The following is a 71711-nucleotide window of genomic DNA, read 5'->3' on the forward strand; positions in this document are numbered from 1 at the left end:
ATTTGCAAGTCCTAGGCTCTGTAGTTTAACCCACAGCGCCACCCGCGATACAGTTACACATCTACAAATGAATATGTGTAACTGATTATTAAAAATAATGAAGCAGCACTTATGCTCAAAATTATAAATGAGCATAGAATCGCAACCTTGAGATGTTGAAAGCTGCCGTCCTAAACACACTTGTCAGGAAAAAACATGCACACACACGTATGCATCAGCCATTTGCCACTGCAATTAGTGTACAAAAGTACAAATATAAACACAGTTTAGCAGATGAAATTACGAAACTAAATCAAATGGCCAGAGAGTAAAATCCATTGGAAAAATTGGGACATTCTTCTGAACAGAAGTGTTGCACTGTAAGTACAAGAAATGTTTGGTTTTTAAAAATAATAATAATAGAATAAATAGTGATAAAAGTACACAACATACCTTTGCAGGATGGCGAGAATTACATGCTCTGTAAAATCAGTAATGTAAACAGAAGCAAAGCTGGAGGCAGAGGATTCCTTAGTCTCTACCTTCTTCAAAGATCCTCTGAGTACTAACTGTCTAGTGAGCTATCCTGTTCCCCTTTTCTTATAGTACAGAATGCAAGCCTCGTGGAAAAATATGTGATCTAACCTCCAGTGACAACATACCCCAAAGAGGATATGATTATTATTTTTTAAAGCAAAGGAGTATTAGGCAACAAGCCAAACAAAACTCATATTCTCCAAGTGACGGTTGCTACTTGAGTAATTTCGTAAGTCAATGGAAATGGGAACCAGACAATAACGAAAGTGAACTTAGTTCATTGCTCTGCTCTACAAGAAGCTGGACCTGAAAGCCCAATGTGCAGTACAGTGGTACCTTGGTTCTCAAACTTAATCCGTTCTGGAAGTCCATTCCAAAACCAAAGCATTCCAAAACCAAGGTGTGCTTTCCCATAGAAAGCAATACAAAACGAATTAATCCGTTCCAGACTTTTAAAAACAACCCCTAAAACAGCAATTTGACATGAATTTTACTATCTAATGAGACCATTGATCCATAAAATGAAAGCAATAATCAATATACTGTACTATAAAATAAATAAGACAGTATTGTAGATGATTAAATAAAAAAATCTTACCTGCACTGCTGATAGTCATCGTTTGGATGGGGGGGCTTTTATCCATTTCTACAGTCACACAATCAATCAATCAATCAGCCAATTAATCAGTAGCTGAACTGGGTTCCACACAGTCACAAAAACAAATTAACCGAAAAAGCCTCAAAAACAAAAATGCAAAATAAATAGCAAAAACAAAAGCGCCAAACTTGACTTCCAAAATGTTTGAAAACATTCTGATTGGTGCAGGTGCCCTGGAAACAACAGCCGACAGCCGCATCGGACGTTCGGCTTCTGAAAATCGTTCAAAAACCGGAATACTTACAGTACTTCCGGGTTTTCGGCAGTTGAGTACCAAGGCGTTTGAGAACCAAGGTACCACTGTAGTTCTTAACTGTGGGTATTCAATATGGACACATAAAGGTCCAAAGTATATCTACTGTGTTAAATGTGCCATTGTAGCATTTTAGTGAAGTTATCGCCTCTCTCCCCTCCCCACCTCCCAAGTTGCTATGTAAATACAGTGGTACCTTGGGTTACAGACGCTTCAGGTTATGCGATTTCGGGTTGCGCACCGTGCCAAACCCGGAAGTACCGGAACAGGTTACTTCCGGGTTTCGGTGCTTGCGCATGCACAAAAATGCTAAATCACACTTTGCGCATGCGCAGAAGCATCAAATTGTGACCCACGCATGCGCAGATGCGGCACTGCAGGTTGCGAATGTTGCGGGTTGCAAACGTGCCTCCCACACGGATCACGTTCACAACCCGAGGTTCCACTGTAGCCAATTGAATGTACCGGTAAATACCCAACGTACAGCCACTTCTGATATAAATGGATGTTTGTTTTTAGAGAACTGCATAAAACTACTAATAACTAAATATAAATTACACAATGAAATTGCGTATTTGAAAAATCTACAGTTAGTAAGGAAAATGTTTGTTAACATTTCTATACATATGGTATATGCACAATCTTCTTCATAATAAGTTATTAATAAATATCCCATCTGCAGAATTCATTACAATAATGGAAGACTTGCTTATTAGATTTTTACTCAGGCACCGGAGCTTGGAGGACAACTTCATATTTCATCTTTTCTTGCTTGCCTTTTTCTTTATTTTTATTGATGTTTAGTTCCAAGCTTTTCCTTAATAAATCCAACTTTTGGAGCATCAGTGCATCTTTGTGTAACTTCAAAACCTAGTTTAAAAATATAACCTGAATCAGATGACTTAGCTGAACTTGTTCTTAAACATAGTTCAGCAAGAAAAAAGGGGGGGGGTTAGTTCTATTTCATATCTGCAGATTTCTTTACATTCCTTCATTTTTGTTCTTTACCACAAATGTCTAAAATCTCATTTCTCTCTGTTACAGGGTCTGCATGGATGTTTTCTATGGGGCTGTGAACTGTGTACAAACTCAGTGACCGAAAACCTTGGTAGTTTACTCAGCCACTTCCAACTTCAATGGATTCAGATGTAGAATCTTTTATTTCTCAATGTCTTCAGTTCCTGTTTTCAGAGGGGTAGCTGTGCCTAGTTTGTTCCTGCAAATACGTCAAAGGGTCTTGCAGCACCTTGAGCACCAACAGATCTATTGTGACAGAAGCTTTAGTGAACTAGGTCTAATTTGTCAGATGCAAGGAATGCTAAGTCAGCAGAGAGAGAGAATAAGCAGTGAGGTCAGAGGAATATGAACCGCAAGAACTGCAGATTATGACAATTAAAGTCAGTCTCAGGGCCTGTCCACACAGGTGCTTTTTTGTGGGTATATTCTGCAACATGTTTTTGGCACACTAATCATGCATTAGTTGTGAACACGTTCTGCTTTGGTTTGTTCTGTGATGCTTCCTCATTATTGAGGAATACTGTATGTTATTTTTACCACATTATTGCCAAGGCCTACACAACAAAAACAGAACTAAAATAAAGCACATGTGTATAAAAAGTTACCAGATTTCAGCAGGTTACAAGATATGCACTGATTGGAAACGAAGCAGTGAAAACTCTTGCAAGCACAAACAGTACTGAAAACAGGATTGCTTATGACTGACCCAATAGCATCATGAGCACAAAGCATCATGAATGTGCAACGAAAAGGATGTCTGGAGGGGCCCATAGACAAGTTTATACTGAATTGTCCACAGTTTATGCACAAAGTTTTGACTAAAATTAAAGCTTATGTGTTTGCGAAATAAAGACAGTGGTCAGTCACAAAGCAGTGTGGATGTTCATGCCTTCTAACTAGCCAATTAATACCTGTAGTAGAATAAAAACTTGCTTTCCTGATGTAGGCCACAGATGACAGAACTTCTCGATGAATTCAGCCTTTACATGCTGGAGTCTCTCTTTGAAGTCACATTCTTCCACTGGTTTCTGAGCACTGCTGTTTCTGATATTAGATTTTTGCCCAGTTTGTCTTTGCCCTGTGCAGAATACAGAAGACTACTGAAACAATAGTTACACTTCACTCTTCTCAGTACAATGTGTTTCTTATATGCAAAGTGGGAATTGCTGCTGGCGTGTGTGGCTTGTATATGCTGTGATTGGAAGGATTATTGTGACAGGGAAAGAGAGTGGGATTTGTCTATCGTCTTTGCAGGTGGGATCTGCAATAAAATGTTGCTGCGTACAATGCTCCTTTTCAGGTTTCTAATCCTTTTCCAGGAAACTCCATTCCCTGCTCCCTTTTCCATTTTCTTCCTCTCAACAGTCAATTCAATGCCCACTGAGTATGCTCAGTCTGGGCGGTTTGGTTGGGATGCGGGGGTGGGGTTCCTCCTTCCAAAAAGAAAAAAGGCCTGCTGCAAATCTTATGACTCCTGTAGTAAGCCTGTGAATAGTTCCCTCTTGCATGTAGGTGCTGCTGTTTTTATTACATAAGAATCAGCAAATGGAGAATGAGTTTACTTGGAATGTTTCTGCAGCAGCGCTACCAATAATTATGGTTGGTGCACACTGGGGTTGGTAGGCTGGAAGGCAGGGAGGCCAACAGTAGGTGGAGCCAGAGCCAAAGCGCCAATGTTGGGTTCTATGAAGGCAGCACTGAGACGAAGGAGGAGGAATGTGGAGTGCAGAACCACCTCCTGGACAGCTTGCAAGTAAGAAGGCAGGTTGAGAGGGACAGGGCAGTGCCCTATCTGCCCTAAAAGGACCAGGCTCCACTGCCTACCATGAAGCAGGGGAAAACAGCAAGCATGACTGGTGTGGAGTGGAGGGGGCAGCAGAATAGATGAAGGTGCAAAATGGTATCTGAACAGTACAGCAAGATTTTTGCTTGTGTAGGTGGAAAGATTTGGGCTCCACATTATGCAGCAAAAACTCATCCTGGCAGTGAATACAGTGGTACCTCGGGTTAAGTACTTAATTCGTTCCGGAGGCCCGCACTTAACCTGAAAGTGTTCTTAACCTGAAGCACCAATTTAGCTAATGGGGCCTCCTGCTGCTGCCGCGCCGCCGGAGCACGATTTCTGTTCTCATCCTGAAGCAAAGTTCTTAACCTGAAGCACTATTTCTGGGTTAGTGGAGTCTGTAACCTGAAGTGTGTGTAACCTGAAGCATATGTAACCCAAGGTACCACTGTACTATTTGTTTAGGATGTGGGCAAGGGCATTGTTAGTACGCTTGAATACTGCCTTCCCTGTATCATCCTGAGGATGTAGAAAAGGAGGAACTTGGATCACGTGTGTTCCTAAATCAAGATGACTGGCTTGAAGCTATTTTAAAACTTGGTTATCAATGTGATTTAGTCACAGTTAGGTAGTAATAGAGTTGCAGTTTCCATTCTGATTATGAGGCTCTCACATTTCCTTCTAACCAAGGCTCATTTTCGCAAGGTAATGCTTCCCTCATTTTCTAGATGTTGTTCACTCCCAGGGAGCTGTTTCCTTTTCAGATCAACTAAATGCTCCATTACAACAGTATTCTCCCATGACTTCTGAACTGAGCCTCACCAAGTGACCCACTATTCCATAGTATATAGTACTGGCTGTCGCCAATACGTTTGTCTCTTGTCTGGGGAATATGTTCTCCAGTACTACCTGGGCTAGTCCTGAAATGCAGCCAATGCACAGTCAACAAGAGTGTCTCCCATTCTATACCTCTATTTTGCATACCTCTGAAAAAGCTGCATCTCCAGGCTAAACAAACTGCAATGGCTGGCTTCCTCCTATGAAGGTCTTTACAATGTGAACACAGGATAAAACAGTCTATAAGTCTGTAACCCTGCACTGGGTCTGGTAGTAAGCTCCCCTGAACACATGGAGACTGTCTTCTGAATGCATCAGTTTGCATAGTAAGAGGTTTTCCCTCACCAGATTGCAGCTGGTCCCACCCCAAGTTACCCACTTTCAGCGTTGACTGTTACTACTTGCAGTTTCTTTTCCTGATATCTTTTTACTGTCTGTTTTTCTGTTTTGGGTTAGCCAAATCCTTTTGATTCCAGATACTAACTGAAAGACTTTAGAGTCCAAGATAGCCAGGTGTCCATCCAGTGGCGTAGCGTGGGGGGTGCAGGGGGGGCCGGCCGCACCGGGCGCAACATCTGGGGTTAGGGCAAATCCACGGGTTAGGGGGCGCAAATCCACGGGTTAGGGGGCACAAATCCACGGGTTAGGGGGCGCAAATTACTTGCCTTGCCCCGGGTGCTGACAACCCACGCTACGCCACTGTGTCCATCCACACTTGATTCTTTACCAACCCCAATTGTAGCTGGGATTCTGGGTCAGTTTTTATCCCTTGCAGAAGCTTCCTCAGGAAGGATCTCACCTTACTTTCCAATGACCCTCTTTTGGGCTTCTCTTGAACTAGCACTGTGATTATTCTAATTCCCGCTAAAGCTCTTGGGCTTTGCTGGAATATGATTTCTCTTTTGCGTGCTGTTGTTTGCTCCACCAGTTGTTTGAGAGCCAGTGTGGTGTAGTGGTTAAGAGCGGTAGACTCATAATCTGGGGAACCGGGTTCGCGTCCCCGCTCCTCCACATGCAGCTGCTGGGTGACCTTGGGCTAGTCACACTTCTCTGAAGTCTCTCAGCCCCACTCACCTCACAGAGTGTTTGTTGTGGGGGAAGAAGGGAAAGGAGAATGTTAGCTGCTTTGAGACTCCTTCGGGTAGTGATAAAGCGGGATATCAAATCCAAACTCTTCTTCTTCTTCACCTGGATTCACTCACCTAAGGAAAGAGATCTTATATAGTGGATAAGACTATCCGTAGTTACTAGCAACAATGGCTATGTTCTACCTTCATCACTGGAGGTGGTATGCCTCTCAGTACCAGTGGCTGGGAATCAAATGGGGGGGGGGGATGTTGTTGCACTTGGGTTCTGCTTTCAGATTTCCTACAGACATCTGATTAACCACTCTTAAAACAGGATGCTGGATGATGGTGGGTCTCCGGCCTGATTCCACAGATATTGCCTTACTTTCTTCTCCTTTCCACTGTTGGCACCAATGCTAAGTACCCTCAACTTCCATGAAAGGTGAGACATCCGGGGGCGGGTATTACATTGGAGAATTCAGATTAGTTGGATGAGAGAGAGAATGAATACTGGGCATTTATTATATAAATATATTATATATTTACAGATATACAAACAAAACCAACTGGAAGCAAGCAGGCTCCTAAAAGCAGACAACTCGTCATCCTTTCTCCAAAGACAGCAACTGCATTCCAAAGGGAATCCCTTTAAGTAAAATAAATCACAGCTCACTCTCTCTTTTCTCTCTTTCTCTCTCTCTCTCTCTTTCTCCAGATGCAAGCTTCTTTACACAATTTTGGTCCCTCAACCCCATTAGCTGAAAAGTATCATTTGCAAAAGGGAGGGAGATTTACGGCTATCAATGAATGCTATCAATGAATGCTAATGTTATCAATGATAACATTGATGCTAATGTTATTTTATTAAATGTCTGAACACATACTGACTGTCATGTGACAGAGGCACTCATTCAAGACAGGTAGAATTTTCTCCCAGTGGAGATAGGTATCATTGAGGATAAATCTTTTTTTGCTATCAATTAAAAACATATCCATTCTCCCTGGACTTTAGGGGTTCATAATACAACTGTGTTAGGAACTGGAGCCTTATAATACAACTGTTGCTGTGTGTTGCCCTGCCTAATTTTATATCATTGTAGTTTTATGTTTTTATTGCTATTTTATTCTGTATGTTAATGTAAACTTCATGCTTGCCAGGGAACTTCAGTTGAAGGGTGATATAAAATACATTAAGTAACTAATTATCACAATCAGAAGCATTTCCTAATTATTATTTTTTATTATTCATTAAATTTATATTATATTGTGAAGCCTAATCACGAAAGAATGGTCTGTGTAGGGGTTCACCTGCATTAAGAAATAAATTGCTCAGAGCCAGAAAAGAAGAGTTGAAGCATTTTAAGCAAATTAAGCCAAAGCTAATATAATTACAATATATAATATTTCTAGATTTCAATGGGATATTCCAACATGTGCTTAGATCTACCTCACTGAAACCATTAAGACTTAAAAATGTTTAATTTTGACTGGAGTGTACCCAATGTGTCTTGCAGAACTGGGAGGCCTATTGGTTAGAGATACTCAAGGTATACAGTGAAGGCTAGTAAAAAAAATTTTCCATGGGAGTGCACAAACCCAGTAACATTTAGAACCCCTCAAACAGTTGGCTCATTTCCCCTTCCAAGCTCCTTGCAACACAGAAACTTTTCTCCTTCCTTTTTGTCTTACTAGATTCTTGACTAGGCCACTTCCTGTATTCCCACAATAGATTATTACATTCTCATCTATAATTGCATAAATGGTCATTGTCATTATTTGGCTCACAGCAGTTTTAGGAAGTTGATGATGATGATGAAGATGATGATGAAGAAGAAGACACATAATCTATGCCTTGTAGAAAATGAATGTTCATAACCATCTGCCTTGCTTTATTCCTTCCTGAGATAGATAATACTTAACAAATAAATTATTTAATTTAACTTTAGGTAAAGGGACCCCTGGCCGTTAGGTCCAGTCGTGGCCGACTCTGGGGTTGCGGCGCTCATCTCGCTTTATTGGCCAAGGGAGCCGGCGTACAGCTTCCGGGTCATGTGGCCAGCATGACTAAGCCACTTCTGGCGAACCAGAGCAGCGCACAGAAACGCCATTTACCGTACCTTCCCGCTGGAGCGGTACCTATTTATCTATTTGCACTTTGACATACTTTCGAACTGCTAGGTTGGCAGGAGCAGGGACCGAGCAATGGGAGCTCACCCCGGCGTGGGGATTTGAACTGCTGACCTTCTGATCGGCAAGCCCTAGGCTCTGTGGTTTAACCCACAGCACCACCCGCGTCCCTAATTTAACTTTATATCCTCATAAAAGGAAAACCATTTGCATGTGGATATTTCATAGTCCAAAAGGGTATCTCTCTCTCTCTCTCTCACACACACACACACACACACACGGGAGATATCTACAGGTTTTGGAGAACTCTAAGAAGTACAAAAAACTTTAATTGGGGTGGAACCCCAAAGAGTCTAATGAGGACTGAGCATGCTCAGGGAACAAGGAATGCTGACTATTGAGAGGGTGGGAACAGGAAATTGAGTGAGGGTGAAATGGAGCATCCTAAGAAGATGACATGACAGGCTAGGAAGAATTCTGAACAGGAGCACCCCACATTTTGCTTCAGGTTCCACTTGTTAATTATAAGACAAGTGGCAGCCCTTGCAAATATGCCAGGCTGGCATGCATGGTTCTACCACCACTTATCTTCTCAACAACCTTGTCAGGTGGGTTGGTGACTGATCCAAGGTGACAGCTGAATAAGGATTTGAAGCTGGTCTGTGTCAACAATCAAAACATTAGATCTCGTTGACTTTAGGAGGTGAATGTCAGCTCCAAGTCAGCTCCAACAGCTCCTACCAAGCCTTGAAGCTGCTCATCACAAATCTTCCCCCTTCCCCACATCTTTAAGGCTGGTCATCTAACCACCAGCCCCAATTCTCAGCCTTGCTGAATCAGGGCAGGGAAAGAGGAGTGGAATTAGGTGCCTTATTAATATAAATAACTTAAATAAAGTCAACAGCAGTTTCATGGACCAATTCTAGTAGGAATGGGCCTGCTTGTTTCAGTTTTCCACCTTCTCCACTCCTGGCAAGGCAGAATAGCAATGGCCAGCCTTTCTGGCAAACGGACCACAAGGCAAGAGTTTGAGGTGATACCAGTTTTGTGCCCCAGTGTCCAGGGCTTACATGTTCCATGTAGAAAGGGCGATAAGTCTTTTCTTCCTTCGGGCAGCAGGGACACAGGGAGCTAGCTGCCTTATTTGTATCAGTGGTAGCCAGACAATTGGCTCATCAAGCTAAGAACTGTCTACACGGACTGGCAGCAGCTTTCTCCCACGTGTCAGGAAGGAGTCTTTTCCCAGCCTTGCCTGGAGGAACCTTCTCAGAGCTGTCAACTTTCAGATATGAAAATAAGGGATCAGCAGCCTCACCTGTCCCGGGGACAGTCTACAGGATATCTTACAATCCAGGATAGCAGCGGGAAACAGCGCTGGACAGCTATGGACCTTCTGCATGCAAAGCGGATGGTCTACCACAGAGCTGTGGCTGTTCCCCAATTCATTACAAGTTCCAACTTCACTGGAGACTTCAAAGCAGAAGTTGGATAGCCATCTGCAATGGATGCTTCAGTTAAGGCTCCTGCATTGCAAAAGGGGGTTGGACTAGATGACCCTGGGTCCCTTCCACCTTGGTGCCCTCTGGCAGTTTTGGGACTACAGTTCACTGATCATCCCCAACTGCTGGCCATACCAGGCTGGTGCTGATGAAAATCCAGCACCCGTGAAGGGCACCAGATTGCCCACCCCTTCTGCAGTGAGGCCATCACCAGAGCAAGGAATGGTTACTGCAGCGGGCCAAGGTATAAAGCACCGTTGTCCCGCGCCCTCCCGTAACCTTTTCCTCCAAACAACAAAAAACTCCTGCCGTTCCTCGCAAGCCGCGCTTGGGGGCGCCAGAGAGCAACCACCAGGAGGCGGAAGGACGTGGGAGCGTATAGGCCTTTCGTTGTGAGGGCTTGCCTTTCTTTGAGTGGCAGCTCCAGCAGACCAATCCGAAAGTACGGTGAGCCTACAGGCGGAGAACGGGGCAGGGGGATAAAATCCAGGCAGCGCAGGAGATGCTGCGTTTCCATGGCAACTGCGAAGATTGTGGCTCGGGCGGGCGGGCGGTAGGGAGAGTTTTATCCAGGACGGAGCAGATAAAATTAAAGTGGGCGGAGGAGGTGGATGAACGAGGATCGGGGCCCTTAGCCGGTGTGAGCATGGGCACTATTCGGGTCTATTACACCAGTGTCACAGGATCCAGGGAGGTGAGAGGAGATGGTTTAGACGAGAGGTAGAGACTGCTCCCCCCCCCCGGGATGCAGCGATAGAGCCACCAAACAGAGGGTTGGATAGGTGGGTCCATCATCTGGCGCAGAATAATAGGAGGGGCTCGTGGCACAGGTGTGGGCTGACTTAGTGGAACCCCATGGCACGTCTACTCGGAAGGCACTCTGCACATGCTCAGATGCACCTTTTGGAAAAACAGGAGCCCATTCCTTACTCTCAGCTACTTTGACTTTTGGCTGTATGCACAAACCTTGTTCTCTTCTAAGTGGTGCTGGTGCTAGGCTATTTCACGCCTTGGGCAAGGCTAACTACTTGGGTGCGCTGCCTTCCCCTGCCCCCCAAATTATAAAATGCTAACTTCAATTTTCAAAAACAGACACCTTGTAGGAAAAAAATATATGAAAACTTGAAACTGCTACATTTTAGATTGCAGGAATAAGCCATACAACCTTCTTCGATTATATTCCTCAAAAATGAAAGGAAGTGTTTTAGCACACAAATCATTTTGAATACCCTTGTGAACTGTGATGTTGAAATTTATGTCTTTTAAAAGTTTGTTTCAGGCACCTCAAAATCTAACTTTGCCTGCCTTTGGAAATTTTGTCACTGATTCCTCCAGGTGAAGTGCCAAAGTTTCGACCTGTTCAATTGATATAGCTGCCAAGCAAACTAGTCTCTTTTGCCAATATTGTTGAGTTTTATAAATTTTGAACTTTGAGAAACTTTCCTCAAAAACAAAAAAGAAAAGCAAAATGGTATCAGAAATGTATAAGATATAACAAAAACTAATCTGTATAAAACTGTGCCCATCTGTCTACATCGTTGGCTGCTGCCTAGTTGACCTTATGAGAGCACCAGACCTGCCTCTAAGGGAGGGTTGTTCTGCACTTTTTCAGAGCATTTGATTCAGAACACCACACTTTGCTATGTCCCTGGAACCCCAGTGCTTTGTGTCAACATGCAAATAGTTGACTACTCCATTAGAAAATCCAAATATTATGCAGTATGTTTTCTTCTAACTATCTGACCTGATTTACCACCACCACCACCCAGCTCCAATCTGACATTGCTGGAGGAATGTACACACACAGAGACTGCCTCACCTGTGACAGAAGGGGGAAAAACAATACAGGGAGGGAAAGTCCCTTCAGCAAATGGGAAGCTCTTCCTTAGATAGCGGCATGCATAATTATGATGATGACAAAGCTACCTTGCACTTCTAGCTAAGACTGTCATGCTAACCCCACTTACCTGTGAGGAAGCACTGCTTAACTTAACATGAAACACTAAAACAGCATCATTAGAAACAAAGTCAAATGATAGAGGATCCAGTTTTAGGGATCGATGGAAAACTGGGCAAAAAGTCTTTACGAAACTGAAGCAAATAATTGACAATGCTTCACAAATGGCACAGGGAAGGGCATTCCAAAGCAACAGTGGGAAACAACCATTAACAAGTCACCATTCTAAGATATCCTGTAGGTTGTGGCATCATCATAAATGTTTCCCTGGATGATCTAAGTTGGCTCTCAGCACATCCCCCAGACCACTTCCCCCTCTCCTCAGGCCACACTCCCTCACCTGCTCTACTCCTCACCCTCCTTGAGCGCTTTTGTTTGTGGCTGAAATGTGTCTCTGAACTGTGAAAATAGATTCTAACTGGTCCTAGAGGTCTATATGGTCTTCATGTAAGAGAGGCTCCATGATTCAGGGCTACCATCTTCAACAGGAATGTTTGTTTCTGCCTAGGTGAAGCAAAGGCAGTCTGATGTCATTCGCATTCTGGATGGAAACCGTATGAAGTACCAGTTAGTGGATGTGTCCATCAGTGAAAGTTTGCTGCAAGAGATGAGGGACAAAGCTGGGAAGCCAGATGCGATTCCACCTCAAATATTTAATGGAGAGGAGTATTGTGGGGTAAGAGATCAGGCTCTACACAAACACAAAGACACACACACGAAGCAGCTAAGATACATGAGACATCGTGCTGGATCAGGCCAAAGCTCCATGTAGTCCTGCACTCTGTTCTCACAGTAGCTAACCCACAATTATATTTTACCCATTTGAACTATTGTTTATTGCATTTTTAGCCCAAACTTCCTCAAATTTCCGAGCACCATTGCCTTCCATAAATGATTCTTAAAACAATCCTGGAGGGCAAGTTGGGTTGAGAGATAGTGACTGCTCCAGCAAGCCTTATAATTGACCGGAGATTTGAATCCAAGTCTCTCAGGTCCGAGCTTTTTCCAACCTGATGTTCTCCAGCTGTTTTGGGACTACAGATCCCGTAAGTTCCAGACAATGGTTAGCAACGATGGGAGTTGTAGTCCAGCAACATCTGGAGAACGCCATCTTGGATAAGGTGGCTGTAACCATTACGCATACCAAACAGCAGATTTGTTGGTTTCTTGAATCTATATAATGGGCTGTTTGCATTTGTTTTTAGGATTTTGAGATGCTGTATGAAGCAACTGAAAATGAAGAAGTTAGGAAGTTCCTGAAGATAGGAAGGGTAGACAATGTTGCAAGAGAAGGGATTTCCATCTGAGATGTGGCTCCACATAGATACCAAAATATTGTCCGATTTTTGACTTAGATGAATTTTTTGAATTCTACGTGTCAAAAAAATTCCAAGCTATAAATACCTTAGTTGCACAAATGACAAATCAGCTTTTTGGATAACGTTTGCTTCAAGTGCCATGCCGTCCTCTCTGTGAAACAACGTTCAGCAGTACCTTCTTCAGAAGCTCACTGGATACACATTGTTTTTAGCTATGAAAAAACATTTGAGTATGGGTACTGGAAAATATTGCACATCTGGATGGAATATTAAATTAAAATGGCATCCAAAGTGTATACAAAAAGAGCTGATCTGTTAACAGTCCTTTGTCTTATGGGTAATAGTCCATTAATGTCTCATGCCCATTAAGAACATAGGAGCCCACTGGATCAGGCTAGTGGCCTTTATAATTCAGCATCCTCTTCTCATCTGATACCTTTGGGAAGCCCACAAGCAGGATCTGAATGCAATCTCCTGTGGCTTCCAGAAACAGTATTCAGAAGCATCCTGCCTCCGACTATGGAGGCAGAGCACAGCTACCATGCTCAGTAGCCATGATAGCCTTAACCTCCATGAAGTGTCTAATTCTCTTTTAAAGCCAACCAAATTGATAGACATTGCTGCTTCTTGTGTGAGTGAATTTCATAGTTTTAACTACAGTGTTACCTCTGGTTACGTACTTAAATTAATTCCGGAGGTCCGTTCTTAACCTGAAACTGTTCTTAACCTGAAGCACCACTTTAGCTAATGGGGCTTCCTGCTGCTGCCGCGCCGCCAGAGCACGATTTCTGTTCTCATCCTGAAGCAAAGTTCTTAACCCAAGGTAATATTTCTGGGTTAGCGGAGTCTGTAACCTGAAGCGTATGTAACCCAAGGTACCACTGTATTCAAATACAGTATGCCCAATGTGGCAGTTCATAGAACTATTTCAAACAAACCGAAAGAACCATTATTTTATGGAAGATTGCATGATACACAACACGATACAGCCCACAGAATTAAGCCAAGAGCTTAAGGATGGTTTGGGGTTCAGATGAAAAGGCGTCTGGGTATGTGTCTTTCCTCCTTTGTCATTTGTGGCATTTCATTTTAGATAAAGTAGGGTGCAGGTGTGGGTTGGCTTGCATGGAGAAGGTCCCTGGTTCCATCTCCAGGTGGGAATGTCCCCTGCATGAAACTTTGAAGAGCCACTGCTGGCCAGTGTAGACAATGCTGAACTTGATGGACCATTTGTGTGACTTGGTATAAGAAAGCTTTGTGCCTTTGAATGGGTCCAATCTCCCCTCCTCAACTATTATGACCCTAGTAATTATCACCACTACCCTGGGGCTGCTGTGTGAATATTTTTTTTTAATGCGTATTGAATGCAAAAATATGTATGCAATGTCACATATAGTTTGGACCAAAATGCTGCTGTTCATCATCACTTCCTAAACCAGAACTCTCTTGTGCAGAGCTACTGCAAGCCATTCTCCTCCCAACATCATCTACCCCTCCATCAGCTAAGAATTTGTGACTCTTTTGGTGGATACTTTAGCAGCTCACAGGGTTTTTCAGTACTTGCCAATATTTCCCTCTTGTTTTTCAGTGGCCCATTTGGGCTTCATTTCTATTTGCTTTTAGAATACATGATTAAATGTAAGAGAACACAGTAGAAGTGGGATCCCCTGTTGTAGGCTGGAGCAAAGGGAAAGGGAAAAGCTGAAGGCCACAGTCTCTCTAACAAGGAAGCATGTTAGATATTACAAATAAACAAGACACCAGTAGAGCTTGTGTGTGTGTGTGTGTGTCAGGTAGAAATCTTTATTATGAAATTCATACTACTGTAACACAAAACAGAGTGAACGGAAAGATGCAGAAGTACATCTGTTACTACAGATTTTTTTGAAATCGATTTTCATTGCTGTGTGTTGATTACCAATATTAAGACTAACTTAGCAGAAAGACAAAATACCCTTCAAAGAAATCAGCAATTGTGAAAAATATATATATTAAGAGAGAACCAGAACATCCTGTGATTTGATTTCCTAATCCAGGACCCAGAATGATCACAGAAGGGGACAGAAGGATTTTTTAAACAACCCCATTAAAAACAGGAAAGGCAGTCATTAATTAAAAAAAAAAACCCTTAAAAACAACCCCAAGATAGTTAAAAATGACAAGCCTGATTATTATTAATAAAAACAAGAAAGTCCTTACTTGAGGAAAGAGTACATTATCTCAGGTTTTAAATATAAAGCACAAGAATTCAATTTTACCAAGTCTCAAAAAGAAGTTTAAAGGCAAATGCTTATAAAGGAGATGTTGGCTTAGTTCTCACGGTGCTGCTGAATGTACATCTGGGGTTGCCTACTTTTTCAAGATGCAGGTGTGCCATGCATGACTGAATGTCGTTCCATACAAACAAACCACACCCTCTATGTAAACAGGGAATTTTCTTTTTGCATGATGTAGTTATGGCCTATAGTCACAGAATGAATTATATAGTAGTACAGTAGTACCTTGGTTTTCAAACATCTCGGAAGTCGAACGTTTCGGTTTTCAAACAAACCTCGGAAGTTGAACATGCTACGCGGCTTCTGTTGAGTCCAAGATAGCTGTCAGTCCTTGGTTTTCGAACATTTCAGACCTCGAACAGTCTTCCAGAATGGATTATGTTTGAAAACCAAGGTACCACTGTAGTAGTAGTACTACCATTTTAGAATGGGACAACAATGAATCACCTAAAGGGGTATACCTCAATGAGAATTAGCCTCTTGCTGGATTATTGTGCCCTAAGATTGCCATCAAGGCAGTCTGAACTACACAATCTTTTTTTCTTTAACAAGCTAGCAATAATGCTTGTTATAGATTTTTCACCATATCTCCTGGAATCATTGCTTGCTACCTGAACCTGCAAAGCAGTCCAGGGATAATAAATGGCACACTAACATTCAGAATTGAACATTTTCTTCCCAGAACACATGATAAAGTTGTCCTGAACTGGGATTCACAGTAGGACCAAGATCAAAACTGGGCACAATGGCTGTGACTGAACAAAACTGAATCCTAGAAGCAACAGCAGCAGCAGCAAGGTTCGGCTCACAGCACGGATGAAAGCTTGTACTTACTTTGACCTTTGATATGAACATAAGACCTCTTCTAGCAGCTAGTTTCCAAATAGTGATTGGTTGGAAGCTTCCAGCAAGTGTAGGCAGCTATCCTGCCCAACTTCGGATCTTAGCCACTGATACTAAAGAGATCAACTGGAGGTTCCATTTTAGCAACTGTAGCTAACAGGCATGGATAGGTCTTCCTTCTGTGAATTTATCTAATTGGCAGTTAAATTCATTTAAGACACAATCGTAGCTGTACCCTAAGACAGAGAATTCCATTATAATATGATGGTACCAACTACTAGCCATTGCCTCTTACTGGAAAAGTGTCAATATTCTATGAATACATTAACTCAACATTCACAGGTGCTGTTTTTGCAGGAATTCTATGGGTTTGCGAATTCTTTTTTAAAAAAACAAAACAAAACACAAACAATTCTAAATTTGCAGGCTGTTTGGAATTGCTTTATTGCAATACTATGGCATGAGTCAATATGACAATTTAAGATGATCCGTTGCCTTAGTGGTTGTAGAAATGACAATAAAAAGGAAATGTCAAAATTGCTTCCTGAAATTGGCTGTGATATTCCCTGCTGTCATACCCCCAAGACTGCCAAGTTATGATGATTCACGTAAGAATATTTGTTCCCACCCTCCTATACTGTGTTTGGAAGAAGCCACATTCCAGGGAAGGAGAGTGAAGGTGTTAAGGGGACTCATGAACTCAAGATCTTGTACCATTGCACACCATTCAACACAGAGAGAAGTGGGGACTTACATTCCAATTTAGAAGCACTATTTTCCCAGTGCTGACTCTGTGCGAGTTATATTTACATGTCCTAAAACAGCCACGTTTTTAAGGAAAGCAATTTTTTATCCCACTTGTAAAAGTGAGCAACTGAAAAACAACATCCACAACATAGTCCAAAGTTTCTAAAATGCATGCAAGAAACTTAAACATATGCATCTGTTCAAGCTCAATATATGGACCACAACTTCAATAGGCCACCACTGTTCTTTCCGATGCAATGTGTTCATGCTTTTGTCCTTCCAACAGGAATTATCCTATCCCACCCTTGACTCAATTTACTACAGAGTGCAGTTAGAGCTGGAGCGTCTCCAGATGCTAATTCACTGGAGGACAAAGAAAGAGACAGGCAAAAAGGAATGGCTTCCTACTGTATGGCAAAACATGAAAACAAACCATTGGTTCACCCTACTTTCTGCAGTCCTACATCACTTTGGGCACACATGGGCAAATACAATGTGTGAATCAGGTCCCCATGGGCGTAGGCCACCTACTTCAGTTATTAAAATTGCTGCCTATATATCCCTAATCTGGTTGAAACATGAATGATTAATCTGGATTGGGGAACCTTCTTTAGCCAAAGGGCCACATGACCTTCTAGACAACCTTCTGGGGGCCGCATGCCAGTGGTGGGTGATGACAGAAGCAAAAGTGGAACAACAATTTGCTTACATATCCCTCTGTATCTTTCATCTAGGAAAGCAAGAAGCATGATCAGAGCTTAAGGGCACATTATATCCTGGCAAAAACACTAAATAGGTATAAAGCGGGCTGATGTGACTTGAGAAGAGTCCCACAGATAAGGTACATTTGCTTCCCAGGCCTGAGGTTCCTCATCCCCTGATTAAGTCCCAGAGAATGAAGAACATGCTATGGATTTCTGTAGCCCTCCTATCTTGTGCACTGGTCGCACTTCCATTTCCTAGGTCACTTCCAGACAAGTGACTTATTGGGCATTCTACCTCATTTGTTTGCACAAAGTTTGTGGGCAAGTTATATGGTGTGCACTGTTGTCAAGCATTCATTCTGTATTTTTTTTTGGGGGGGGGAAGGTTACATTACATCATGTCAAACATCTGTTATGCTACAATTTTCCAATCACATCCTTTCGAAAGAAAATCATTTGGAGTGGGGGAAGTAGATTTATTGTTCAGGAGTGCCAAATCCACATTAAAGGTGTAGCCTAAATTTGCTGACATGCAACTGAATCCCAACTGCAGTTGTCTGGAAGTGGTCCTGGTTTCTTGTTTCATTGGTATGAATAATTAGGAAAAGAATGGACAGCAAGACCCTCTAAGCAACGATCTGAGACTACGGACTGAAGTAAGTTTGCAACCCATAGCTTGCAAGCAAGCAATAACCCATAGTTTTCTGATTCAGATGTCACTGCAAGCTACAATAATCACATCCCAAATGAGACAGAAAGGAGAATCCAGGCAGAAGAGGGGAGAAAGAAACATATTTTCCAATCCAAACAGAGCTCATACTAAGAAACCTGCTCAGAAACAGCATTTGGGCTAAAGCAAATATTGAAAGCTACTCCATAAACTGCTGTGCTTCCAACTCTTTTACATTACAGAGCTTGTAAAATAAGGCAGCAGCTGCTTTTGGACTGCACCCATTTCTTCAAACATTGCACCCAACATTTTCTATTGGGGGGAAAAACAGGTCAGCGAAGGAAGTCACATAACTGCTTTCTCTTTTAAACTTCACTGTCTTCTCAAAATATTCTGGAGTATGGAGACTTTACTTGTCAAGCTCATCACCCAAGTCTAACAAATGATAAGATGGTGACAAGCTACACTATGTCTAAAAAGGAAGCCTGATTCTCACGAGCGCTTGCATACAGTAGACAGTCCTGCAAATTGGTATGAATCCCATTCATAAACACACCAATTAAAGGGAGTGGGGGGAAACCTTTGAAAAGAAAATACTTGGTAACAAGGATCAAGTAGACTATTAAGGTCAAAATCAACAGATTAGAAAGCATCTTTGTTCAATATACAAGGGGACAAGAGATAAATTGTGGCCAGTAGACAAAAGGTGTTTGGCAAGATATCACTGGATCAGAGCTTTGGCACACAGTCTTCAAGGTTACTTTCCAACTTAGAGGCCTCGATGAATCAGTCCCCCAGAATGCTTTCTGAGTGAGGTTATTGCCTGTTGCATGATAACAGCTCAATATTGCACTAAATGAAAATCAACACGATGAGCAAAGATTGCTGAAAGCAGATTCATGGCATTGCAAAGCCATGCTGACAAATCTGTAGAGGTGGCATTTTTTCTCAGTATCTCTCTTCCTACAAAGCAGCGAAGATTTACTCAGAATGACTATTATTCCAAATAGCAATAACTTGATTATGCTTTTCAAGTTCTAATACATACATGAACAAAGTGGAATGGATTTTTTTTTTGCAAAACGTCGCATGAAAGGCTTCAAATTTTACAGACGATGATGACCAGAGCAGGTTTATTTCTTGTGTTTTTTTGGCTTATTTGTAATATGGTTTGTTATGTACATTTCACCATGACTGCACTAAAATCTTGCACAAGTAGGCATTTTCAGGTCCTTGAAAAGCAGATATAATGTAATCAAACCTCGAGTTTGTGAGAATTCCTCACATTGGTCACTCCAATGAAAATTATAAGGCATTTTTAATAAAGGTCTAAGCTGTGTGCTGAAAAATTACAGTAGACAGTTTCAAAATGCATCCTACAAATGAAGAAATACCCTAACCTCAGCAAGCAACTACAACTATTACTACACTACACATTAACTTTTTTTATTTCAAAAATCACATTTAAAGAAACACCAACATTATTTTTCAGTAATGTTTTTGAGGCACTGGCGTTGATTAACAGAATTATTTGCTGCTGTTTCAGCGGTTGGATCTACAAGTATAACTACAGATTTGCATTACTAATAGTAAAGTAAGGTGGGGTGTTTTTTAAGTTTACAAAAAATAAAATAAAAAATTACACTATTGCCAAAAAGCAGATTGCACCACTTGGGTGAACAAGTGGGGGGAAATTCATTATTTCTAAACACTTCCTTTAATGACACGCTTTGTCTTCATGGCAAGTTTGAGTTTTCACTTGGCATTTTCCATTTTATATTCATGTATAGTGGGGATGCCGTGTGCAGCAATCAGCATAGGGGGTGGGGGTGGGGCGGAATTCTTGAAGCATAGATAATTTTGCTACTGTATCAAAAAGCTGTTGAAATTTCCCTTCGCAGAACATTTAAGGCTTTAGGCACAGGGGGAAATATTCACGCTTCTTGCTTCGCCAGGGCTTCTGCCTCCTAGAACAACAACAATAACAACATCATAAATAAACAAAATGCAAGGGTGTTATTACTATTAAAACAAAACAATGGCAACTTGGACACGTGTGTTTGTTTTGATGGCAGACAAGAAAGGAAAAATTGTGGCGCTACTTGGGCAAATAACAAAGCCACATTGTGTAAATGGCAGAATTCCCACTGATCTCAGCTTATCACTCCCAGGCCCAAGGAGACACTGTGTGCTAGCATAGGACATAAAAGGCAGACTAGCTCAAACACCGGCTGGAACTGCATAGTCTTGCCCCTTTCACACTGGTTCTGTTGCTCATTGCTGCTTCTGCCTTCTGCAACAACAGCGGGCAGGGAGTGGCTGGCAGTAGGAGGCCATGGACCCAGTGGGAAAGGGCAAGATGGCAGGGCTTCAACTAGTACTCGGCCATGCAATCCTAACCATATCTGCTCAGAAGCAAGTCCCACTGAATTCAATTGGGCTTACGCCCAGAGATGTGGGGTTAGGATCACAGCCCAAGTCACTCAAATGCCTGCAAGTTCATGTTTCAAGGTGGGCTCAGAGCATATCTGAATAGAGGCTGATCCATTAGGATAGACAGGATACTGCCCCACCAACTGCAGTCCTTCTTACTTACAGGCCAAGCCAGGGGTGGTCCTGCCTGCCATCTTCCTCCTCCTTAGTCCTGGTCTTCCACTTGCACAGCTCAGCAGGAAGGAGGAGGATGGGTACAAAGCTAAAATTAGTGGGCTCTGGCTATCATTGGTTCTAGCTCTACCTACCTTCCTACCGCCCTACTGGTCCCAATAGGAACCAGCACCCCTGGAAGAGTTCCAATGTCTCTTTATCCTACATCTGTCAAAAGTTTTAAGTTCCATTCTAATTTGTGCAACAGCAAACCTAGAATGTTCTCCCTAGAGATGCTCAACAGCTACATTCCTATGTGTTTCCTGGATTGTGAGCTCCATTTTTTGCTGTTGTGGGTGATGAGTTTTTAAACCAGCACATTTCTAGATGTTTCCACTTTAGAAACCTTGATTTTTTATTTTGCACTAAGTTGTTGTTTTGGGTATGTTTTAAACAAATTTATAAGTATGTGTGTGTGCGCGTGTAAAACAACCACCCAGGTTTTCAGCACATACAGTATGTACTTAGCAGGGCAATCCTGACTTTCAGGTGTGTTTGCAAGGACATCACATGAACATTTTTTGTGTATACTCAAATCCTGCAATCAGCAATTCAGTAGCTAGGTTTTGAAAAGTCAAGGTATATCCCCCACAGTTTCTTTTCAGGGAAACTGGTGTGTGTCTCTCTGTGTGCGAGAGATATAACCAAAACACACACATACACAAAAAGCAATGGTTCACAATACAAATGCTAAATATTTTCAAATCCTCCCCCTTTTAAATTCAAGGAGTCAATAAGCATGACAGCTAATAACCTTAAGAACAATAACCTTAAGAACCAACTTATCAGATCAAAAGGTGGGCTGGAGAGAAAATGTAGCACTGTGAACACTTGATAGCGAATCAATTACTCTTCAAACGTGTTTACATAGAAGAATGCTAGCAGGCAAGCTAGTCCTATCTCATCTGATTGAAATCAGAAAAGAATTTTCCCATTTCAAGACCTCTCACAGGAATCCAGTGCTTAACTAACCTAGACAGCTACGCAAAACAAGTCTGTAAACTACCTAAGGCAAAAGTCTATTACAAAGAGACAGCACAGTTCCAAGAATGTTCAGATATTTCACGGCTAACATTCACCTTTACAACAAACGCTTTAGCAAGTTCTGATTTTTAAGGACTCCCTCTCCTGTCCCCTCTTGTGGATTGTTTCCCTACCCACCTCCTCTCTTTCCTACACATTACGGTAAGCACAGGATTTCAGCAGTCTACTTTCCGCCAGAAAAAGCAGCCAACCTGGATCAGGGCTAAGGTGGGTGGGGCGGAGAGGGAGAGAGGGAGAGAGGGAGAGAGGGAGAGAGGGGGGGGGAGAGAGAGAGAGAGAGAGAGAGAGAGAGAGAGAGAGAGAGAGAGGGAGAGGGGGTTTCAACCCTTTCCTCCCTGTAATACTGCCCCATCAAGGGTATACCAGCAATACACAGACCACTGGGGCAATTAGCAGCGTGTATGTGTGTGAGTGTGTGTGTTGGAGGTGGGATGATTTTCAGTGGGATAATGGTGCAGAGGGTTAGGTGCCCCCAATGCTGCAGTCATTATCTGGATAGTGATCCTCCATAGATGCTTTCTGCAAAAGCACATAGCTTGACTTTCTGAAAACAAGTAGAAATCTTCCTTTAGAACTACTATGATGTTTTACTAAAGAAGTGAAAATATTTATGCAAATACCTGTCTGGAAAAAAAAGCAGGCATTAAGATGAAATTATACATACCTTGGAACCAGGTGGGGCAGTCAAGCCTAAAAAGGCGTATACCGCATTATTCTCTCTAGCTTCGAAGAAATCGTCATAGTTCTTTCAGATTAAAAAAAAGCAGAAAGAGAATCAGCATTCCAGCAATAACAATCCAGTTAGAATGGCTCATCCAAGGGTCACCAACATGGCACCCTTGGGCACAGTAGAGCCCATTGAAGTCTTTCCCTGGCACTTGCAAAAACCATTCTCACACAATGCCCCCTTGGTTGTGAAGATGGTTATTGAAAAGTTTAAGAAGTTGGAAAAGCGACACTCCTTCCCACTTCCTTTTTCAACTCTACATCCTTTTCAAGACTCAGATTAATTCTACTGGTTCCAATGTTTACACTTAGGAAAACCAAAATGTTTGCGTAAGTGCTTATCCTCTCCCCCCACCTCAAACTCTCTCAGGGAGGGGCTGATCTGGGGAGTAATCAGAAGGCGCTCACCCCAAAATCTAAAGAGGCTGGTGAACCCTGGGCTAGTCTTTGAGATCTGGTAGGTGGGGGCTCATGCAGGGAGAAGTGTTCTCTAAGATTAGGTTATGAAGGAGACTGTATCTTGTTCTTCATTAGCTGCATTTGTAGGTGGGGTTTATTGAGTTGCTTCCCCACTTCCTTCAAGAAAGAACACTCTACTCCCACTGCCAGTTGCCCTAGGACCACAAAACAAAAACGAGGCATACTCTGGCCTGAGGCATCAGCCAGGGCCCCAAAGGCCGCTGGGACCTGCACTCCATGCCTCCTGGAAAAAGCATCATGTTAAGCAAGAGACCAAAAGGGACGTGGGTGGCGCTGTGGGTTAAACCACAGAGCCTAGGACTTGCCGATCAGAAGGTCGGCAGTTTGAATCCCCGCGACGGGGTGAGCTCCCGTTGCTTGGTCCCTGCTCCTGCCAACCTAGCAGTTCAAAAGCACATCAAAGGGCAAGTGGATAAATAGGTACCGCACCGTTGGGAAGGTAAACACCGTTTCCGTGCGCTGCTCTGGTTCGCCAGAAGCGGCTTAGTCATGCTGGCCACATGACCCGGAAGCTGTACGCTGGCTCCCTCAGCCAATAAAGCGAGATGAGCACCGCAACCCCAGAGTCAGTCACGACTGGACCTAATGGTCAGGGGTCCCTTTACCTTTAAGCAAGAGACCAGCCTGGCTCTTACTGGCCAATAAAGGAGAAGCTGCTAGCTTTCCTTTTCCCACCTCATTCCTTCTTCTTTATTTCTTTCTTATCATGCCTTCAAGAGGTTGTCTTATCTTTTAACATATGTGCAGTGCTTAGAACATGTTGGTGCTTTTAATATTTCCCCTCTAAATTTCTTCCTTGGAACTCAAGGCAATATATATGGATTCCCAAGTCAGTCTCCCAATTTGGACACTGACTAGATCCCAACCCACTCAGCTTCAGCAAGTTATATCAACTAACTTTTTGGACCACACCCTGAGATCTTGTAAGAACAGACCAAAGGCCTAACTAGTTCAGTTTTCTGTTCTCATCACAGCCAGATGCCTCCAGGAAGTTTGTTGGAACCTGCCTGCCTATTAACCTCATTTTCATAGACTTAATTCCATGTTCCCCCAATACAGGAAGCAATGCCACCCATTGCTCAAATGAGGGCCTTTGGGGTGATGGCCCCATAGTGGCTGAATGCTCTCCCCTTAGGCAACTTAGTTATATACGTCTGGCATTCAGAAATTGGTACAAAGCTCACATGTCTTTGGAAAGGCTTTGGAATCATAGGAGCCAACTCCCAGGGGCCAAGGGATCTTCAACCCCTGCCCCAAATAAAATATTTGAGTGGGCTGCCCCCCCCCCCAAGTTGATGGGCATTGCCAATTAAATGGCACCCATGCACTGCGTCATGTGATTGATTATACGGGGTGGGGCTTACCAAGGGACCCCCCCCCCATATTTTATTCAAGTTGGCACCCCTGTTTGGTGTGACAATGAGTTGGATTTATTGATGTATTTTGACATCATAGGATTGCTAGTTTCAATTAGCCTCAGGAGGAAGTTATTTCTGTATACAGCCTATGCAAATGTAACCTAGCCAAGATTTTTTTAAAAACTTGGGGTGTGGTTTTTTGAATGTGATTGAACAGTTTTTTATTGTAACATATACGCTACTCTTTTATTATTGGTGTTAATATGAAATTGTTCTCGCAATTGTTGATTTTATGATGTATTGCTGTTTTCATTGATAAAAGCTACACATTGATAAAAGCTTCATTGATAAAAGCATATTTTTTGTGTGGAAAGACATCATACAAATAAAGTGAAGATGATATCTTACTGTTTTTTAGAATCCCCCCCTTTAATTGCTAAGTTGCATTTTTATAAACTACCTTGAGCGTATATAAAGGCAGGACAGTTTTTAAAGTGTGTGTGTGTGAGATAGTAATTATATTCTATTTCTTACCCACCCTTCATGAGAAGAGCTTGCTTGAAAAGTTGTCATATCTAGTTCAGGCTGGGAATTAGAATGTCTGGCAATCGTCTAGCTCCCAAATACAGCATTAAGCTCCAAAATTTCTAACATTAACAATGTATAGCTTGAACATGGTGCCAAGACAGTAGGTCTCAGTATCCATGGCAACAGCAATACATCCATCTTTAAACTCCTACTCTGCTTCTTCCTCCTCCAGGTTCTAAAGGACTGGATAATTGCCCGCTAGGCCAAGAGGCACAACATCTGATACTTGCAGAGACACAGATGTTCCCCCCCACTGCCCAACTGACACCCTGAAAGATGCAAACAGGGAGCATCTCATTTCTTGCTATCAAGTTGTACTACAGAAATGAGAGGCCATGCATCTTTCTGTAACTTTTCTGTGCTTGTAATGAATCAGTCTTTTAGTGTGGCACACTCCCCTATTCTCTGGGTAGCCAGCTTCACTGTACTGTTTTCAACATCTTCTGAAATCTACCCAATATTTGTTTTTAAAACTGCCAGTTTTTAAAACTGCAAACCAGTTAGAGGGTTGGATTTTTTAAAAAAATTAGGCAGTGTATAAATCTTTTAAAAAACAAAAACAAAAACCCAAACCATCAAATCACTATCTTTTGAAGCAGTACTCTTTAATAATCAGCATCCTATTTAAAAATGAAAAATTTGAATTAAAAACATGGGAGGAGATTGATGCTGCAATCCTGTACAGATTTGCCTGGAGTGAATGGAAATTATTTCTGAGTAGGCATTGCACAGGATGACACTGGTAAATCCCAAAGCTTTCTGTGTCTTGAATGATGGAAATCTAAGTTAACTCAAACAGGAAGCCAAAGGCAAAAGGGGAAGCTACACATTTCCACATTTTAGCGGGACTGGATCCAATTTGCACCAGGGAAAGTTCAAGTGCATACACTTCTTAAGCAAATACAGTATAATGTATTTTGGTAAGGTAGAGTTGCTGTTTTTAAGTGACAGCTGGTGTTCTGACCCCTGGAAGGGAAAGGATAATGAAAAATAGACCACCCAGATACACCATTTCCTTTCAATTATTATTATTAATTAACCATCATCAGCGACACAGAACACATTGCTGGATTCAGTCAGGTTGACTCTATACTGCCAAGTGTGACAGAGGAAACCAGTAATTTTGCAACTGCAGTTGAGAAAATACTAGTGTTTAACGGAGCCAGCGGGAGGTTTTTCAATTCCCCCTGTGATGTAATCAGCCTAGCTCTTTAATGCAAAGCCTCTCCCACCAAAGGTCACAGATCTCGGGCAGGTCACATGGGAGAACCAAAGTGAAGTTAGCCAAGGAGCTGCCATTAAGGGCAAAACATTTTGCATGTCTTCAAGTCATAAAGGCCAGGCACCTAAAGCAGAGTCTCGTCTTATGAGTACCAAGGGAATAACACAGAAAGCTCCAGATCAGCCACAAGAAAACAGGAGGAGGGGGTTAGAATATGAGCATACTGCATGGTTTTTACACACTGGGCAACTTATTACATGGTTTTAACTCCTCAAAAGGTTCTGACTCCTCAAAAGATTCCATCAACAGTGTCTCTGAAAATTTTTACACATCCTTTGGGAAGACAGGCAAACTAATGCCAGTGTACTGGATGAAGCAAAGATCACCAGTGTCAAAGCAATGATTCTTCAACATCAACTTCGTTGGACTGGTCATGTTGTTCAGATGCCTGATTATCGTCTTCCAAAGCAACTACAGTGGTACCTCAGGTTAAGTACTTAATTCGTTCCGGAGGTCCGTTCTGAACCTGAAACTGTTCTTAACCTGAAGCACCACTTTAGCTAATGGGGCCTCCTGCTGCCAGAACACGATTTCTGTTCTCATCCTGAAGCAAAGTTTTTAACCCGAGGTACTATTTCTGGGTTAGTGGAGTCTGTAACCTGAAGCGTATGTAACCTGAAGCGTATGTAGCCCGAGGTACCACTGTACTCTATCCCAACTTAAGAATGGAAAGCGAAATACCGGTGGACAACAAAAGAGGTTTAAAGACTTTCTCAAGGCAAATCTTTAAAAATGTGCTATAAACACCAACAATTGAGAAACACTGGACTGCAAGCACTCCAAATGGGCCTTTACCAAAGGTGTCATGGGTTTTGAAGACGCTCAAACTCAGGACGAAAGGGAGAAACGTGCTAAGAGGAAGGCACGCTTGGCAAATCCTCACCATAATCAACTCCCGCCTGGAAACCTATGTCCCCACTGTGGAAGGACATGTGGATCCAGAATTGGCCTCCACAGTCACTTAGGGACTCACTGTTAAGACCGTGTTCATGGAAACCATGGAAGAATCTTACTTGGCTACGAGTGATCGCCAAAGAAGAAGACATGGTTTTAAATTTAATCAGAAAACCTTTGGGGGTCTAGGGAGATTGACATGCTTTTTAACCTGTTTGTAAGTGTTATATTTGTAACCATTTATATATGAAGCTGTTTTATGCTGAGACAGATCATTGGTCCATGTAGCTCAGCATTGTTTACACTGACTACCTAGAGACTCCAGGGAGTGAACCTGGGGCTTTCTGTGTGCAAAGCAAATGCTCTACGACAGAGCTACAGCCCTTCGCCGAACTTTTAATACAAAGTACAAAAAAGGAGGACAAGAAAAAGAAACTGCTGCCCCCTGTCAAAATATCCCCTGCCACCCCCCCAAACCGAAATTTGGCTCCTGAAAATTAGATGTACACTTTTGGACTAGGATGGAGGATTTCTTCTCAGCCCTAATTTCAGGGCTTGCACAGGAGAATTTCCCCCTGTATCCTTCCAAAAGGCAGGTAAGAGAGGCCTGGTTCTCACCCCAAGGTACCGGCCGTCATTGAAGATTCGTGGAGGCAAAGGATTCCCACTGGTCGGCCGGCAGTTTTCGGGGATGTTCTCCCGCATCCATTTGCGGTTCTCTTCATTGGCCGCGATGTCCTTCTCCTCATACTCTATCTTGTTGACTTCCAAAAAGCCACACACGTCCTGCTGTTGCTTTTTAATCTGGAACAAAATATATATATAGGAATCAGTTGGGAACAGAAATTTAGTAATAGCAAGATCAAATCTCATGGATCAGGGGTAAGCTGGGGGGGGGGGAGAGAGAGGTATGTCTTTACAAGACATTCTGAAGCAACTGATGGGTGATGTTTCATGTGCAACGGAAGGAAGTGCCTCACAGTGCAGGGGCAATGGTAGGAAATGCCCATTTTTGGTTTACCGCCCTGTAATACTCTATAGTGTTTACCATGAGTAAAATCTCCCCAGGCAATCTAAGTGATTTTGCATGTCTATATAGAAGGAAAGGCAGTCTTTCAGGTAACCTGGTCTCAAGTCGTTCAGGCTTTATATATTAGTAACAATATATTGAACATGTCCCTGTAACTGATTGTCAGGCAGTGAAGTTCCCTCAGCACAGGTGCAATAATGTACACGACTGGGTGCTACAGTCAACATCATGGCCACAAGGTTCTCACCAGCTACACCTTATAGACCAGACTCAAGTGAAGCCCCCACAAGAAGGCATTACAGCAGTCCAAATGTGAAGTTATCAGTGCATGAATCCCAGTAGCCAAGCTATCCCTGTCCAGGAAAGGGCACATTTGGCATACCAAGCTAAGCTGGTGACCAGCAACCAAATTGCTGTTATGGGTGGGACTACAAGGAGGTTCTCTAAGGCCAATCATAATGCACAGGCAGGTTTCTACAAATAAACAAAGTGAACTACTCCTGGCCTACAGGAGCATATAACCATGGTTACTACCATTTCTCACCCAAATGTAACCTACATTATTTATTCACTCGTGACTGGATAATATCCTGGGTTGTTGGCATCCATCTGTCTTGAGAGACAATGGAGGACACACTCCTTTACAGAAAGGGCCAAAAGCTCAGTAGTTGAACATCTACTCTGCATGCAAAAGATCCCAGATTCAGTCTCTGGAATCTCCAGGTAGGGACAGGAGAGCTGCTGCCCGTCAGTGTAAACAATACTGGGCTAGATGGACCAGTGGTCTTACTCAGTATAAAGACAGATTCCTATGTTGGTATAATGAAACTGTAGGGTTCAGGCAGCACATCTGTCCATCTCCAGATAACTCCTGTCACTAGAAAATAAGCTTAAAAATAGGCTGGCTTTAAGCTAATGAGACTACTGTTAAGAAAAGCAGCACTACAAACACTGTGTTACTTCCGATTCAGGCCAGATGCTGGACTCTTCAAGCAGCTTTCCCATATTTGGACAAGTAAAAACACCCAAATCCTCCACTGAGCAGATGTGAGGTCAGAAGATAGGCAGACAAGCTCCAAATATGGTAGCTAAGCTCCTTGGCATGCTGGAGTATAGAGGCTGAAAGGGGAAGCAAGAGGGAGAAATACAAGTTGATTCTCACGTCTGAAGCTTCTGGTAGGATGCTCATTCAGCTACGTACACTGCAGTGACATGAAGGATGAAGGCAGAGGCATGGTCTACACATGCAGCAGAACAGGATGGGGAAATGGACTAGACTAATTGAGACTGCAAGTCTGAATGTTGCCTTGGCATTACAGCTCCTTCCTTGCAAATAGAAAACCAGCACAGCAGGCAAAGGGCTTGGCTAGAATGACCTCTCTGATGTCCTAGTTTTCTCTCTGCTAGGAGGTATTTGTTGACAGGGCTACAGCCATTCTACCACCTCATTCTGCTGCATGTGCAGAGCAAGCCCAACAGACAATATTGTCTAAGCCAACCTTCACCAGCCTCCTAACATACCTGCACACAATTCCTTGTCACCTATGGCTATCAAGGTGGTGCTATACTGCAAGGCTGCCTTAACTAATCCTCATAGTTGTTGTTTTTTTAGGTTTTTTTGCAGAAAGGAAATACGAATGTACAGGGCCATGCAAGCAAGGGGATGTAACTTGTACTGTCAAAGAACAGACATAGAGGAGAAAATTGAAACAGACTTTTAAAGAGAAAACAGAAACGAAAACCACACCTTTTGACAAGGGTCTGTGTGGATGGCCAGTCACACCGTGGATACTTTCAAAATTAATTAAACAATCCAGAAATGATTCTGCTCTCTGGAATAAGCTTGCCTCAAGCCAGGAACTGCTCTGTGTTTTACAGAAACACTGTGTAGTCAGTACTCTAGCTCACACTCTTCTCTAATTAATAAAGCAGCAAGCCAGCGGTACAGAGCCGAAAATTTTCTGAATTATTTTCCAGGGCTTTCTGTATCCTAAGCTCATTAGTAACAACAAATAGATGGCAATTACAAATAAAATATTTGGAATGCTTGACAATTTCAAAGGTTGGTTTTTTTAAAGCTTTGCTTACTAAACGCAAGAGTAATAAACATGCTAAAATGAGATCACTCTCTAGAGCACGGGGAAAACCCACACAACAACCTAGTTCAACTTGCTGTCTGCCTTTTTAAAATGTGTATTTGGCAAAATGTCCTTCCAGTGGAGTGGGGGAGGGGAGGGCTTTAAGTCTCCACAGGATCGCTTCTAGAGTGCCAATCAGCTATAGAGCAGGCACAAGATAGAATGATTCTTGAACACTGTCAGACCAACAGCAAGACAGAATGGAAAAAGAAATTTATGTCACACAATGAACTCGAGAATAATGGTGGGTAAAGGTAAAGGGACCGCTGACCATTAGGTCCAGTTGTGGATGACTCTGGGGTTGTGGTGCTCATCTCGCTTTATTGGCCAAGGGAGCCAGTGTACAGCTTCCAGGTCATGTGGCCAGCATGACTAAGCAGCTTCTGGCGAACCAGAGCAGTGCACGGAAATGCCATTTACCTTCCCGCCGGTGCGGTACCTATTTATCTACTTGCACTTTGACGTGCTTTCGAACTGCTAGGTTGGCAGGAGCAGGGACCGAGCAACGGGAGCTCACCCCATCGCGGGGATTCGAACCATCAACCTTCTGTTCGGCAAGTCCTAGGCTCTGTGGTTTAACCCACAGTGCCACCCGCGTGCCACAGCGCCAGGCAGGGCAAAAGGCAAGGAGCCCGGCAGTAGGGGGAGTCTCCATGCTCCTACCTACTGAGGGTGACACTGAGGATAAGGGGGAATAATAAGCTGGAAACCAGTACTGTCTCTTGGACTGGATATAAGACGGCAGGCTGGCACCCCATCTGCCCTAAAAGGATGTGCCCATAGCTCAGGTAAGAGTCACAGAAGTGTGCAGTAACAAAAGGGTCTGAAAAGCCAGGAAGCACAATTAAGCTATTTTGGGTAGGCCTATCAGCAGCCCTGTTTCCTGAGGAACGCTTAGGAGAGCTGCAGACTGAGAAGCCAGAACAAATAAATTCGCCCCAGCTTTGCCCCCATTTCAGATCAGCGGGGCAGGGTTCAGGATCAAGTGCATCCAGGTCTCTGCTGGGCCTACTCTGCCTAGGGCTAGCTCAACCTGTCCCAGCTACAAGTTATCCTTTGTTCTGCTTGCTTTATATACCTAAATACCACAAACAAACAAAGTATCTTGGCGCTAATCATCACACATCCATAAAAACAACACAAAAGTAATTTAACCTCTGGGCAACGATTCACAAATAGCTGAAGGATTGAGCAAGACACATCAGAAGCAGGCATTTGAAACAAAGTGCTGGCTTGATATTGTATTAATTAGGCAACGAATTCCCCAACCAAGGCACAGATGCACTAAACATCCTGTTTCTTGCAGGAGCAAGGCACCCTTTTCAACTCTGGCTCCGGCCTGGTGGAACGCTCTGCCTCATGAGACCAGGGCCCTGCAGAATCTGATTTCTTTCCGCAGGGCCTGTAAGACAGAGTTGTTCCACCTGGCCTTTGGCTTGGAGCCAATTTCATTCCCTCCCTCCCTCCCTCTCTTTCTTTTTTATTTTCCTTTCTCCCCCTGCGATGAGGCTACATTTTAATATTTCAATATTTTAATGTTGTATTTTAATTTTGTTTTTAAGTTGTATTCATTTAACTTGTTTTTATTATTGCTTGTTAGCCGCCCTGAGCCTGGCCTTGGCTGGGGAGGGCGGGGTATAAATAAAAATTATTATTATTATTATTATTATTATCAATAGTGCCTCTCTGGCTGAAGACAAAGACTGGCTAGGGATACATGGTGCAAGGTAAGCTGGTCCCAGACTGTGAATTAAGAGGAAGAATTTGACTTTGTAGCCTATAGACAGCTAGTACAGATCCTATGTTACTCAAAGGAGAATGTCTTCCTGACCCCAACCACCTCACATCCTGCAGCATAAGAAAACCCACACTCTGGAAACAAATATATGGGTTCATTACTTAACTGATGGTAAGCCCCTCAGCGCCCTCACAGAACTACAATTCCCAAGATTTCCTTGGAGAGAGTTAGTTTTCAATATGAGCGGTACCAAAAGGTGTATTTTTAAAAAACAACAACAACCAGGAATGACACTCATTGTTTCTGGCATACCACAAAGTTGTACAGGGCACCCTTGGTGCCAGCCCACAGGATCTGTCCATTCAAATTGCCTGAACTGCTGTTGATAAAACTCAGAAGAAGAGAGCCGCTTTTCAGTGGAGCGATAACAAGGGAGAGATGGGCTGCTGCCAAGTCAAATTAATTTATCCACAGGGAACTAAGCCAGTCTGGAGGTCCTAACTGCATGTCGCTTTGACATTCCAGAGAACACCAGGAATGCGCATACCATTCCAATTTGAAAGAGCACCCTGCGAAAGTGCCCAGCTGAGAACAACAGTTGTGCTTTCAGAGTCTAAAACGAACACAAAACCAGCCAAGAAGTTAACCTGCATGCCACAAACAAACAAAGCCAAGAACTTTTATTTCTAAAGGGCACAGAATTTCCTAGCATTACTGTAAACAAATAAAAGGAAACTCTGAAGCAACTGGAATTTGATGTGGCTGCTTGAGTCTAGCTGGGCTTTTCGGCTTTTCACTTTTTGAAAAGGCAACTTTTTCCCACTTTCTGGAAAAGTAGGGAACCTTTATCAAACCAAGGCCCCATTCACTTCTGGGAAATCTTCTGGGGGCCACGTGCTTATAGTGTGCAGGGCCAGAGACAGAAGTGAGCAGAGTAACACATGCAAATTTTAGCTTTGTATGGGAGGCTTGGCTTCCTACAGTAGCCTATAAACACTCACAAACCCATCTCTCTCCAGGGAAGCAAGATTCGAAGACCCATCCTGCCTGGCAAAGGCACACAAGAAGGATGCAAAGCAGGGCTAGTGAGAGTGTGACCCAGAGAAAGGAGGGGTGGCTGGGGACGAGAGTGACCTGGTAAGAATCCCAAAGGCCAGAAAGAGAGATCTAGAGGGCTGAGCTTTTGGAAATTTTTGCTGGCCCGGGTGCATGCCTGCTCCTTCCTTCCCATCAGCTTGTATATTTGTAAATCAAATGAGATAAACATAGCACAAATCTCCAAAACTTCCTCCTTACAAAGAAACTGATCCTGTAAAAATGATGTGGGGCACACAAACAAATCCTCCAGAAGACTAGCCATGTTAGCCCACTGAACCAAAAAAAGGTCAACCAAGGAATAAGCCTACAAAGTCATTCAGCTGAGACAGTTGCCTCCTTTTGTCCTCAATGAAACATAAAGGGCTTGGGTTCAGACATAGCTTGTGGAGGACATGAATATACCCAATTTGCCCTTAGGGATTTTTTGGTAAAGCAACCAACCCTTCAGCTAGAGCTGCTGGAAGAGATGGCTCAAACAAGGTAAATGCATAACCTGATGGTTATAGACAAGTCATTGTTTAGCTATACAGTGGTACCTCGGGTTACAGACGCTTCAGGTTACGGGTTACAGACGCTTCAGGTTACAGGCTCCACTAACCCAGAAATAGTACCTTGGGTTAAGAATTTTGCTTCAGGATGAGAACAGAAATTGTGCCGTGGCAGCGGGAGGCCCCATTAGCTAAAGTGGTGCTTCAGGTTAAGAACAGTTTCAGGTTAAGAATGGACCTCCAGAACGAATTAAGTTCTTAAGCCAAGGTACCACTGTAGTGTGAACAAGATCATAAAGCAAGGGCTGGTGAAACTGAGCCCCTCTGAATGTTGCTTAACTATAATTCCCAACATCCCCTGTTACTGGTTATGCTGACTAGGGATTGTGGCAGTTGGAGTCCAACACTATGGGGGGGGGGCATGTCACAGGCTCCCCACTCCTGCCTGAAAGACTACCAGGTTTACTGCTGCAGAAAATTTCGTTAGCTACAGACTACTTCACCAGTTGCATATTGTGATGCATTAGTAAACAAGCTCATCTCACAAGAAGTTTGGCAACCTTTAAGTGCCAAACGGTGCCACAAGATTTAGAGTATTTAGATTTAGAGTTTCCTGAAGGCTACATAAACATAACACCCTGGAATATTACAGCTCACTCTTCTTCCTTAAAAAGAACATTAATAAACACAAGCTGGTTTTTTTCCTCTGCCACTGCCATTTCCAGATACTCAGGTTGCACAAACCTTCACAACATTCCACTGAGAGAAGCAAGAGGTAAATTTGCAATAAATCAAGAGACAGCACTCATTGCTGGAAGCAAAATGCCATCTTGGCTTTGACTTTTTTCACTTTCTATTTCAGTAGCAAACCAGAGTCAGAACTGATTCAAAAGTAGAACAACGGTGCTCTTCAATTATCAACCCTACAGATTAACCTCCTCACCAAATCTATCAATCATTTAATGCTTTAGTTTATTAATCTGCAAAAGAAAACTATTTAAAAGCTTGTGGCCAAGTTTTCTCTCTCTTGAATGTGCAGAAGGAAAGACATAGAGCCAGTTCACACCTAATGCTAAACCAAACTATGTCTTCAGGAGAATGCACAAACAAGTACCGTAGGTTCCTCAAGAGGAGATCATGGTCACAGTGCTCCTCCCCCAATCCTCCCGCTGCTGCTGTGCTAAGCCATGATTTGGTTTAGCCTGTCATCTGAACTTGGGTTTATGGTTTGTCTTGCTCCACTAGCAGCAGCAACAGGGCTGAAGAGAAGCAAAGAGATGTCAATCTCTGCCCCAGGAGCCAGTGCTTTTGGGCTAAGTCACAGCTTGGCTTAAGGCTCCATTTGAACCAACTTACTATGGTTTGGAGCTCTGTGGAATAGCCTGTGAGAAGCAGCACACATTGTTTGGAAAACAAAAGCAGGCAAGAATTTCTAAACTGTGGTTTGTGTTGTACATTTGGAAGCTGAAACTATAGTCTGGGTTCTAAGTTATGATTACTGCAATCCACGGTTTAGTGTGATGTCCAAATTGAGACAATGCCACTCAGTGGTGCAGAGGCAGGTAGGGATGAGGTTCTGACAATTATTTAACAACAGGGCAACAAGGCCAGATCCTGGGGTGCTATTTGCTAATTCTACATGCCAAATAAATAGGCTTTATTCTGAGAGAAACCCATCAAGGAAGCTAGGCAGAAAAAGAGGTAGATTGGCATGGCATGCATGGATAAAAGGGAGGGCGTGGAGAAGGATTTCCAAAGTCCCAAGCAAAATGACACAAAACAGTGAACAAGCTTTTGAGTTCACCAGTATTCTTCATCAGATTAGATGTTAAGCAAAGCAGGATTTGAGCGGAAAATGCTCAAAATGTGCAAAAAACTCTAGCTTGGTGTTCAAGCCATAGTATGCACTGGCCAAACAAAATTCATGAAGGGCCGTGGCTATGGTTGTCACAGAGTGCCAGCATTTACTACCACACCACTTTAAGAAAACGGCCAAGTGGACCTCACTCCTCAGTCTCCCAAAGACTTCTAGCAATCCTGCTAATAGGGTGCTGAGTACCCTCAGCTGGTGCTGACATCTCTTCAGACCATAGGGCATTCAAGCACCATCAGGACATTTGCAGCAAAGAGCTCCAAGCGCTTTCCCTGTTGCTCTGCATTGCATGAGGTCTGATAAAACATGACTATTTTTAGAAGTGGGTAATTACTGCTGAACTCTTGCTGCTTCTGCTGTCTCAGGCACTGGGGCTTTTTTGAGCCAAGAATCACACATGAAGTCATGTCACCTGCAAAAACTTGTGCAGCTGGCGACAAAACATTCTGGGCAACTGGTGGACAATCAAAAAAGCACATGCATACAGTATATGTGTTTGATGGTGGCTTTGAAAATGCATATGCAATGCACCAAAATGTTCAGGTAGGAGTTGTGCTGAGAGAATAAGAAAATACCAAAAAAAAAAAAAAAATTCTCAAAAAAATAACTAGAAAAGATGTAATGGTTTCAGATGGTGAACTTTTTTTTAGTGAAAACTAAACACATCTCACCAAGTGTGAATTGCTAAGACTGGATACATTTAGGACTGATGATGCAAGCAGTGGACTAGCTTCAAGGTCACCAAGCCATTTCCTTCATGTGTGTGCCTTGAAGGCACATACAGGTAATATCACAAATGGCAATGGCACATTTAAGCTACATGAGAATCAGCCTCTGTAAAGTTCTCATCCCACCACAGATAGGATAGTACAGAACCGGGATCTGGGACCTTCTGTAACAAAGCCACTGCTAAGCTACAGTGCTTCCCTCAGACCCAGACGCTTGGAGAACTTCATCCAAAAAAGAGGCTTTGGACCTGCAGGAAACCCCAGTACACTTGAAGAACCATGTTAAGCAGCCCAGTTTGCCCAGACATTTCACCTTGGGCATTGGACAAGCCTGTACATTGCTTCAAAGGATCCAGAATCTTTGCCTTCACTCTCCCTCTCCTCATGAGCTAAGCCAGAGGAGGGTCCAGTGGGAGAACTGGTGGAAGAGTATCTACCAGGCTGCAAAAAGGCCAGAGGTCTAATCAAGGGGAGATGGTATCAGGTGCATCGTGCAGTCACCAGGTGATGGAACAGGCTCTTCTTGGATAAAACTACTTGGGGTGCTTCCAGACAGAGATTTATTGCAGAATCAGTGTTACTTTGGCACATAATTTTTTTTTGCATTGTCCACATGACATAATTCTCAACAAAATACCAGTGCGCGGCATTTAAACATAATAATAATATGGGTTTCTGTTTTATCATAGAGAATCCGTCAATAAAAAAAAATGTCTTCTACATCTGCAGTCACTGCTGGCATGGAAGTTTGCTAGTGCATTTGGGGGAGAGGGCAGAATCTGTCTTATCTGTTGTGGCATTTCGAGGGGAGTCTCTGTCACTTTGCCTCTACATCCATTTGCTCCTCACCTGAGCATTTGCTCCTCACCCAGCTATTTTGTTTCTGGCGATTTAAATGATACGGACATACTGGGTACCTATTTCCACATGCTGAGGCATGCTGGAATTTCAACAGGCCAGTTTGAAGGAGCTATTCTCTGAAGAGCTAAATACATGTGGGAAATTTCCATGGAGACGGCGGGTGGCATTCAACTAAGAACGGAGTCACAAAATTAATGAACTACCTTAATCATGTTCATTAGTTTTAATAGGTCTACTTCCTATAAATCACAGCATATACATCGGTTCCCTGGGAAGAGAAGATTGCTTGTTAAAGCACCCTGGTAACAGTGGCTCTATCAGGGGAATTGGGGGTGGGTTGCCTTCTAGCAACTCTCAGCACCCTTAACAAACTACCAAGAGCCTTCTTGGTGGGTGCTCCCGAACTTTGAACTCCCTCCCTAGAGCAGCTAGACTGACTCCCTCCTTGTTGTTCTTCCACCGGAGGTGAAGATTTTCTTGTTCCAACAGGCTTTTAGGAACTGACTGCTTTGAATTAAAGCACTGCTGCTGTACTGGTTTTATTGTACAGGCAGTGACCATTTCACACAAGGGTTCCGTTCCTGGCCCCCATGCATATATAAGCATCCCCCATCCCGGTCCACCCCTCCCCACACCGTTCTGCCTTCTTCTGGGTCCAAAAGGACCCACATGGCGGCAATAGCACGTCACAATTTGACAAGCCTAAAATGGTCTCCACCTGTACTTACTGGCATGTTTTAAACAAATTTTATATATGAATATGGTTTCAATTCTATCAGTATTTAATTGTAATTTAATGATTGGTTTTTCTGTGTTTTTAAAGATTCTTGTTTTTATCAGTAAGCCGCCTTGAGTGACGTCAGGAAAAAGGCAGGGTATAAATTAACAGCAACAGCAGCATCAAAAACAAAACAGTTCCAAGGATTCTTTGGGTGGAGCTATGACTGTTTAAAGAAGTATCACAGTGCTTTTGTATTGTATTGTATTGTATTCAGATGATCAAATTACAAATATAATAAGGATTAGGGAAGTCAGGTAGCAAGATGATAGATTTAGAGAAAAGTGGAACATATTTCATATCAACTGGAATGAAAGGATACAGGAAGGAGACAATAGATCCATATAAGCTATTGGGGAAGATAAAGACTTAAATATATCCAAGATCAAGTTGTCTACAAAATGTGCTTGGTTTGAGTAATTTCTTTTTAGTGCTGTGATTAGATTACAAATTAAATTGGAATGAATGAGCAGCTTGCATTGAATAATGCTGAATTTCTCTGAACAGTGTGCATTTAATATTTATAAAACATTTGTTTATCTGCAGACAGATGTATTCAGGCTTCAGTTTTGTATTCAATAATTATACTACTAAAATGTGCATATTTTAGTTTTATTCTTAAGGAAAGCAAAGAACCGTTCATGTCAGAAAAACATATATTTTTGTGTTTTAAAAAACACAAACAAAAATATACACTACCTAACGTCAAAGAGTTAATTTGGTATGATACGAACACAACCTCTTATTGTCTTAGAAAAAGAAAAGTGTGGGGGAAGAAAAGCAGAGTTGTGTTCCGATGCAAAAACCTAGAAGATCACATTGCTTCCGATAACTTGACAAGAAAGTAAACTAAAAGCAGCTGGTTTTACTCCTGGGAGACAGAGATTGTCAGATGGGCCTCTCACTTGACACCGTTTCAAGCTGCATATGTATTTAACATGAGAAAGCCAGTATTCCTTCGGGTAGGTGGGAGCCAACACAAGCTCTGCAAAATTAAACTGAGCGTTTCTGCTGTCCAGATTTTATCCTAGCAAGCTTACTTAGTGCATGTAGTACAATAGACAGTGGAAAGGGCAAAATGGGAGGAATAATAATAATAATAAATGAACTAGGAGAGCAGAATTAGGAGTTATTTTGAATACTTCTGCAAGGTATTCAAAGGAATGTGAAGGGTAGCTTTATTAATCTAAGTGAAAGTTGCACTTTAGACAGATATACTTAAAACTAATAATTATTCTGCAGCAATAGCCACAGTATGAAAGCTTGCTTGTGGGAATGTTTGTATGTTTTTAAAAAGCACTTCAAATGATCGTTCATTATACAACACAGCTTAATGCATAGAGTCCTTTATAAAAGTTCATGTACAAGAACAAAATATTTCCCGATCAAATTAGACGTATTAACTGCCTCCAAACATACACTGTCCAAATATTCCAAAGTTTGTTAAACTGTTCAGAAAGTCTTATGCATGTTCTTCAGCCTCAAGAAAGGACTAGTTTCACAAAAGAAACCAGCAGTCTACTGCACATTTTTTAAGAATTGCAAAAGCATTTTCACAGTCTATTTGTCTTAGCAACAACCCTGTAAGGTAGATCACTGTTCCGATTTTTTTGTTTTTGTTTTTACTAAAGATAATCAAAATGGACAGGCAATAATTTGTCCAAGACCACCCAGCACAAGGCAAAAAGCTAAAACCACAACAACCCCAAAACCCACACAGCTAAAAAAGTCCCAAATCCATGATTACTCTACCTGCTAAGTTGGGGGGGAGGGGAGCAACTTACCCTCTCACAATACCTACTTTTAAATGAGATTTAACTTACAGTCCTGTGCTGATGATGTCTGGTGTCAGCTTCCTGGCAAAATTCACCTAGTTCAGAATTCTATTTCTAAGGCATCCAGATAATTGCTTCCAGATAATCTCACAAATAAGTCATCAACCAAACTGCCATCCTCAGTTGCCCTCAGGCTCTCCTACCCAGAGGTTTACACAGAACAGCCTTCTGCAACCTGGTGCCCTCCAGATGTTAATGCAATAATGTAACATCCTTGTGGGCTCAGACTGGAGGCTCAGGTACTCTGGCATCACTGGTGGCCAAGCAGAGGCCTGTGGGAAATTAATGAGGAGGACATCAGTGCAACAACACTCTTCCCCACTTGTAATTCTCAGCAACTGGTCTACCACCTCTGATACTGGAGCTAATATATAGAAGTCATGACTAGTAGTCACTGATAGTCCTTGACCTCCATCAGGCATCTCCAAACTCGGCCTGCCAGCTGTTTTGGGACTACAACTCCCATCATCCCTAGCTAACAGGACCAGTGGTCAGGGATGATGGGAACTGTAGTCCCAAAACAGCTGGAGGGCAGAGTTTGGGGATGCCTGTCCTCCATGAATATACTCCCTTTAAAGCCATCCAAGTTGGTGGCCCTTGCCAACCTGGGCCTGTGGTAGAAAATTCCACCACGCAACCCATACAAATACGTTCTTCTGTCTGTCCTGACTCTCCCAACATTCAACTTTATTAGATGACTCTCGTTGTGAGAGGGGCAAGAAAAACCTTCTCTATCCACTTTCTCCAAACCATGGATAATTCTTTATTCTGTGTTTGTTTTAGTTGCTCTTGTCTGGACCTTATCCAGCTGCACAATATGCTTTCTGAGATGAAGCAAACCCAAACTGTACACAGTATTCCAGGCGTGTCCAACATTTGTTTAACAACATTGTAATACTGGCAGTTTTATTATCAATCCGTTTCCTAATTATTCCTTACCTGGGCTTCACCTTTTTCGCAGCTGCCGCACACTGGGTCACAATCTTCATCAAGCTAACTATGAATCCAAGATCTTATTCCTAGTCACTCATCACCGGTTCAGACTCCATAGGCGTATACGTGGATATTATTTTCTGCAATAATATGTGTCACTTTGCACTTGCTTGCATTGAATAACATTTGCTAATTTAATTACCATTCATGCACTTTGAAAAGATTCTTTCAGAGCTCTTTGCAATGCCCTTCTGTTCTTACCTCCTGTACAACTGAGTGTCATCAGTAAACTTTGCTGCCAAGCAGCTCAACCCAAACTAATTTATGAACAACTTAAAAAGCGCTGGTCCCAATATGAATCCTTGAGGGACCTCACTTCTTAAAAGCCTCCACTGTGAGAACTGCCCATTGATCCCTACTCTCTACTTTTTCTTAAACAAGTTAGTGGTTAAAATTACTGATGTATAAGAGGACCTGTTCTTCCCCACCAACCCACTCAATGACTGCTAAGCTTATCAGGAGTCTTTCAGGGCGGTGATTAATCAACAGCTTTTTCAAAGTTTAAATACACAGTGTTGACTGGATCACCTCTACTTATAGGCTTGTCAACACTCTCAAAAGAAGTGTTCAGTGTTTCTCAAACTTGAGTCTCCAGCTATTGTTATGACTACAATTCCCACCACCCCTGACCACTGGTCCAGCTAGCAACGGATGATGGAAGGTTATGCCTGTACTCCAACAAAAGCTGGGAACCCAAGTTTGAGAAACTTGTTAGTTAGACAGAACCTAGCCTTACAGCTGGAGCAGATTTAGGGTTGTACACTGGTCCAAGGGGATGCCATCTCAAAGCAGGGTGAGCTAGGTGCTGGGCTATGGGTAGGAGACGTGGGGCTCTGACAGGGTCCTAGAGTCCTTCTCCCTCTGTTCCAAAGCCTAGCTAGCACTTTCCCAGCTTTGGGAAGGAGATGGGAGGGCTCTAGGTCATTGCCAGAGTCTTTGTGTCTCCTTCACAAAGTCAGGTACCTCCTTACCCACCTTTGGGAAAGTAGCACAAGGACTGGGGTGGGGTGGGGTGGAGGAATGCCAAATTTTGCACCATAGTACCCAAGTCTGCCACTGCTTGCAGAAGCCATGCCGGTTCCTCTCTATATGCCATAGTTCTACCTTCAATCATGCTTTCTATCTAGTTAGGTGGGGCCAAGTGCCCTGCTTGGTCATCTTACCCATTCCATTCCCCCGCCCCCAATTTCAAGCTGAATTGCTAACTTTATGCCTGGCTTTGAAATCAGAAGATCTAGAAAACCTGATTAATCTTTTGTGTGTGTGTGTGTGTGTGTGTGTGTGTGTGTGTGTGGATGTGCCTTTTGAGTTTGCATGTTGCCACTGCAGAACCCAGCATCAGACATGCCATTGTTCCTCTCCTTAAAACATATGCTTGGAAACAAAGCACTTTAAAAAAGAAGAAATAAAACAAGAATACACTTGGGTCAAAACAACTAACTTCCGTCTGCAATGCAATGTGGCAAAACATTATCAGATTTCAAAAAGATGCCTTCCAGAGACCTCCTGCTTCTTTTTAAAGCACTGGGCACCTCCCAAATCATCATAGCCATAACCCCAATTACTGCTTTTCAACGTGAAAAGAGTCTGCCCTTTGGCAGTCTCTGAAATTCAGCCAAACCATGTTTGACTTTTACATGCTTGGAAATGGCTTTTTGCCTAGTCCAAAATAAACACCACATAAAACCTCAACAATTGCTGGAGGGCATTCACTGAACATGATGGGTTATCCATCCAATACTTTAAAAGTTCAGCAAAGGAATATGAACACAGCTTTAAGTTTGCCTTCACATTGTCTACTACATCCCCATTGTGTTCTGGGATTCTGGCTTGGCCCAGGCCATTTGATTATCACATTTTTAAAAAGTCATGGCATCCACCTAGAGCAGGGGTTGGCAAGGTTTACCTCGCCTGGGTCGGTTCACTCCAGTGGAGATCTCTCCGTGGGCATGTGTGATTTCTGGCACCACAGAAGTGAGTCCCCACGCCACGCTGGTTTAGCGCAGCGGGTGGGGACCCGCCGAGCAGGCGACTCGGTTCAGGGGCAGCTCATGGGCTCGTTAAATGACCCCCATGGGCCGCTTGTGGCCCATGGGCCTTATGTTGCCAACACCTGATCTAGAGGCTTAACATTTAAAAATGAAGGTCAGAGCTGTCCCAAAGGAGCAACTGGTAGTGCAGAACTATGACTGCTGGGGACCTAGGTGTAACTCTCACACAAGGCAACTTATGGAAAGTGTGGTCAGACTATGAACCCTTGATTTAACCTTTCCCCTCTAGGCAGGCCTGTGGAACCTGTGGCACTCCAGATGTTGCTAGGGGACAACTCTCATCAACTGCAATCATTTGCCACCCTAGCTGATGCTGATGGGAGCTTAACTCCAACAACATCTGGAGGGCCACAGATTTCCACATTTGTAGCCCACTTGCTACTGGGATTTTCCAGTGAACCAGGGGAACTTTAGAATGAGGGCTGGGTGTATATGCAATGGGAGAGACGGTTATCATGTAGTAAAAATTCCTTGAGGGTTGTATATTTTTTTTAAGAGTCCCAGAACCTGATAAGACAATTGAAATTAAAAGTTTCTTAATAGTTTTGTGGAAGCACATATATCCATTTCCACACTGTCCTGAGTAGTGTTGTACAATTGTTGTTACACAGAAATCAAGATCTCGCAACAACAGATATAGAAAATGGCATTTTAAGGGATCTAAAAGCTGGGATTTTAACTCAGCTGTTTGCTTAGGTCTGCCAGGAAACTTGTCAGAGACATTAAAATAACTGTGTTTCCCCAAAGGCTGGTTACTGTGCATTTCTGTGCTGTCACTGGAACAATGAATGCCTTTCAGAAAAAAAATATACTGACCTAACCCACATTTATAGATATTGTTCAGGCACAGCTGTATCTCAGTAATAGGTAGTAATGCTACCCAGTATTACCAAAATCTCACAATTAGCCCACCTTTCCTGAGCTTTCTTTAAGAAAATGCTTAAGGCAGATTTAAACAATGCATGTACATTTTCATTAAATGGTAGCTCTTGAAGCTTAAATGATAGCACCCAAATTAGCACCCAAATTCAAACTAAACAGCAGCAGTAGAATGGAAGAAATAAGCAGCAATGTCAAGAACCTCTAATATCTAACCACAACATCAGAGGTGGAGATCTAAAAAGTCTCACACTTACAACACAGTGATATCACTATAATGGTTACAGCTTCCCCCAAAGAATCCAGGGAAATGTAGTTTTGTAAGGGTGCCAAGAGTTGTTAGAAGTCTCTTATTCCCCTCACAGAGCTGCCATTTCCAGAGTTCCAGGCAAAGAGGGACTAAATGTTAAAAAGGTATTGCAGTGCTTTAAATGTATGGTGCAGATGTGGCCCAAGTTTCAGAACCAAAAGGTCCTTAACCCTTGTCATGAAAGGATTTCAGAACCAAAACACAACAGAAGAGGCTCGTCTGTACTGTATTTGCAGATCTAGGGTGAATGCAGCTGTGGCCCACCATGGTTCAGCTCTGCCCAGACCTCAAACATGATGTGGAGCAAGATCTGCCCAGAAGACTCTGCCAATAACTCTGAAACCATGGGATCTGGGTTTCCCTACCCCAGGAATGGAGGTCCCCACACCATCTACCTGGGCTTCTAGCTGACTCTTGTACTGCCCCTAGAAACACATTCTAGCTGACAAAAACACTCAGGGTGCAAATCGGGGCCAGTGAGTGGTGTAGTCTGGGGACAGTCCCAAGGGCCAGACAAAGACACCTGGAGGGCCAAATCTGTCTCCCAGACAAGAGATTCCCCATCCCAGTTTTAGGGCCATAGCAGGAGCAGAGAAGGCAATGGGCCAGGCAGATCAAGGGCTGATTGAGGCAGGAAGGGGCACCAGCCTTCTGGACCTGAGGAAACAGACATCGCCCTTCACACCAAGCCTTGAGCCAGGTCTCGGCCATTCTGCAAGGTTCCCAGCATCTGCTGTCTTACTTTCCCCAGCCCAATACTACTATGCTCCACCTCAATCACCAAGAAGTGTGAGATTCCAAGGGTTGCAGGTGTGCCTTAACCCAGAGTCTGTGTTCACTTTTGGACAAGGGGACAGTCTTTATGGTGTCTTTATGATATATGGTTTGTTTACACATATTTACAACCATAGCCTCCTGTGGGAGGGTGGTTCCAAGCATCTCGTCCCAAGCAGCGCCAGCTTCTTCCAAAGGCAGCTTCCCTCCCCAACCCCAGCCCAAGAAAAGCCACATCTCACCTGTTCTCATCTTGCTATCCTAAGCCCTGGTTTTAGGAGAGAGGCCCTGCTCATCTGTATTCTCACACCTAGTTATTTGATGCTTTGTTGTGCTCAGTACCCCCAGGCTCTCACCTCAAAGGAAATTAGGCTGACTCCATTACCTTTGAACCCATGTTGATTTCACATAATTAAGGATGTCTGTCCAGCACACAGGGTCTGACCTAATTAGCCATCACACATGCTAATTAAAGGATTAGCAGGGACTATCACACAGTTTAAACAAATCTATGACAAAACAATAGCTTCATTGTTTAGCCATTGTTAACATAGCCCTGCTTGCCATCAACAAAGTTATTTACCAAGTGGGAATTTACCTTGGTATGCCTAGAACTACCTGGAACAACTATTTCTGTCTCTCTATCTCTCTGCTTTACCCACCCCAGTTTGGTCATTTGCATTATCCTGCTAATGACCAGAAATATATATACAGTATATGTATCAAGTGAAGTAGGGGAGGTACCTTAGAGCTGTTCCTATAGTTGGGCAGAGTGAGGAAGCCAGTGCAGCTGGTGGTTTTGAGTACCATGAAAAGGCAACAAAAGGTTACTGATTTAAATTTTTTACTTGCAGTGAGAGGTACCTGTGGGATTTCTCAGGTTCAAATTCCCACTCAGCCACAAAGCTCACTAGCTAGCCTTGGGTCAGCTGCTATTACTTGGCTCAAGGTACCTTGCAGGGTTGTTGCAATGATAAAAAAATATTTGGAGAAAAGGGGTTGTATTTGCTGTTTTGAATTCCTTAATTGAAAAGGTGGGGTGCATAGAAATAAATAACTTGACCAGTCCTGAGTACTGTGACCCTTGACCAGGGGCGGGGGAAGGGGAGGTTGCTTCTCCAGAAAGGAAATGTCTCTAAGTTGCCTTTATCACCCTTAATCTTCCCTGGAAACGCAATGTGGTGCACAGCCTCACCTGCTGCGCATGGGAAACAGAACTCTGAATGTTGTGGCATTAGCCCTTAAGCCTGAGTGAGTTTGTCAAATGAGATTTAGTACCAGACTGATCACATTATATTGCCCCTCTGCATCTCAGGAACAATAAAGATTATGGGTTTAAGTCTGTAAATATTTATTGGTGTGTGTTTTAAAATGGCTCTTCTGGACCCTAAGCCATGCCTTGAAAAGAACTGAGGAAACATGGGAGACCACACCCAACAGAAGGAAGGGGAAGGAACAGAAATCATACTTAAAAGGTGTGACTGGCAGTTTGCCTCCCAGAAGGAAAACTGGAATCTGTGCCAAATGCCTTAGCTAATCATTTGTTAGGGTTTTTATTTTTTGTTAAGTCATTGTTCTGCTGGGTCATTTCACTGGGCAAAACATTCATCCAGTCAGAATATCAGGACTACTTCCAGAGAATATTTTTAAAGTACAGTGGTACCTCGGGTTACAGACGCTTCAGGTTACAGACTCTGCTAACCCAGAAATAGTACCTCGGGTTAAGAACTTTGCTTCAGGATGAGAACAGAAATTGCATGGCGGCGGTGTGGCGGCAGCGGGAGGCCCCATTAGCTAAAGTGGTACCTTAGGTTAAGAACAGTTTCAGGTTAAGAACGGACCTCCAGAACGAATTAAGTTCTTAACCAGAGGTACCACTGTATGGGGGCAGGGGGAGAGATCACCACCAATAGTAAATACCATGTTCAAAGGAGCAGAAAGTACACTAGAGGCTGCTAACTGAGGGGAAATGTTGTTGCTGGTACTTCTGTGAAACCCTGAAAGGTCTATATCCCCTCTAAATCCACAGGGCACAAGAATCAGTGCTTTGTACTGCCTCAGCCTCTCCTACATTGATCACATCTCCTTAAAAATGCCCACGTGGCACTTGGTGCCAAGACTGAGTGCCTACCCTCCCTATCCAGAGCAGAGGTGCAAAGAACTTCACTCTGTGAGTGACTGCACTGGTGACCTTTTATTCCTATTGATGGGACAGCTGTGTCATGGCTGCACCATTTTGTGCTTGGATTTCTCCACTATTTTAGATGCAGCAATCATTTTGCATTATGCCAAAATCCAATAGCGGCCATTTCTTTGTTTTGTCACACCCATACAGTGCTCAATACCACCACCCTTCCCATGACAGTCATTATGTGACTGCTGTCCACGGAATGTTCTCAAATTTCCAAATGTGTCCACAGGCACAAAAATGTAGGTCATGCCTGAACTAGACAATAACTACCCCCACCCCCAAAATGTGCTCATTTATCCTCAATTGCATCACATTTGTTTATTTGGTTTACACCATGCCTCGCTATTCGGAAAAAAGTATTCTTTGTGTGTTGTCCAGTCGTTAGAGGTGGCATTTTGTTTGTACTGAAAGACTAATGTTCGTCATTACAAACAAACATCATCAGCTGCATGCAGTTGATTAGAGGCACCTGGCTTTGTAGTATGCAATGGGACTCACATATGAAAGGTTGCCCAGGCTATAGATTCCTATATAAAGGTAAAGGGACCCCTGACTGTTAGGTCCAGTTGTGGATGACTCTGGGGTTGCGGCGCTCATCTCGCTTTACTGGCCGAGGGAGCCGGCGTACAGCTTCCGGGTCATGTGGCCAGCATGACTAAGCCGCTTCTGGCGAACCAGAGCAGCGCACAGATATATACCGTACGTCATATCCTTTATGATTATTACAAATAAGCACCACCAATTGCCCATGGCAGAGTCCATGCACATGGATGCTAGCACACACTTGCTATAGCACTCAAAGCAACTGTCAGTGTCTTGAGCTGTTAAAAGTAAGTACTCTCTGCTGTGGGATCCCTTTTGTTGTGTGAAGTCTACTCCCTTGAGGAGGGGGTAACATAATAGCCTATATAAAAGCCTAAGCTCCATGACCTATATATGAAGTGCATTATCAGCAGGCTGCATAAGAGGAAAGGTTTTTTTAAAAAAACAACAACAACAAAAAACACATGCTGTTCCCATGCTCTTTTTATACCATAAACTCTATTCAAGTGGTCCCATCTTGCTTATTCAAAATGTGCACAAGTTTTCCTTCCAAATTCAAAAGAGAATTGGGTCCAGGAGCCCATAAAGTTTGATATAGCTTGATAGTCACTCATTATTTATGGAACCAATCCCTCCATCAAAGTCCTTTGACGAGCACACAGGGCAGAGTCTTTGCTCTCATTTCTTGATGGGTTTTAGACAAAGAAAGCAAAAGCAGGAATCCATCCAAATTTGCACTTTGTGTTGGGAGAGATCTCAGAAGCAATGACAGAGACTCACGCAACTTATCCAAAATCCTGTATTAACTAGGCAAAAAGAGCCTCCCCACTCCAGAGACCTCTGCATATAGCATAGAATTTGGGAGAGGGATGGGTTTCTCTTTCCCTTTAAACTGGGCTCTTGGAAAAAGCAAATGCAGTTCCAATTCAGGAGTGAAGAACCTCTGGGCCTCCAGGTGTTGCTGAACTACAACTGCCATCCCCTAGCAAGCATGACTAATGGTCAGGGATGATGGAAGATGCAGTTTAGCAACATCTGGAAGGTCAAAGTTCCCCACACTGGCCACAGGCCACTGCAAATATAATACAACGTCTTATTAACATATACACGCAACATGAATATACACACTGTTTAAAATGCAATGAAAATTAAACTAAACATTGAAACTTCCTGGGGTTACTCTTACATTTAGCTTGTTCAATTAATAAGGCACCTTTACAAACCACTGACATGGGGTTCAGAATCAGCTCAATTCTCCCAATTCGCAGAAATGGCAAAATCAACAAATTCCTCTGTACTGTACTTTGCACAGAGGAAAACTTTACATTAGCGATCTGGGGCAGGAGCAGTCACCGTGGGGAACTGAATTTATGAGGCTCTCCATAAGGAAAGACCCCGATCTTAGGCTGCCACCTAAGATCAAAATTTGACTGATTCACCAAGCATTTCCAAGTGGCAATGGAAGGAGCCATTTTCTTTGCATTTGTTTTTCAATTCGTTTTATTATTGGTGTTATCCACATGCAACCACAAACATGGTTGGTGTTGTAGACCAGGAATGAGGAACCTGTGGCCCTGAAGATATTTCTGGATTACAACACTCATCTAGGGAGGGGAGAATCTGACACCTCTGTTTCTCTTCTGTTTCTTGTTTTCCCATTCTTAAGTTCAGTTCTCTGCATTTCTACATCAACTGTTAATTAAAAAAAAAAAGTTCTCATGAAAAGTTCTCATTTTAGTATAAATTTCTCCCAATATACACGTTTCTGCAATCACATTTCCTTAATACAACACAGTTTTCACCAATTCACCAATATAGGCATGCTTATGCACTTTACCACAGTATATGGACTTTTTAATGCATTACGTGGCTGGAGAACTGCATTGCAAAACTCAATTTTTTTTGCAAAGTTTCAAAGATTGCTTTGATCACATCCATTTTAAGACATTTTTGCACCAAGATGTCAACATTTTAGTGTGAATTTTCCCTAACAAAACTAATTTCTGCTATGATTTTTGAGATCAAATGTCAGCAACAATTGTCACCCTAAGAAAAATACCTACACCGTAAGCTCCTTCTTGCTAAAAGCAGTATTTTAGCAATGACACTTATAGTCATGCACAGGGCCAGCAAACCCGCGAGGCAAAGTGAGGTGACTGACTCAAGGGGCACAAGTGCAGCAGATCCTGATGTAGATCTATATTCAGGGCCGGCCCACCCATGAGACAAGGTGAGGCAACTGACTCAGGCAGAAGGATTCACCAGGCAGCATATCCTGATGTCAAAATCCCACCCCCTTGTTCCTGATGTAGATCTTCCCTCACTTCTTTTTCCATGGCGAGGAGAGAGGTGCCATTTTGTGGTTCACCTTAGGTGCCAAAATATCTTAGGCCGGTCCTGTGTCAACCAGATGTCAATAGGAAGACCACAAACAGGATCTGAGTGCAAAATCACTCTGCCATGGGAGCATATTCACCCAGTGCTTTTCCAGCTGCACTGGCTCCCGGTGGAGTACAGGGTCAAGCTGCTGGTTTTGACCTTTAAAGCCCTTCACGGCCTAGGACCCTCATACCTACGGGACCGCCTCTCCCGGGATGCCCCATGGAGAGCCTCAAGGTCCATAAATAGCAACACCCTAGTGGTCCCGGGCCCAAAGGAAGTTCAATTAGCTTCAACCAGAGCCAGGGCCTTTTCAACTCTGGCTCCGGCCTGGTGGAACGCTCTGCCTCATGAGACCAGGGCCCTGCAGGATCCGATTTCTTTCCGCAGGGCCTGTAAGACAGAGTTGTTCCGCTTGGCCTTTGGCTTGGAGCCAATTTGATTCCCTCCCCCTCTTTTTTTCTTTCTCCTCCTGTGATGAGTCTGCATTTTAACATTTCAATGTTTCAATATTTTAATTGTTGTATTTTAATCTTGTTTTTAAGTTGTATTCATTTAACTTGTTTTTATTATTGCTTGTTAGCCGCCCTGAGCCCGGCCTTGGCTGAGGAGGGCAGGATATAAATAAAAATTATTATTATTATTATTATTATTATTATTATTATTATTATTATTAAATCATTCCCCCCACTAGCATTTCACAGCAGCTGGTATTCAGAGTCATCATAGCTAGTAGCCACTGACAACCTTATCTTCTTACGAATTTGTCCAATCGTCTTTCAAATCCATCCATCTTGGTGGCCATCCCTACATCATGTGGGAGCAAATCCCATAGTTAAACTGGGTGCTGTGAGAAGTAGTTTCTTTTGCTTGTCCTGAATTTTCCAACATCAAGCTTTACTTTATGTCTCCATGGCAGGTGGCAAAGTTCACAAACTGGAACACCGACTTCTGGGTTTGCAGCGTTTTATTTCCAAGTTGTTTATAAACTAAGCTGTTCTAAAAGCAAGGTACCACTTTATTCCTTTTCCCCCGTTAACTAAAAAGCACCAAATCTTGTAACATCCCTACATTTCCCTTTCTGCACCTTTTCCAGTCATGATATAGGCACCAAATGGTTCCTTAAACCAAGGTTTACAATTGCCAAAACGGAATGTCTAGTTGACATTTTGGAGTAAGACAGCTCTGAAGTCTTATTTTTCAAATAATGAACTAACTGTTATTGATTATCAGTGAAACATCTGGCTAGTTCAGATGACAACCTTGAGCTAGGTTAAGAACTTTGAGAACTTAAAAAGTCCCTTGATCCAGGGACAGTCCACACACATATAGGCCTATTCTGGACTGCTCTTGCTCTAACTGCACAGAAAAAGCAGTTTGGTTCCAGAAATTAATTCTGATTGTGCAGATAAAATATAACTGATAGAATTCTACAGGACATGTTGCTAGTATGTGAAAACATTCCAGATCCAATGACCTCCAGATGATGGAAACGGTGGCACTCAGACATCTTCACTTGGTTGCAAATGGTCAATAGCCAAGTACTGTACAAAATGTGCTTGGCGTCTCGCTATTTTCTAACACTGTTTCCAGTCTATAGTATTATTTTTTAAGTGGGGCAATCAGAATTGTGCATAGTATGGCAAGTGTGGTCACAACATGTAGGAAGGAGCTGACTGAGTGGTCTTTCACATCAAAACTCAGTGGGGTGGGAGCAGGCAGTAAGAAGAACTGCATTACCAGCGTTTAAATGTTCTAACCATTTAGGCAGGAATTGATCAGAGATTCAGCTGTTCCAACACAGCTGGGTGGGTGGTCTCCAAGTCTCTCTGCTGATGGGTTTCTTTAGATTTAGAAGAAGGTGGATCCTGCTGCTTGGTAAACATCTGAAGTCACAATGCAAGAATAAAGAAACAATCCAAATCCACCTCAGAAGTGCTGCAAAAACTGGTGCAACTATTTCACCACTTCCTTATGAGTGTTTGCCACATGCACAGGCTCCCCCCCCCCCATATAACTGTACAGTCATTTCGTCAGTTATTCTGCAATATTATCCACAAGAAAATGAACTGCCTGAAGTTCCAGTGTATACTGGATTCTGTCTTGCTACATAAAGGCTGCACCTTAATTTTTGCAAGGTCTGGCTCACACACCACATTAAACTTAACTACTGTGGTTCAAAAGTGAGCTTCCCCTGCACCCTTGGTGAGAGTTAAGCCACTGTTTGGCTTAGCATTAAGTCCAAACCCAGGCTCTTTTATTATTTTTCTCCAAAAGGACAATGAGCTGTGACCAAGGTTTGCTCTGGGCTTACGGATCATGGCTTGTTTGTGAGAAAGAACCCATCAGCCAGGTTTCAGATGCAGTGATAATCCAGACCATGGATTACCTCCGCTGCACAGCACTCTCAAATGTTGTTGGTTCCATGATGTAGTAAACTCTGGATTCCAAAATCAGCACTCTTGAGTTCAAATCTCTGTGGATCTGCATTGATTAGGCCATTGTCCAGTGACAGCACAAAATTCAGTCCACAGCTTCTATTGTTTAAAAGGTCAGTGGAAAATAAAATGGGAAGCACCTTAATTGCTGTCTATCACAGAAGTTGACGCTACTGGGCAAGATGAACCAACAGTCTGACTTTTTTTTACAAAGCAGCTCCTAGGATGCACTTCAAGAAAGCCTTCACTGGCATACAAAATGGTGCTTTGTGGTTAGAATGGGCCACTCACATGGAAGATCTGCCGCAAGTACATTTCAAGTTGGGAATTTCTTTCTTTTTAAAAGCCAGCTTGTCCTGGAGCCCGAGAGTTATAATCATACACTAACAATGTTCTAAATTTTCCAAGCGCTGGGTCCTTATGCACCCGAAATAGCAGAATCCACGCATTAGTGGGAGGTTATAAGCAGGTTCAGGGACCCCAAGGTTTGAGCTAGTACAAACATCTTCAGTAAACAGAGAAAGGATGAACTGGAACATCCTAAGCAGAATCATTCCATACTGCAACATTTTGTTGCAGGCTTTATTTTATCATAGTTATATTCAGGTTCTTTGTCATATTATTTGCATTCCATCCTTCCTTCAAAGAGTAGGAGTGGGGACATATATGGGATTTCCCCACTTTATCCTCCTAACAACCCTGTGAGGTAGGCAGAGACCTGTACTGTACAAAGCTACCCATTGAACTTAGTGGCCAAGCAGAGCTTAGAACCAAGGTACCGTATATACTTGAGTATAAGCCGACCTGAATATAAGCTGAGGCACCTAATTTTAGCACAAAAAACTGGGAAAACTTACTGACTCAGGTATAAGCCGGTTCACCACACCACAAACCTGGTGGTGGCGGCAGCGAAAGAAGATAAGTTTTTTCAGCAAAAAAAATCTTCTGAAAAAGTTGGCTTATACTCGAGTATATATGGTATATTGTGTTCTAAATTATATTGGTACCAAATTTACTTCTTAAAGGACCCTCCAATTCCTTGTCCAAACGAAGCCACAGGGGCTACACCTGATTTACACACTTGACAATCAGGCACCTGATTTAGCTTTATTTCTGAAGTTACACAAGCCATGTCTGGAGAATAACAAGATTTATACATGCACGCGCACACATGCACACACACCCTTTGAAGGGAGGTCATATAGAAATGTAATAAAAACATGAGCATCCAAGATTGTGGAGCTGGATACTGAAAAGGGAAGAAACGAAAAAAGGAAAGGAACATGGGGGAGGTTAATGTTTAATTTCTATACCAGAGGGGGAAATCTGAGCCTTTGTATTCTGAACAGCAGGACAAGCCTGAAGAGTGGCGTTAAGTGGATTAAACGGATGCTTACCTCCTGGATAATCTCCATGAAATAAAAGTGCTTTTGCCAAAAAGGGAAAAGAATGAGAACTGAAACCCATTCCTTCCCTAGGTACAGTTTCGCCTAACCCCAGGAACATGGAAGTTGGTGGTTGCTACTCAAATGTAAAGGAAAGGCACTCTGTACATGCTAAGATGCACTCACATTATGCCTTCATGCATTCCAGCTAAACAGTTTTGTAGGCAGAAGGTCTGAAGGTGCAGTTTAAGTCCTTTCTAGGTAAGCAAAAGATGACTTGCTGCTGCGACCCATGAATCACCAAATGCAGCAGAAGTCTACCCTGTTTACTCCACTTTTAAGCTTTTCCTAAAGTTATTAGTGAAAAACTTGCTAGGCTGCAAACAAGTTATCTCAGACAAGTACAGTACTTACATGGTTACGTGTTTGTACATATATCTGTGACAAATCAATACAATAAAAAAAAAAAGTTAAATGTTGGGGACTGGAAGGACCACCCTAAGCAAGCAGAAGCAGTCTTGAATACTAGGATTCAGTACTGGAGCATGCAAAGTAATCAGTACAGATTAGAGCACTCCTTCCTCAAGGGTATTTGCAAAGAATTTTGAAGACTAACAAGCACTATCCAAGTATGCTTCACTGGAAGCAAATCCTATTAAAGTCAATGGGAATTAAATTCCAGAAGAGGATCCATGTGTTGCTTTGGCAGCTGTAGACAGCAGCTGCATACCCATTTACCTGGGAGCAAGACAAAATAAAATTAATGGAACTTACTTCTGAGATGTCTATAAACATGTACATAACGATTGCACTGTCCAGAGTTTTGTGGCAACCGAAGAGAAAAACAATCCTACTGCATGTTTTCTCATGAATCAATCCAGTTGTTTTCAGTGGGAAATTACCCACCAGGTAATCAAGCCTTACTGTGGCATCAGCTTTCATAGTATGAGAAGCTGAGACTGCAAGCCCTTTGCAGGCACACTTGCAAGGCAGGAAGTTGCACCGAGCACAACGGAGCTTGCCTCCGAGTAAGATTGCTTAGGATCATACTCATGTCAGCCTTGAAGATGCCGATAATACATAGGGTTGCCCCACCCCCCACCCCATCATAAAATGGCAGATAAAATAAACCCTGCTAAAGATTGTCCCAAATTGCTTGCTACAATTTGCAAAAGCCACCCAGCCCATATTTTTTGTAAGCGAGCAGAGGAAATAAAAGAAATAAGGAAGGAAAATGGGGAAATGCCCTGAATGTAAGAGATCGCAGTACTGTAGGGGGAAACGGGAGAGAGGGAAGGGAAGGAGCCTGCAACTTTCCTTCAGTACAAAGGGGTGGGGGAAAGTTAGGAAGGAGAACAGCTTCTGGGCGAGGGAGGGGAGCAGGAGCCGCTGGCTTCTCCTTACCGCTGTGGAACCTGATGAAGAAGCGATGAAGACTACGATCACCATCCTGAAGAAGGGCGCAGGCGCTTCTTTGCGATGGCAGTACGAGCGCAGGAGGCCAGGAACAGTGTCTCAGCCAAAAGCGAGCGCAGGAGGATGGGGAGAGAGAGAAAGCGCGCAGGCGAAGAGGCGCAGCGCCGTGCAGTGTGGAAACACGGAATGCCCCGCCTCCTGCTACGAGCGGCAGCTGCTGCTATTGCTACGCATGGGACCCGCTCGCTGATCATCCAAACCCCGGAAGAAGCTGAGAGAGCGTGTTTGTATCGCAGAATCGAAAGGAAGTGGGGGAAATTGCAGGGGTGATACAATCCGAAGCAGAACTGCGAAGGCTCGCTTATTTCCCGCGCCGGATCTGCTGGGCCTGGGTCATTCATGGGGGGCGGGGAACGCGTTGCTGTTGATTTAGGGGTAAAGCTCTTTTTTCCGGAACGGGGAAACTATTTTGTTCACTTTCTGCCACAATCCTCAAGCCCCAGAACCTTCAAAGCCGCTCCGAGGCATTTGTTAAAATGAAATGGCTTGCGTTCAAAAATCGCACCGATCAACGTGAAACCGCCTTAACGCAAGAGATGCCCCTGCTTCGGGGCGCTTACAATCGGGAAAGTTCGCATTATTAGGTCTAAGATAGCCTTTTTCAATCTTGGGTTCCCATAGGTCGTTAGACTACAACTCCCATCATCCATATCTAGCAGGACCAGCAGTCAGCGATGATGGGAGTTGGAGTCCAACAACATCTGGGGAACCAAGGTTGAGAAAGGCTGGTCTAAGGTAATAATGCTTGGCTCTTGGTTTCAAATGCTTTGTTTAAATATAGTTTTAAAATGCCTGAATAAACGGCACACCCACAAGACAGTGTGCAAGAAATGTACTGTATAACAAAACATTCTGATTTATAAAATAACAGTATTAAACCTCATTTTAAAAGAGCTGTATTATTATTATTATTATTATTATTATTATTATTAAATTTGTACAGACTTCTCATCCAAAGAAGACAGGGCAGTGCTCTACATAACAATACAAAATGAGAATGCAAAAAAATACACAGTCAAACAAGCGTTTTCTAGTTTGTATTAAAAAATTTAAAAGGCTTAAGAGCATGGCTTAACTACAATGTGGTCATGTGCATTTCCTGTGGGAGGGAATTAAACAAATGTTGAGCCATCACCAAGAAGGCCCTGTTCCTGGTACCTTATTTCTTCTTTGGCGATCACTCGTAGCCAAGTAAGATTGTCTTCCATAAACACAGTTTTAACAGTGAGTCCATAAGTGACTGTGGAGGCCATTGCAACTCAAGTCTACTCCTGATGAGCCAGAGAGCAGCACTCAAGAAACTGATCAAAAAGCCCTTACAATGGCCCAGAAAACTGGGTGAGTATTATTACTGCCCTGATGCAAAAGAGGAGCTGAAGAGCTGAGAGAAAGTGTCTCATGGCAGATTTAAACCAGGGTCTTGGTGTTTTATAGCACAGACTCTTCACCTCCATTATCCCTATTGGATGTATCTGAGCTAAGAGATACGGTTGGCCAAGGGCACAATGAGCTGTGATGAGGCTGAAAGGCTGTAACAGATCATTGTCTTCGTGGCCCTATTTTGTTCATAATAGGTGCTGCAATGATGTGACATCGTGCATCTCACTTTCCAATATCAGCCTCCTCTTCTTTTTCCTCTTCCTCTTCCTCTTCTTCTTCCATTTCCAGTAGGCTCTCCTAACGTTCTCAGAGTGGCTTAAGATAAAACAGATGAAAACAATCCCAATCAGAAAATGTGAAACAATATACAATACAAAATATCTAAAAATGCCTCATTCAATAACATAATTCATTTAATTTAATTTAATTTCATAAAATGCATATACTGCTTTATGGTTTGTTTGTTTTTAACCTTCAAATCAGTTTACAAAAGTAATACAGCAGTAAAATTATTGGTAAAAAGCTGCTAAAAACAACAATTGAAATCGTCCAGAAAGTTACGAATAAACTTAAAACAAGTTAAAACACACACAGCAACATTTTAGATATCCAAGTAGGCTTGAGATAGGTCATTAGTCCACGTAAGGTAAAAGGTAAAGGACCCCTGGACGGTTAAGTCTAGTCAAAGGCAACTATGGGGTGCAGCGCTCATCTCTACTTTCAAGCCAAGGGAGCTGGTGTTTGTCCACAGACAGTTTTCTGGGTCATGTGGCCAGCATGACTAAACCGTTTCTGGCACATGGAGGACTGTGATGGAAACCGGAGCACACGGAAATGCCATTTAGCTTCCCGCTGCAGCGGTACCTATTTATCTACTCACGTTGGTATGCTTTCAAACTGCTAGGTTGGCAGAAGCTGGGACAGAGCAACAGGAGCTCACCCCGTCGCAGGGATTCAAACCGCTGACCTTCCAATCCAGGGGTCGGCAACCTAAGGCCCATGGGCCACAAGCGGCCCACGGGGGTTGCTTTACTGGCCCACATGCCCCTGAACCGAGCCGCCTGCTCGGTGAGTCCCCGTGCTCTGCGCTAAACTGGCGCAGTGCGGGGATTCACTTCTGCAGCACCGGAAACTGCGTCGATGCAGACGCCGGAAATCATGGTCACGCACTCTCACACGCACCTGCAATCCAGCCAACAGAGGGGGCTCCAAGGCAGTGAACCAGCCCTGGCAAGATAAGCCTTGCCAACCCCTGTCAGCAAGCCCAAGAGGCTCAGTGGTTTAGACCATAGCGCCACCCACGTCCCTTTTTACCTTAGTCCATTTAGCTCAGTCTTGCTTACACTGACAGAAAGAAACTTTCCAGGATTTGAGGCAGGGTTTTCTCCCAGCCCAACCTGGAGATGCTGAACTTTGAACCTGGGATCTGGATGCATCAGCAGCGGGTCCTCCCCAGATACTGGGGCTAGATCAGCTGCCCAAAGATGCCACATGTTGACACAGGGCTGGTCATGCACATTTTGGAACAGGTGGGCTCTGCCTTAAGGTCACTGTGCTCCAGATTTGCAAAGCTAGTAATCAGAACCTTGCAGTGCAGCTGCTCTTTTGGCCTAGCGTAGTTAACATTTCTATTTGTACAACCACCCAAACCTCCTCCATCTTATCACTTCCCTAATCGGAATAACTTGCTAAGAGATTAGGAATTGGCAATCCCTGAAGTTAAACACTTAGTACCTTTGACTCTGGGATAAAGTTTGTATTGAATAATATGAGTGAAGGAGAAAAGGAAAGGAGCAGAACAGAAACAAAACAAAAGGGAAAGGGAAGAAATCCAAAACCTCTGGCCAACACCTACATTATGTGCTGCAGAACTTACCGTATATCAGTTTAGGGGAACAATTGTGTAATTAAGGATTTCAGTCTCCAAACACGACACCAAAAAGACTCAAATTCCCAAAACTTTCCTGAAGCAAGGATTAGTTGTTAGTGGGTGGAACATCGTTTCTTCATGAGAAGGGAAGGAAGTTTCCATGCTGTTTAGTTGACAAAGTCTTACTCAGAGTTTACATAATAAATCACCACGTGTTATGTTTATAATGCTTGACCTCAAGCGTCACATTTTTTTTGCTTTGGTTCATTTTCTTTTAACATGGAAAAGCACACTAGTGATGTAGCTGGCAGAGGGCCATAGATTCAGCTGCAGACTTTCTTACGCTTATATTGCATCTTTATGTGAATACAAATCAGGTTTAATGGGGGCACTTAATACAACTGAAATTCTAAAACCCAGTTTAAATTTAAAACCCCCAATTTACGTTGCTACTATTTTTTAGATAATTCAGTTCTTAAAAACTAAGCCCAGCCTTGTTTAGCACAATGCATTCATTGTCCAGTGGCAAGCATTGCTGCCATTAACCTAAATATCATAAACTTTCAGGGTATTATTAGACCTGATGATATTTAGGATAGCCCTGGCTTGTCTAGTTCAGCATCCTGCTTCCCACAGTGGACCAACCAGAAGAAGATTGGAAGTGCACAAACATGATGTGAAGCCAGCTGCCCTCATCCTGCCTCTGATCCTTGATGGTGCTTCTAATCCTTGATGCAGCAAATAAATAGCCACCATGACTAGCAGATTTTTGACAGCCTAATAATAATAATAATAATAATAATAATAATAATAATAATTTTTATTTATACCCCACCCTTCCCAGCCAAGGCCGGGCTCAGGGCAGCTTACGAGCAATAATAAAAACAAGTTGAATGAATACAACTTAAAAATAAGATTAAAATACAACAATTAAAATATTGAAACATTAAAATATTAAAATGCAGACTCATCACAGGAGAAGAAAGGTAAAAGAAAAAAGAAAGAGGGGGAGGGAATGAAATTGGCTCCAAGCCAAAGGCCAGGCGGAACAACTCTGTCTTACAGGCCCTGTGGAAAGAAATCAGATCCTGCAGGGCCCTGGTCTCATGAGACAGAGCATTCCACCAGGCCAGAGCCAGAGTTGAAAAGGCCCAGGCCCTGGTTGAGGCTAATCTAACTTCCTTAGGGCCCGGGACCACTAGGGTGTTGCTATTTATGGACTTTAAGGTCCTCTGTGGGGTATACTGGGAGAGGCGGTCCCGTAGATACGAGGGTCCTAGGCCGTGAATCTGTCTAAACTCCCTTTCAATTCATTTTAGGTCAGTGACCATCACACACCTTGCAGTAACAAATGTCAGAGTTTAACTATGTGCTGTATGAAGTATTTCCTTTTGCCTGACCTGGATCTCCCACAATTCAACTTCATTGGCGCAGGGTTCTAATATTATGAGGGAGGAAAATTTCTCCCCTGCCCACTTTCTCTGCACCGTGCGTCATTGTATCACCTCTGTCATGCCTCCCTGCTTATCACCCCCCCTGCAAACTAGCCCCAAATAACCCCTTTCATAGCAGTTACGCCAGCCCTTGATCAAATCAAATCAAATCCATTTATTGTGAGGACCATGCCTGTGCACAAACATCAACACTACAATAGTTAAAAATATTAAAATTCATTACATACTATGCCAACAAAACCTTCTTCCCACAGAATAGAAAAGGAGGGAAAACGAGCAACGAGTTAAACAGACGATGAAGGGGTCTTTACATTGTCGTCCATAAATCTTTCCCTGGCTTTCATGGCCTTCATCACAAAAACCGCTACCACATGGGTAATGCGTGGGTTTGCATCAACTAACAAAAATTTTACTCTATCTTCAGGACTGGTTATAGAATTGGGTATAATTTGCAGCAATGTGTCTCTAAAGCCCGAGTAAATGGGGCAATAGAGGAGGTAATGTGTAAGATCCTCTTTAATTTTCATAAGGCAAGGACATAAACGGTGTTCTACTGGGGTTTTTGTGTATCTACCGGTCAAATAAGCAGTTGGCAATGTTTGGAACCGTGCCATAGTAAAAGCTCTCCGAAGGGTGGGATCAGTGATCTCCACCAAGTAGTTGGCACAGATTTTGACTGCTTTTACTCGAGGGAACCAGTAGGAAAACCCAGAGTTTTTTATCTTAGTGGAGTCCAAAAAGGCGTCTTTTTCAAAGATCCATTCCCAAACTTTATCAGGGCTCCACAATTTGAGAGTGTTAAACTCAGGTAGGTTGTATCTAGATAAAATGTCTAGTAGATTTTTATGCCAAGTGGTATTATTTTGTAATGATACAAAGGCTTGTTTAGCCAATAAGGTGTTCGGGGCATCTATGAGGTTGATGAAAAAACGCAGGAATGTTAAGTGGGCCCTGGCAGACACAGAGGGTAATCCTACTTCCACTCTTAGGAAAGCTGCCGGAGTGCTCTGAGGGAGGCCTAGAATTCTTCCGAGATAAAAATTTTGGAAGATTTCAAGCCGTTCTAGCAGCTTCTGATTCCATCCCCAGAGTTCTACTCCATATAACATCTGGGGAATCACTTTTCCAACAAAAGTTTTTAGTGCCGGGGTCACCAGTTGCCCTCCCCTCAAATAAAAAAAGCTGAGCAGAGCACCAATTGTCCTACGTGCTAGAAGGGCTACAGTCTTGAAGTGGGCAAGCCAGCTAGATGTAGCTTGGAAAGTGATACCAAGATATTTAAAGAGAAGACATTGTTCAATTTTGTGTTCATCTAAAGACCATCTGGATGTGTGGCGAGCTCTAGTAAATACCACAATTTTTGTTTTATCATAATTTATCTTTAGAGAGTTTTGGGAACAATAAGCTACGAGCCCCTCCAGCATGCTATGTAGGCCCCTTCGAGTGAGTGCCATGACCGCCATGTCATCAGCATATAGCAGTATATTCAGGTGTTTGCCTTCCAGGGCAGGAGCTGATGACTTATACTTTGCCATATGTTGAACAATGTCGTTTATATAGAAATTAAAGAGGAACGGCGCTAACAAACAGCCCTGTTTAACCCCTTTCCCCAGTGGCAGTGGGTCAGTATAGTTGCCTGACATCCCAGTTCTAATTTTAACTGTGATGTCTGTATGTAACTCTCTAAGTATTTTGAAAAGTCGTCTATCTATATCTGTGTCATATAGTTTTTGCCATAATTTGTCCCTACAGATTGAGTCAAAAGCGGATGTAAGATCTACAAAAGCCACAAAAAGTTTGCTCTTATGTGTCTTTGTATACTTATCTATCATTGTCTGTAATACCAAACAATGGCCTATTGTACTATGGCCCTTTCTAAACCCTGCCTGTTCCGGATTAAGCAAGTTAGAGTGGTCAGCCCAGTCAACCAATTTATTTAACAGGTGGCGAGTATAAAGTTTATACACAATGTCCAGGAGACTTATGGGGCGATAGTTTGAGGGGTCTTGGGGGTCGCCCTTCTTATAGATGGGGGCTACCAGGCTCAGTTTCCAATTTTCTGGGATTTTGCATGTATCATTTATTACCGTAAAAAGTTGGGCCAAAAAAGCAGCCCACCACTGGGCATTTAGTTTAAGCACCTCAGGAGGAATCATATCTTCACCGGGAGTTTTGCCATTCTTGAGCGTTTTAATTAGCTGTAAACATTCTAATTCGGTAACAGGATCCCAGCCCATTAATAGATCGTTTTTAAGAGGAGGAAACTGGCTCGGTTTAGGGTTAAGGTTAGGGTTAGGGTTATATAGCCGGGAAAAATGTTGGTACCATAAGTTAGATGAAATACTGTTGGATACAGTTATCCCTTTGGGTGAAATTCCCTGAGCAATTATTTCCCAGAACTTTTTGTCGTCCCGCAATTTGATCGCCTTGTCGAGTGCCTCCCACTGTTCCTTTCAATAGAGGGATTTCTTAAGCCCTTGATCATTTTGGCTGTGCCTCCTTTTCCACCTTTCCCAGCTCTACAATATCTCTACAGTATTGAGATGTGGTGCCCAAGAAATGTACACAATATTTCAAGTGTAGTTGTATGATATGTTTGGATAAAAGTGCTATGATATTGGCAGCTTAATCCCTTCCCTAATTACCCCTCACATGCAATTCATCTTTTTCATGGATGACCTATTGCTAATAATTATGGCAATGCTGTGCATTTTTTTATTATTAGCATTTGCATGCTTATTGTGATATATTCGTTATATATAAAATATTCTTGAATGGAAAGTAAAGTTACTCATTGGGTTAAAAAAAGATGGAAACCACTAATAAATGTGTTGATTATAGACTGAAATGGCTTCCAAGCGGAAAGCAGATGCCTTATCTAGAGAGAAATTCTTAGGGAGGATATAAAAGGATGTCACATAGAGGAGGGAGAAAGGTTGTTTTCTGCTGCTCCAGAGAAGCGGACACGGAGGAATGGATCCAAACTACAAGAAAGAAGATTCCACCTAAACATTAGGAAGAACTTCCTGACAGTAAGAGCTGTTCGACAGTGGAATTTGCTGCCAAGGAGTGTGGTGGAGTCTCCTTCTTTGGAGGTCTTTAAGCAGAGGCTTGACAACCATATGTCAGGAGTGCTCTGATGGTGTTTCCTGCTTGGCAGGGGGTTGGACTCGATGGCCCTTGTGGTCTCTTCCAACTCTATGATTCTATGATTGAGGGGTGCTGCCAGATAGTTGCCATTTTTGAGTGGAATTAACTTTTATACTGGCAAATTCAAGTTGTACAGTTACAGTTGATTAGAAAATCTTGTGCAAAATAAGTCCTCTTCCTTGAAAGATCAGAAGCTTTACAATAAGGAAAGTGGTAGGAAAACGCACTGAGAGGTGTGAGATGACACTTGCTTTGATGGAACACTGCCTAATCTCCACACAAATAAATCAGAATAAATTAAATGGCTAATGTTGTCCAGACTCCTGCAAACATACCAGGTTATCTCGAAGTGTCCTTGAACACTTATTGATGAAGCGCACAAATCTACCAAAGAATATCTAGTTAAGCATCTTTCACTGCAATCAAATGAAATAATATTATCTGCTGTTGAACGTGTAGAACAAATAGCTAATGCCCAAGATGGAAATTATGGAAGTTATGCATTGACATTAAGAAAGCCTTCCACTTCTAATAAAAAGAGTACAAAACATCAGAAATACACAATGTTGCTATGCAGAGCATCGGATATGGAGTTGACCTGCGTGCTACAGCTGCCATCACCACTGCTGCCTTTATGGATGCTGGGTTGATCACTGAAGAAGACCAGAGACTTGTCGCTGATCACAATAAAGTCAAGGGGGCCCAATAAAAAGTTATGATATCTCTGGATTGGGAATTTGATGGTCTTTTTCAGAAGGCTGATATTGACTGCATCTTCTTTGACAGCTGTGAAGATACAACTAAATTTATGCTGAAAGCAGACAATTCAGATAAGCAGCTCCGCATCACCATCACAGGGAAGCATTATTCTGTGTGCAGTGTGCCAGGTGGAAGGTATCTTTACCATTTCACTCCAGAAAAAGGCTCAAAAAAAGACAAACCAGCCAAAGTTATTGCTATTCAACTTGCAGATTTCCTAAAGAAGGGCATTGATAAAAGCCTGCAGGCCACTGGAAGTGATTCTACAAATGTTAATGCTGGCTTGGAGGGTGATACCATGCATTGGGTACAGGTCAGGCTTGGTTGTAAGCTGATGTGGTTGGTTTGTGCCCTCCACACCAAAACGTTCTTCAACATTTTAGTGCAATTTTTTTCTATTAAACACATTTTTGTATGCAGTTATGACTATTGTACATATTTTTGCAACCAATTTGTCCTAATTTAATGCAGTTTTGTACGTTACTTCCACCGTGTTTATTTTTATACAAAATTTTCCCCAATCCGTGCATTTTTGCAGACATTGTTTGGCTGAGCAACATAGAATTCAAAGAAGTGAGAATTTTCAAGGAAGACTGTATTTTAGTTTTCATGTTGTTTTGGAAAATGAGAATATGATAGATTCATCCTTAAATGTGCCCAGAATCTAATTTTATTGGAGTTTTGCAACTTTGACCTGTTGCAGGACCTTAGCCAGACCTTAGCAGAGCATATGCAGAGTTCTAGAAAGCAATCAGCTGCAGGCAGGATGGACGAAGCAAGGAACCCGACGCTGCTACCAGTAACTTGTTTACTTAGAGGTGTTTACTTAGAGGTGTTTATTATTTACAGCAGACTCTACAAGTTACTATATACAAAAACAGAAAACAGATCCAAACGACTCTCAGACTCCACACTGACCAACAACCTTTTCCAGTCAGTTAGGTCATAAGTCATCATGCCTGTGTGAGACCTCAACCAATGGTAGAGCTGTATCTAAGGCCTCATATCTCTAGGCAGAATTACTCCTTTCTGCTCAGTCATCCTTGGCTTTCGCCCAACTCTTAATTGACTTCATCTGAAGCTGCACGTAGAAGAAAAATCCCAACAAATTTCTCCTCCATTCCTAGCAACAACTAGCAGCTGTTCTTCAGAGTTTTTGTTGCAAGCAATGCTAAAGCAGTGTGCAGCATGTGGCCAGCTCACACTGTCTCTCCCACCCTCTATTGTGTAAGCCTTAAATGCATTGGTGGTATGGACCTGTTGGCTTTCACAACTACTTCTTTAGTTACAGTGGTACCTCAAGTTACATATGCTTCAGGTTACATACGCTTCAGGTTACAGACTCCGCTAACCCAGAAATAGTGCTTCAGGTTAAGAACTTTGCTTCAGGATGAGAACAGAAATCATGCTCCGGCGGCGCGACGGCAGCAGGAGGCCCCATTAGCTAAAGTGGTGCTTCAGGTTAAGAACAGTTTCAGCTTAAGAACAGACATCTGGAACGAATTAAGTACTTAAGCCGAGGTACCACTGTACTACATTTATATACCAGCTTTCCTTCAATGAGTTCAGGGTGGCATATATACAGGTCTCCACCTCTCCATTTTATCCTGACAATTACCTTGTGAGGTAGGTTAGGCAGGCCCAGATGGAGGGGGGGCATATGGGCCACTTGGCCCGGGCCTCCAATTCCAAAGGGGGCCTCAGTCAGCATATTCACAATCGCAGGGGATGCACTGGGGCGAACGCAGAGGTGCAAAGGCAGTGGCGGCGGTGGGTGGATTCCCTGGGGCCATTGCTGGCAGTGAGAGAGAAAAGCTTCCCTGGCGTCCGGGGCGGGGCCTGCGATTGGCTCCGCAGAGGAGCGCGGAATGGGCGCCAGGTGGGTGGAGGCGACCAAGGCTCCAGCAGCCAGCGTGCCACAAAAGTGATGGTGGACCATGTTTTTCATGCTATTAAAAGTTGGTGAGTTTTTGTTTGAAATCTTTTTTGCCAAAAATTAAAACCACACGTACCTTAAAGATAAGTGTTTTGGCTTTCTTATCGCTAAATTTATTTTGAAAATGATGAAAAATTGATGAAGATGTGGCCATTTGTTTAAAAGTTTGTTGACTAGGCCAGGAATATTACTTACAACCAAGGAGTACATATAGCTCAATGAGGATAAAATTTGGTGGAAACCATGTTTTTTAAAGAAATAGTGGCTTATGAGCAATAGTGGCTTTCTCACAAGCGTACATCTTTTTTAAGAGTAGAATAAGAAGACGGAGAAGTTTTAATTATAATTTAATTATAATTAATAGTCAAATTTGTCTACTTAAAAATAGATTTTTAAATACATTATTGAACTATTAAAAATTGTATAATACATTTTAAAATGAAGAATGTATTTATTGTAAAATGTACTTAAAATTATAAGACACTATAAAAAAATTACGTTATATATATATATTTTTACAGATCAGTTCCATACAGCGTAGACATGAGTACCACAGGGAGGAAGTTTGAAAGTGGTGCATCAAAGAGAAAATGCGCTAAACAACAAGATGAAGCTGTAAAACAATCAAAATCTATTACTGCATTCGTAGTCAGAAGTAAACAACAAGTCAACCCTGTTAATCATCTTGCTGAATCAGGACCTTCTGTTATAGAGGTTAATGCTGTTGAAGAAACTGGCGATCAGTCAACAGAGCGAGCTGTGGAACTACAAGCACCTCCTCAACAATCTGAAGATAATAATACCGAATCTTCAGTTGAAATAATCCCTGCCTCACAGCCACAAATCGATATTGGATTAATTAATAAGAGGGATAGAAATGATACTGAGAGACTTTTAAAAGTTCAGGACTTTAAGGTACCAATGAATGTTCCGAGTGATAAGGACAATAATTCATTTCCAAGTCGTCTTTTTACTGTAATAATGAAAAATGGCGAAAAACATAAACGAGACTGGTTGTGTTGGAGCCAAGTTAAGCAATCGCTCTATTGTGTACCTTGTTTTTTGTTCTCTAAGGGGTGAGTTACGACTAATGTGAGTGCATTAACAGATCATCCAGGATGGAGTACAGAGAAAGAATGGAGAAAATTAAAGGATCACATTCCTAGCCATGAAAATTCTAACTTACATAAAGAAAACTATATTGTGTGGGAAATGTCAAGTAGAGCTGCTCTGTGTGGTTCTGCAGTTGACAATTATGTTTTTGACCAGCTCAAGGCTGGAAGAAAATACTTCAATGCACCCTCAACATTATCCTGTTTTTATCAGAGAAAGGTCTCCCTTTCCTTGGTTCTTCTGAACGACTTGGTGATAGTCATAATGGTAACTTTTTGGGTTTAGTTAATAGTAATAGTAAATACGATTAATAGTAAATACGATTCATTATTAGCGGAACATGTTGCAGAAGTACGAAATGCACAGGAGAATGGTGTAAGACTCCAAGTACACTACCTATCAAGTAGAATTCAAAATGAGTTTATTGAAATTTGTGGCTCATTCGTCCAGAGGAGTATCATTCAAGAAATACAAGAAGCTAAGTATTTTGCGATTGCAGTTGATGCAACCCCTGATTGCTCTCATCAAGAACAGTTATCATTCATCATCAGATATGTGAGGAGGGAAGCTAAAAGTTTTGTAACTGAAGAGTGCTTTCTTGGTTTTCATGAATTTTCCATAAAGACTGGAGAAGAAATTGCCACTGAAATATTAGACGTCTTAGAGAGGCTCAATTTGAACTTTCAAGACTGTGTGGGTCAAGCATATGACAATAGGTCTAACATGGCTGGAAAGTACGCAGGTGTACAGGCTATCCTAAATGGAAAGAATGAGAACTGTATTTTCTCTAGTTGTGCCAATCATATTCTGAATCTCATTGGTACCGATTGAGCTGAAGCCTGTAACGAAGCTATTACCTTCTTTGGAACCATTCAGAAAATGTTCAATGTCTTCAGTGCAAGCCCTTCACGTTGGGAGGTACTGAAGAAAAATGTTCCTGCCTCACTTCATTCAGTCTCAAAAACAAGACGGTCAGCAAGAATTGATAGTGTAAAACCAATTGCAAACCATTTTGATGGTATTCAAACTGCAGTATCTGAGATCAGTGAATTAAAAAAATTAACTGCAGAATGTAAAGCTGATCTTTGGGGAATAAAAAAATACTTGAACACTTTTGAATATGTTGTAATGTCAAGTATTTGGAGCAAACTTCTCACAATGATACATGAGGTAAACTTGGTAATAGAATCACGCAGTGCCACATTGGATGTTGAAAGGGACAACATAGATCAACTGCGTACAGACATTTTGAATTTTAGAGAGAAATGGAATAACATACTTCAAGAATGTCAACATGTATCAGTCAAAATAGGTGTTTCAGATACTTTTATTACTCGCAGGGGATGTCTAACTCAAGAGGATGCTGAGAAAGACTTCAGAGTGAATGTATTCTTCAAAATAATTGACTTTGTTATTGTTGGACTGACACGGCAATTTTCTGCTGTTAGGGAAATAAGTGAACTTTTCGATTTTTTGTGGAAGTTACAATACTTCAATAATGACGAACTGATACAAAAATGCACTCGGTTTCACTTGTGATACTCGAACCATATTTCCCGTGATGAAATTCAGAGTGAAGTGCTCCTCCTTAAACAAACTTTCGATATGAATTTCAAACTTAATTCTCCGTCACCGAAAGAAATTGCCGATCAAATACTAAACTTGAATTTGGAAAACATTTTTCCAAATCTTCTAATTGCATTACGCATTTTCTTATCATTACCAGCTACAGTGGCCTGTAGAGAAGTTTCAATATATTAAAACGAATTAAGTCTTTCTTTCGATCAACAATGGCTCAAGAACACCTAAATGGTTTAGCAATGATAAACATAAACCACGATAAGGCGAAGTTGCTTGATTTTTCCTGCATAATTCAAGAATTTGCAGAAAAGAAAGCTAGGAAAGCATTTTTAAATGTAAATACTTAAAATAATCCTTTTCCCTATGTATTTTTAAAAAGCATTATTGTATATCTATATTTTCCATTTTGTCTTTATATGCAGATAAGGTTCAAGCCTTGAAATAAAATTATTTGTCAGCATAACTTTTGTGAAAATTATTTATATACGTACTTATTTATAAGACTTCAGTTATCCCCAGGGTAAAAAAAAGAGGAGGGCACATTATCTACCTGGCCCGGGCCTCTGCCTGGCTCTGCAAGGCCCTGAAGTTAGGCAAGGAGTGAGTAACTGGCTCATCACCCAGTGAGTTTCATGGCTCAGCAGGGATTTGAACCCTGGTCTCCTGGGTCTTATAAGGTCCAACACAGGACACTGGCTCTCCCACTTCCGTTGCATACAGGACATCATATGTGTAATTACTATCACTATTCAGGCCATTTGAGCAATCTGTTGTTGTTGTTTAGTCGTTTAGTCGTGTCCAACTCTTTGTGACCCCATGGACCAGAGCACGCCAGGCACTCCTGTCTTCCACTGCCTCCTGCAGCTTGGTCAAACTCATGTTCATAGCTTCGAGAACACTGTCCAACCATCTTGTCCTCTGTCGTCCCCTTCTCTTTGTGCCCCCCATCTTTCCCAACATCAGGGTCTTTTCCAGGGAGTCTTCTCTTCTCATGAGGTGGCCAAAGTATTGGAGTCTCAGCTTCAGGATTTGTCCTTCCAGGGAGCACTCAGGGCTGATTTCCTTAAGAATGGAGAGGTCTGATCTTCTTGCAGTCCATGGGACTCTCAAGAGTCTCCTCCAGCACCATAATTCAAAAGCATCAATTCTTCGGCGATCAGCCTTCTTTATGGTCCAGCTCTCACTTCCATACATCACTACTGGAAAAACCATAGCTTTAACTATACGGAGCAATCTGTCTGCTGCAAAAATGGGAGAGATTTCACAAATTGTACACTCACTGGAATTTACTGCATTCTGTTTGTTGGAAAAGCAGATAGAAGCCTTGTGTGTTCCTGTACTTGACTGCCTTATATGCTGTGGTGAAGCACCCCTTTAGCTTTCAAAGCCATTCAGATCCTTTGGACAGGTATGTTTTTCAGCTGACTTTCATTGCATGAATATTTGCACTATAGGTGGGTGATTTTTGTTGGAGCAGGGGCACTGCAGCTCATGTGCATGCAGTTGTAGAAAAGAATTATCTTGTGATCCTGTTGATCAATAGAAGAAACAGTGTGTTGGCTATTTAGATAGTGAAAGAAGGGCTGGAAATGATGTTGCACATGTATTTATTTTTTAAAAACACAATATCAAATATCTGAAGGGGTTGAAAGGAGTATTTGTGACTTTGCATGTGCATGAAGCATTCATTATTCTGCAACTAAACAGAGACACCTGCTGGAGCAACTACAGAACTTCAGTGATGTCTGTCCAAGGAAGAGAAATATAAGGGCTAATTATTAGTTTAAATGAAAAAAGAAAACTTCGTAGCAGCTTAGCAATTGGATAGTTTTTTGAATAAGGCACATTCTCTCCCAACTACCCTCTCTTTTGTCTTCTTCATCGTTCTCGAGCAGATCTTTGCCGCAGGGACACCCAGCTTCTTATCCCCGCACGCACCCTTTCTCCCCAGCCCCCGACCGCCACTCTTTGCAGAAAAAGGTGTCTGGGCAGCCATGTTGCTGTTCTTCTGCTAACAACCTCGCAAGTTCACGCGCATACAGCCAGCCCGCTTTCGTTGGGTAACTTTCAGGGAACTTCTTCCAACTTCTTGTCATATTATACCAGATGGTTGTGCAGTGGTGATTGGGAGCCATTAGGTGGCGCTGTTTCTGTGCAGAAAGGCGCTTAAAACATCAGTAGCTAGTTGTTAAGTCGCTTGTATTTTGATTCATTTGTGCAATTAGGTATATAGATCATAGATGTCAACGTTTTCCTTTTTTTTAAAGGGAAATTCCCTTATTCCAAATAGGATTCCTCGCAAGAAAAGGGAAAAGTTGACAGCTATGATATAGATACTGTATAGAGCTGTGAGCGGGGTGGCTTGTAGTTTGCAGGGGACTGTCATTCAGGCGACGCTTTGCCTGCATATGTAAAACATTAGCGCCAGTTTTGCAAACACGTTTGTGCCTCTCTGGAGCTTGTCTCTGCTGCGTCGAGCGCGAGATAACGCTGAATGTGCCCTTGCAGAAAGCTCGCCACAACCTTCTTGCAGGTAATTTGGCGGGAATTCTCCTATTTTTTAAAAAAAAAGAATAAAAGGCTAGGACGCATTTGACGTAATGACGTGCAGAAAGAAAAATCTGCTTCCCGATGTATTGTGGGAACTGTAGTCCCGGAGTTTGAGATGATCTGAGAACAGGGAAGACCTGACCTGCGTCTGAAATGCAGTTGCGAGGGAAAGCAACAGATCTGTGTTATTGATTTGGTTCGTGCAGTATCTAATAAGGACAGGAATTGCTGTTCTTGTTGCTTCTGCCGCCCACGCTCGCAGGAAGGGATAGAGAAGTCTAGCCTGCCTGACTAAATGGCAGAATAAGTGGGGTGGGTTGTATCTGTGATCAGATTTGCCACAAGTCTGATTGATTCTGGTCTTGTGTCTGCTTTTTTCTATTTTTTCATACTGTGTGCAGACTAAATTGGAGCTGGCATGGCTTGTTACTTTTGGACTAAACACTCAAAGACAGGCTATCAGCTCCGTGTCTAAGAGGTCATTATAGTTTGGAGAATATGACTAGTCCCAAAGTCTTCTGCTTTTTATTAAAATGAAATGAAAACAAGTGTTTGTTTTTGAAAATAGATCAGTACAGAAGACGAGGCAATGCAGGTATGTTTTTTTAATACCATATGGTTATAAAAAATTCACACCCTCT

At 42.6% G+C, this 71711-nt stretch overlaps 3 protein-coding genes and 1 long non-coding RNA gene across 6 annotated transcripts in view; 1 reads left to right on the forward strand and 3 right to left on the reverse strand.

Moving 5' to 3' along the window:
- LOC310754676 (TLR adapter interacting with SLC15A4 on the lysosome-like) overlaps positions 1-586 on the reverse strand; it is a 4393-nt gene extending 3807 nt beyond the window's left edge. Inside the window, exon 1 of the mRNA XM_083596762.1 lies at positions 433-586. The gene's annotated coding sequence lies outside the window, so the exon portion shown is untranslated. The remainder of the gene's footprint in view (positions 1-432) is intronic.
- A 2270-nt stretch (positions 587-2856) lies between these two features.
- LOC310754399 lies at positions 2857-10089 on the reverse strand. Its single transcript, XR_014543800.1, has 3 exons — positions 10013-10089; positions 8843-8918; positions 2857-3522 (listed from the first exon to the last, which is right to left on the reverse strand). It is a non-coding gene; the product is annotated as an uncharacterized lncRNA (long non-coding RNA).
- Positions 10090-10223: 134 nt separating this feature from the next.
- On the forward strand, positions 10224-13068 carry LOC310754325 (SH3 domain-binding glutamic acid-rich-like protein 3). 2 transcript variants are annotated; one of them, XM_083596172.1, is made up of 3 exons: positions 10224-10451; positions 12223-12390; positions 12920-13068. In XM_083596172.1, the coding sequence occupies exons 1-3, from the start codon at positions 10260-10262 to the stop codon at positions 13019-13021; spliced, it is 462 nt and encodes a 153-aa protein (XP_083452298.1). In that variant the 5' UTR covers positions 10224-10259; the 3' UTR covers positions 13022-13068. The 2 variants fall into 2 exon arrangements, with proteins under 2 accessions (XP_083452298.1, XP_083452299.1); XM_083596173.1 differs by having other exon boundaries at positions 10245-10397.
- A 1746-nt stretch (positions 13069-14814) lies between these two features.
- Positions 14815-55475, reverse strand: SH3BGRL (SH3 domain binding glutamate rich protein like). 2 transcript variants are annotated; one of them, XR_014543711.1, is made up of 5 exons: positions 55206-55429; positions 27910-28095; positions 22628-22708; positions 15725-20240; positions 14815-15534 (listed from the first exon to the last, which is right to left on the reverse strand). XR_014543711.1 is itself a non-coding variant. In XM_083596186.1 (4 exons), exons 1-4 carry the CDS (start codon positions 55248-55250, stop codon positions 20208-20210), a joined length of 345 nt encoding a protein of 114 aa, XP_083452312.1. In that variant the 5' UTR covers positions 55251-55475; the 3' UTR covers positions 14815-20207. The 2 variants fall into 2 exon arrangements, 1 of the variants encoding a protein (XP_083452312.1); XM_083596186.1 differs by having other exon boundaries at positions 14815-20240; positions 55206-55475.
- Between the last annotated feature and the right edge of the window lie 16236 nt (positions 55476-71711).

This window comes from Podarcis filfolensis (assembly GCF_964270895.1).
Source record: "Podarcis filfolensis genome assembly, chromosome: Z".
Taxonomy (NCBI): Eukaryota; Metazoa; Chordata; class Lepidosauria; order Squamata; family Lacertidae; genus Podarcis; species Podarcis filfolensis.

Excerpts from the sequence above, each read along its gene's own strand:
- LOC310754325 (XM_083596172.1), top strand. The coding sequence starts at position 10,260 with ATGCTGCGTTTCCATGGCAACTGCGAAGATTGTGGCTCGGGCGGGCGG. Across the intron at positions 10,452-12,222 it reads GTGTCACAGGATCCAGGGAG|GTGAAGCAAAGGCAGTCTGA; the intron begins GTGAGAGGAGAT and ends GTTTCTGCCTAG. Across the intron at positions 12,391-12,919 it reads ATGGAGAGGAGTATTGTGGG|GATTTTGAGATGCTGTATGA; the intron begins GTAAGAGATCAG and ends ATTTGTTTTTAG.
- SH3BGRL (XM_083596186.1), bottom strand. The coding sequence starts at position 55,250 with ATGGTGATCGTAGTCTTCATCGCTTCTTCATCAGGTTCCACAGCG. Across the intron at positions 28,096-55,205 it reads CTTCATCAGGTTCCACAGCG|ATTAAAAAGCAACAGCAGGA; the intron begins GTAAGGAGAAGC and ends ATTTTGTTCCAG. Across the intron at positions 20,241-22,627 it reads CTGCCCCACCTGGTTCCAAG|GAGGCAGAAGCCCTGGCGAA; the intron begins GTATGTATAATT and ends TTGTTGTTCTAG.